Source organism: Gymnoscopelus microlampas, assembly GCF_963454915.1.
Source record: "Gymnoscopelus microlampas genome assembly, chromosome: 18".
Lineage (NCBI taxonomy): Eukaryota > Metazoa > Chordata > Actinopteri > Myctophiformes > Myctophidae > Gymnoscopelus > Gymnoscopelus microlampas.
This window is the reverse complement of record NC_139955.1, coordinates 9,400,921-9,461,868: the sequence shown is the minus strand read 5'-3', so window position 1 is coordinate 9,461,868 and position 60,948 is coordinate 9,400,921. Positions and strand designations below refer to the sequence as shown.

Genomic DNA, 60,948 nt, shown 5'->3' with positions numbered 1-60,948 from the left:
TTCGTTTCGGTAGTCATTTTTTCGTCACCAGCATTTTTTCGTCACCAGCATTTTTTCGTCACCAGCATTTTTTGTCATTTTTCGTCACCAGCATTTTCGTCATTTTTCGTCACCAGCATTTTTTCGTCACCAGCATTTTTCGTCATTTTTCGTCACCAGCATTTTTCGTCATTTTTCGTCACCAGCATTTTTTCGTCACCAGCATTTTTTGTCATTTTTCGTCACCAGCATTTTCGTCATTTTTCGTCACCAGCATTTTTCGTCACCAGCATTTTTTCGTCACCAGCATTTTTCGTCATTTTTCGTCACCAGCATTTTTCGTCATTTTTCGTCACCAGCATTTTTCGTCATTTTTCGTCACCAGCATTTTTTCGTCATTTTTCGTCACCAGCATTTTTTCGTCACCAGCATTTTTCGTAATTCTTCGTCACCAGCATTTTTTCGTCACCAGCATCTTTTCGTCACCAGCATCTTTCGTCATTTTTCGTCACCAGCATTTTTTCGTCACCAGCATTTTTCGTCATTTTTCGTCCACCAGCATTTTTCGTCACCAGCATTTTTTCGTCACCAGCATTTTTCGTCATTTTTCGTCCACCAGCATTTTTCGTCACCAGCATTTTTTCGTCACCAGCATTTTTTGACATTTTTCGTCACCAGCATTTTTCGTCATTTTTCATCACCAGCATTTTTCGTGATTTTTCGTCACCAGCACTTTTTCGTCACCAGCATTTTTCGTCATTTTTCGTCACCAGCATTTTTTCGTCACCAGCATTTTTTTCGTCACCAGCATTTTTCGTGATTTTTCGTCACCAGCACTTTTTCGTCACCAGCATTTTTCGTCATTTTTCGTCACCAGCATTTTTCGTCATTTTTCGTCACCAGCACTTTTTCGTCACCAGCATTTTTCGTAATTTTTCGTCACCAGCATTTTTTCGTCACCAGCATTTTTCGTCATTTTTCGTCACCAGCATTTTTCGTCACCAGCATTCTTTCGTCACCAGCATTTTTCGTCATTTTTCGTCACCAGCATTTTTTCGTCACCAGCATTTTTTCGTCACCAGCATTTTTTGTCATTTTTCGTCACCAGCATTTTTTCGTCATTTTTCGTCACCAGCATTTTTTCGTCACCAGCATTTTTTCGTCACCAGCATTTTTCGTCATTTTTCGTCACCAGCATTTTTCGTCACCAGCATTTTTTCGTCACCAGCATTTTTTCGTCACCAGCATTTTTTGTCATTTTTCGTCACCAGCATTTTTTCGTCATTTTTCGTCACCAGCATTTTTTCGTCACCAGCATTTCTTTCGTCACCAGCATTTTTCGTGATTTTTCGTCACCAGCACTTTTTCGTCACCAGCATTTTTCGTCATTTTTCGTCACCAGCATTTTTTGTCATTTTTCGTCACCAGCATTTTTCGTCACCAGCATTTTTCGTCACCAGCATTTTTTTCGTCACCAGCATTTTTCGTCACCAGCATTTTTTCGTCACCAGCATTTTTCGTTATTTTTCGTCACCAGCATTTTTTGTCATTTTTCGTCACCAGCATTTTTTCGTCACCAGCATTTTTCGTCATTTTTCGTCACCAGCATTTTTCGTCATTTTTCGTCACCAGCATTTTTTCGTCACCAGCATTTTTTTCGTCACCAGCATTTTTTTCGTCACCAGCATTTTTCGTCATTTTTCGTCACCAGCATTTTTCGTCATTTTTCGTCACCAGCATTTTTTCGTCACCAGCATTTTTTTCGTCACCAGCATTTTTTTCGTCACCAGCATTTTTCGTCATTTTTCGTCACCAGCATTTTTCGTCACCAGCATTTTTTCGTCACCAGCATTTTTTCGTCACCAGCATTTTTCGTCATTTTTCGTCACCAGCATTTTTCGTCACCAGCATTTTTTCTGGTGACGGTAGTGTCACTACCGAAACGGAAAAAAAATTACTAAGTCCAGAGCTCGATGAATGTTAGGGACAAAAAAAAAAGTCACTACCAATCAACTTTAAATTGCCTGAAACGTACTCCTAACCCTGTTAGGAGTACGTTTTTGGGGGAACAATTTTTTTTTCGTTTCGGTAGTGACACCATTGTGTCACTACCGAAACGGAAAAAAAATTACTAAGTCCAGAGCTCGATGAATGTTAGGGACCAAAAAAAAAGTCACTACCAATCAACTTTAAATTGCCTGAAACGTACAAAATAGGACTTAAGGTGTTAATCATACTAATTAAATGAGTCGATTATAGAATTATTATTTATTTTTCAAGTGCTCCTGGATTATTCAATTAATCAGAAAAGTAATCGACAGAATAAGATCATCGATAGTTACAGCCCTAGATACTGTACTAGCCCTGGTATTACTTGGTATCAGATTGAAAATAAAATGGGTGGTATCGGTCAGCCCTAGGTCCCGTTGAGCTCTCCTCCTCTCCTGACATGCTGTCGGCTCTGGGCGAGTCTGAAGGGTCATCTTCAAAACCAGGGTTAGTCTGACCATGCTCCTGTCTCCTCAGTGGGTCCTAAGAAAGGTTATTACAATATAGTTCACCAAAACTAACCTAAACATAATAATTGAAATAAAAAACAAAAACAAGGCTATACAAAAAAAGATAACTAACTTGAATTGTGTGATTACTCAAACTAATTCAAATCATAGACAAAATGCCTTTAGTTTTAGTCTTTGTCTTTATCTTATTCTAAAGCCTAGTATTTTTTTTGTTGTATACAATCTATCTTCCATTTGTTTAACTATGAATACTTTTTTTAAATGATACACAATCAGACCTTATTTAATCTCACTTGACAATTAAAAAAAAAAGAAAACTAAAGTGACATTGATAAACATAAAGTCAAAATGAAATAAAAATGTAAAACTATAACAACCTTGGTGTGAAGGGTCATCTTCAAAAGCAGGGTTGGTCTGACCGTGCTGCTGTCTCCTCTGGACCTCCTCAAATATCTGCAGAACCTGTCAGTGGTGGAAAGTAACTAAATACTAGTACTGTACTTAAGTACATTTTTTTTTCAATACTTTACACTTCTACTCCACTGTCATCAAGATACAAGGTTTCTACCCAACAGGGACGGTTCATTTAAACAGCCTCATCATGAAGTACTCAATAAGATGGATCATTTATAACACCTTGGATTTGGGGATGAGGCCCACTCTGAAGAAACCGATTTGTCCCGTTTCTTCTATCTTGGTACAGTCCACCACAGTAGAGGCGATATTTTCAGGGGAGGGTCCAGCACACAGCACACCATCCACCTTAAACAAGAAAAATGAACACATTTGGCAACACAAAAAAAGAAAAAAAGAAAAGAAACCTGCAGCTGTTGCTTGAATAAAATTGAAATATCTGTCATCATCACCTTGTCCCCCAGCTTGGCATGAACTTGGTTGTGGTGAGTTGTGTCTGCTTCACCTGTAGGATTGGCTGAAGTCACAGCAATGGGCCCAACCTAGAGAGTGAACATTGTTGGATAAATGACACTGTCCAGTCAGTGAATAAGACAGTTTGAGACCTGTGAAAAAGTCTTTTAGACACCTACAAAGGCGACAGGTACGTAGGATAAGACCAAAGGGGGGTCTAAACGTATAGTGACAAAAACACTCCCGCACACTGTCTGCAAATGCAAGAAAATACTTTAATGGGAATATAACAAGTTTTGGTTTGTTAGACCTCCATTAGGTTAAAATGAGAGAGAGACCATCTTTATAGGCTGTCCAACCTATAGTGGACCAATCAGGTCACATCACAAAGTAACATCACTCATTAGAGTGTCAAATCTCATACGAATTCAAATACATGACCAGTCAATTAATTATATAAATAGGCTCAACTAATAAGTGCAGATGTATACACTGCAAGATCAGCCTAATTCTTAGGGCAAAAAGCCATAACCACAATTCAACAATTCAATACTAATAATCATGACAATATATAAACATATTAACAGTGAGACCTGAATTTGGGGCAGCTGGTCATCACGTGTTCCACTACAGACTGTGGAACACGTGATGACCAGCTGCCCCAGCTGCTACAGACAGAATTAGTATGGATATGTCTCCCCCCAATCATTAATTTAATACTAGGCAGATGCCCGTTGGGAACACATGCCCCGGTTATGCAATACCTGTTGTCAGAGTACCCGTTATACCCGTTGTGAGATGTCAGGGTACCCGTTAACAGGGTACCCGTTATACCCATTCTCAGAGTATCTAGTGCAGTAAGCACGGCTGGGGAGCCTATTTCAACCAGTCAGATTGCTTGGTAGGAACTAACTGTATAATGTAGCGTAACCTATAAACTGTTAATGCTAATAACCAGATTAATGAGATGTGTGGCCACAGCACAGTCTGGGATTCTGATGGCGATGCTCTGGGGTGTTCCAATATGTGTGGCCGCTTCTCCTAAACCAAAGCAGTCCATCCAGGCTCCTACATGGGGGAAGATGAGGAAAACCATTTCAACATTATTTTACACATTTCTACTGAGACGGGGGAGACTGGAAGTGTGTGTGTGTGTGTGTGTGTGTGTGTGTGTGTGTGTGTGTGTGTGTGTGTGTGTGTGTGTGTGTGTTCTGTTTCAAAAGAATAGCATAAATCTTCTAAAAGTAAAACCCATAAATATATATATATACAGTATTGCAATACAAAGTGGAAATAGCAGATCTACATCTCACGACATGTTGTGAGCTTGTAGATTGGCACTATTAAATAGGTGGCACATTCATAGAAATCAGTAAATCTGACCCTAGATCTGTACTTAGAGGCATTAAAAACACCGGTCGCGTCTTTCCAGTCCAGTTTCAGGCTTTTATTTGTGTACGGTCAAGGTAGTTGCCTGCTTCCACGCATGCTTGTGATGCGTTTCTGTCTCGTAGGAGTCTTCTAAGGTTGTTTCTTACACTAAATACACATTATTTTGTGAAATTACATTATTTACACGTGTGATTTCTCTTTTTTGGCTGTGTACGATAGTTTTCTTTCAAATACGATAATTTTAAGCCTCCGGTACGATAAGTCAACATTTCCCAATAAGGCAACACTGACCCCCACCCACCTCTGGGTATGACCATGCTGATAGAGGAGGGCCATGCAGCCTGCATGAAGTCCAGCAGCAGAGGGCTGAGCAGGTGTCTAACAGGCTGCAGCTGTTTGATGCTGGAGATCCACAGAGACATGGGTCTGTCCTGAGCCTGCTGTTTCACCCTGCAGAGACATGCAGGGTAGAAGGTAGCCAAATACATTTTAAACAGTACTTCCATATACTATAGATCAGGGGTCTTCAACGTTTTACAGCCCAAGGACCCCTTAGCTGAGAGAGAGACCCTGACCGTCACTACATATTGTATAAAATGGTGTTGCAGATTAAAGTTCATCGATTTCATATTCGTTGGATTCATGTTCACGTGTATTTTCACACATTGAAACCGTCAATACTTAGTAAACTTGACCTTTCACTCTGTATTTGGTCTGCTCTTTTTTTTCTCTCTACACTAAACCTCTTTGCTGAAAATAGCAGATCTACTTGTAGATCTGCTATTTTTGGCTAAAGTTCTCCTCAAAAAAGGGATGCAAGGGTTCAAGTGGTTAATGACCACTTGAACCATGAAAAAAACATCCTATCAGACAAAGATGGTGGCCCCCCTGTAGTAACTGAGGACCCCCTTGGGGTCCCGGACCCCCTGTTGAAGACCCCTGCGGTAGATAAATGCTGTAATGACAACAGAGCTACCAGAGGTTAGCCTGGCATGGCCAGACTAATATCACTGCGTAGATATTAGTCTGGAATCTCTGTGTGGAACCTGTATTTCCGAGGGGCGAATTCAAAAAATGCCTCTGGTGATGAACCCGCCCCACATTTGTTTACAGGGCCCTGATTGGTGGCCCACAACTTAGGGGGAAGGGAAATCCAATCACAACCGAGCGGGGTCAGACCAAATCTGCCAAGGGCGATTTCTTTTTTTTTGGAACCGGCAGATTCGTCTGGTTTCAATAAGACTACTAAAATGAGTGTGTACAGGACAACTTTCATCAACCATGAGAGTGAAACAAATGCATGATTGGTGAAAGAGTGAAACTCACTTATAAGCTTTGACCACAGCATCGGGTCGGTTGCACGCAGCCACCAGTACGTAGACGGTGTCAGTCGGCATGCCACATATGCCACCGTTTTTCATGATGTCTGCGGAAGTGAGAGAATAGGTGCAACAACAGTTGATTAAATATATAAATATATAAATATATATATATATATATATATATATATATATATATATATATATATATATATATATATCTTTCAAATAGCATAAATAGATGATCTACAAGCTCAAAACACATCACATTGTGACACAATTTTTGTGTGACTGTTCTATGACAACAAGTTTAAAATAGGGCTTAAAAAGTGGTTAATCAGACAACTGGACGTAGCTAATTATAACAAATATATTCAAATTGTTTTCCCTTTGATTTCTTGATATATAAAAAAAATACAACAAATTATCAAAGAAAACACACCTCTCAATTATTGAATTAATCAAAAAAGTAATCGATAGAATAACCGCTAATAAAATTATTGATACCGGTAGTTGAAGCCCTACAATGTAATCTCGGCTCTCACTCTCACCTGCTATCTGTTGGACGGAGGTGGCTTTGCGGGCTGGGACGTGCGGACAGATGTCTCCACCTACCCCACTCCCACTCAGCTGCAATACAGGGTTTCCCAGTGGAATCTGAGGGGCCTCGAACGTTCCGTTGAAGATGTTAGCCAGGAAACAATAAAAGCTGACCAATCCGAATAAGATGGTGGCCGCCACGTCGTAGCCGTATGGCTCCGCCCCCAGCGCGTCCAACAGGAAGCTGACCAGAATGAGCTGGAAGGCCAGGGAATGCACCAACCAGGCTACGTTCAGCAACAACGCCGCGGCCGTTACAAAACAGTTAAACACCATGAAGCCGATGATCCCCACAGCCACGCTGAAGCCCCTAGAATCCCCGTAGAGTCCCCCGTACCGTGTCAGCCCCCAAATGCTCCAGATCATGCCATAAAGGGTGAACGCCGTGCTCTCCAGCGTCTTCCCGCGAGAGAACGCCACCGAGGCGCACAGCAGCTGAAGCACACCGCCGGAGACCAGCGCCCAGGGCAGCACCAGCACCCAAAGCGGGCCCTCGTCACCGACAGCGGCGGTGATGGCGAACGTGGCCAGCACGCTGCAGGCGTGGCCCAGGACCTCACCGTCAGAATATTTGGAGTAGCCCAAGTAAGGAGCGTGTAGGTCTTTATCGCGGGGTCTGAGAGCGAAGCCGCTCGTCCTGGTCACCAGAGCTTTAAATAAACCCCTCCCCGTGGGAATCTGGGAAGAGGAGACTGTGTTAAACGCGGTGACGAAAAGCTGACCGGCGGTGGCTACAAATATGGCTGCCTGGACACCTTGAGCCCCTCCTTGAAAGAAGCCCTGGGGCTGGGACGCGATGGAGATGCAGTACGCCACGAAGAACAGCTGGTAGACTCCTTCCAAAACGCTCCTCTGACAGCTAAACACAGCCAGGATGAAGAACAGCACCGAAAAGACCACGGGAAACGGAACGGGGGAAAGCGGCTGGACGGAGTAGACGGTTAAGAGAGCGTTGTAGCCTTCGGCGAATCTCAACAGAGCCGTGAAGCCGTAGAAGGTGGCGGCCAGTGAGTCCATGGCGCGGTAACACAGGACGCACACGCAGAGCTGGTAGACACCGGCAGTCCACAGCCAGGGGACGTGGCCGACGGACAAGCCGGGGACGACCCCTAGGAGGGGACAGGCCAACACGCAGGCGGACAGCAGGTTCAGGACCAGGCCAACGGACACCACATCACTGCCGCTTTCCCCGTTCTGTGCTGTCCTCGGACTAGTGCTGTAACGATCATGAAAACATATAATTGTGATTGACGATTTGATTGTGTTTTTGGCATTGAACTCTGGAACATATTTGAAAATAGTTTTTGCTTTTAGGCTTTGTAAACATTGCGCAGGGCAGATATGACAAATATCTAAGAATATACTAAGAAATGACCAGACCAGTACGAATAATAAAAAATAAATAATGTACTACGGGCGGCCAAAACAGCTAATGCATTTAATAATTTCATACAAAAAAGTTAAGCAGTGGAAATAGCCAATTTACAAGCTTGTGATATTGTAGATCTGCAATTTCCGCTATGTTTAAAAATGTTTGAAAAGGCATGACCATTTTTCAACAGATGAATTTATACAGATGAACGGGAATGATTCTGACAATTATAATAATTGCATATAATTAATAATGACAGTTGTGATCAGTTGATTATGTAATAATTGTCACAGGCCTACCTCAGAACAGTCTTTGTCTTCAGGCGAGTGCCTGGCGGTTCCACCTCCCCCCCGGTGATAAAAGACAGCAGGCGTCCAACGCCAAAGTAAAGCCCCACCAGGCAGACAAACAGGTAGTTGGCGGCCGCGGCCGATTGGCCGAACCCGGCGGCCGACAGTCCGGCGATCTGGTGGGCGCAGGCTAGGCTAATGCTAATGGCTATGATAGACAGGACCCCTTTTGTTACAAAGGCGGTCACGGCGCCTATAATGAGCAGTGCCAGGCTGAACGCGGCCAGCCCCGGAACCAATGAGGATCGTAGCTCAGCGGTGTGAAGCACACCTTGTCCCGCCAGGATGTACACAAGACCAGAGCTGCACCATAGTGAGGATACAGTCAGACACAGAGTAGAAAACAGCTGGGAGGGGGACAGACTGTGACACACGCCTAAGAGAGACGGAGAGGAGATGATGTTTACTTTTAGGAATTGTACAAATATACTGCACCTCAATTGAGCTTATGTTATGAGGATGACCCATTCATTTAAACAAACAGAGAAAAGTGTGTGCCAGAGTAGCCTACCGTTTTTTTTTCAGTGGTGGCAGAAGTTAAAACAGTAATACCACAATGTAGAAATACTAAGTAAAAGTAATGCATTGAATTCCCAACCATTTCACAAGTTTTATTTTTGTATATATATTTTTCTATATACATTTTCAAACTTTGTGTGAAAACAACTGGACTACAAGATTGTAGATTGGCTATTTTTTAATAACCAAAGCATAAAATAGGGCTTAAGTGGTATACGTTTTGTATCAATAATCTAAAGCTGCAAAGTAACTGGTAACTAAAATGTTAATTGTAGTGGAGTAAAAAGTGCAATTATTTGCCTTTTGAGATGTATTGTGAATTAGCTATAAAAAGTGGAAATACTTAAGTAAGGGTACCTCAAAATTGTACAATACTTGAGTATATGTACACCACTAGGACCGTGATGTTAGACAAGCAGAGAAAAGTGTGTGCTGGAAAATGCATTTTTCATGAATGTTTTTTTCCTTGCATGAATGGAAACAAACCTGCATATGCTAACAGGGCAGCGATGATGAGTAACAGAATGCCCAGGGCATTATGGGGGATGAAGTCTCCAGATGAACTGCCGTAGTCATTAATAAGAAGCAGGAGAGAGCCTATAATTAAAACAAACATCATCATGGTGTCTTAAAGGTGCTCCAAGTGATATTTTGTGGTTAAAACAATGTTTTGGGTTAAAAAGTTAAAGCTCTATATTTTGATAGTAATCTCTTAATAAACAGAAATACATTTTCAGGTGGGTTGCCAATTTCATCCAATCAGGATAGAGCACCAATTCATCAGCTTCAATTTCATAGTGTTCCAATTCTAATTTTGTCTGCCAATTATTTTTTCTTCTTTTTCCATCACTTCCAATTACACTTGTTTATACGGAATCCTGTACGAGTGCTCTCTCCTGATTGGATCAAATTGATGTCCCAACCTGAAAATGCATGCATCTACGTCTCTGCAGCACAATCTGGAGAGCAGCAGGGAGGACCATGATACTGGGGAAGAAAAAATAAATAAAAAACACTCTACAGCAATTATAGCAATGATTAGCCTGCTATCAGACTATAGACCTGTGGTTCTCAACCTTTTCAGGCAGTGAGTGACCCCCCCAAAATAATCACATTTGAACTGGGGACCCCCTATCCTGACAAGCACTTGGAATATAGGAGTTGAGGCATTACATTTAGTTTGACTTGGTTCCGCAGATAAATATTGTGAAAATAGCAGATCTACGAGCTCACAACGCCTCGCAATATTTTCAATATGTTTGACCAGTTTTTATAGTATAGTTTGATGATTACTTTTGATGCAGTAATGCTCTTTTTTCTTTTCTTTCTTTATTTTTGAGGTATTAAAGAGGTCTTAAACTAGGTCCTTAAATTGTCACTTCACTGTCACCCCCCCCCCCCCCAAAAAACAAACAAAACATGTGGGGTGTCCCGACCCGCAGGTTGAGAACCACTGCTATAGACCATAAAAAAAACATTTAAATAACTATTGAGAATTCAAAGTCAGTTTGAATTTGTGCCCTCTTGTGGCTTATTTAATACACTGCAAGTCCATCCTTCATTCGATCAGTTTCTTTCCTCACAGTCACACATGTTTTTACATAATTAAACTTCATTCATTACTTCATTAACAAACATCCATATACATACAGCTGAATGCATTTGCTATTTATTCCACTTGTACTGTATATGTTAATCTATATATCTATATATCTATATATATATATATATATATATATATATATATATATATGTATATATATATCTATATATATATATATATATATATATATATATATATATATATATATATATATATATATATATATATATAATATAAGTATTATAGTATTATATCTATTATAATCTTGTTAATACATACCATAATGTAAAAATACTGTATACTGTATTACAAGTAATAGTTGTACTTGAGTAAAAGTACTAAAGTATTATTGGCATCAAAGTATATTTAAAGTAACACAAGTAAAACTACTCATCATGCAGAATGTCCCATTTTAGTTTTTATTCCATCCCAAAGGTTTTCAAAATGTCAAAATCTTTTGAAAATAGCAGATCTGCAAGCTCAAATCGTGTTTAGAACTTGGTTAATTGGTTAATACATGTTTTGTTATAATAATCTAAATCTGCAACGTTTTCAAATAATAAAAAGTACAATAATTTGCCTCTGAGATGTAATGGAGTAGAACTATAAACTATTAAAAAAAGGAAGTTCTCAAGTAAAGTTAAAGTATCTTAACTACTTAAACCCCAGCATCGGCTATTTTCAGCGAAAGCTTTCCCCACAATAACAGAAAACAGAAAAGACACTCGTATTGAGCCCTGAGGGACTCAATACGAGTTTAAGTGGTTAAAATTTTACTCAAGTACATAACTTGAGTAAATGTACTTAGTTACTTTCCACCACTGCCAACAATATATTTGACCAAGATGTTTATCTTACCACCAGAGATGGCCAGAATCCCCACAGAGAAATGCAGCCTGGGCTGAGCCATGGTTACACTGAGACATCCTGGAGCCTGGGAGCACTACTGTACATTTATACACTACTGCATTCCATAGCCTGGAGGAAAACCAATCAGGAAAGACGACTGGGCTGACATCACCATCTACCTTCTGGGAAACCCCATAAGAAAACCACTATTTCCTATAGTGCTGTTGTAGGTGCAGGTTGATTTATGATTTATGATCACAAAAGTGTTTTACTTGAATAAAAGTAGCAAAGTAGTAAAACTGCTGCATTAAAAGGTCTACTTCAGTAAAAGGACAAAAGTAGTGGTATGAAATATCTACTCAAATGGAACCAAAAGCCTACTCATTAGCCTATGCAGAATTATCCATTTCACACTTATAAATAAATACATAATACATATATCTATTTTCCACAATTGAAACATGGTTATTTAATGTTCATAATAGTTGCTGCAGTACAATCTTGAAGAGTAATTTAGTTTTTTTTTGTTACAAACTTTAAAAGCTCTATTCTGTTAGTAAGCATTGCCAGTCAGTTTGTTCAGTAACAGGGGTCTCCTCTCCCATCTCCTTAATAAACAGAAAATATATATCAGTTTTTATTTTTTTCAGCCAATCAGGAGAGAGTACCCATTTATCAGCTTCAATTTTATGGTGTTCAGATTTGTCTGCTCACTTCTTTGTTTCATCTCTTCCGATGTCACTTGTTGATCCCATATGATATGTCCCATATGAGTTTTCTCTCCTGAATGGGTGAAATTGGTATCCTGACCTGAAAATCTATTTTCTGTTTATAAAGTGCTGGACAGACATGGAGACCCGCCCCTCTTAGTGAACACACACTCTATAGCAAAGATTACTATCAGAATATATAGAGCTATTTAAAGGTGGTGTAAGTTATAATGTTGTTCAAATAAGTGCCAAATAGCTCTCAAATAGTAATTGCTGTATAGAGTGTCCATTCAGTGACAGGGGCCTCCCTGTCTCTACAGCCCATTAATAAACAGAAAATACATTTTCAGGTTGGGATAACAATTTCATCCAATTGGGACAGAGAAATCAAACAGCACTCACACAGCAAGTTAATACTGTCATGCTTTCATATAAATCATATAAATAATTATAGCACCTTTAATACCAACTTATTAGTTATCAGTTTAGATTTTTGCAATTTTAGAAAACAAATAATAGTAAATAATAGGCCACAGAAAAAAAGTCTAAATTTCCATACATTTCCATATGAATTGCTGCTCCTATAGACATGAATACAATGTTGAATGAAAGTGCTGTTGGTTGTGTTAAATTAGATTTATGGTGGTGAATGATTCAGCAGTTCAGACACCAAGGTATCCTGTGTTAGCCTGTGTGTGTGTGTGTGTGTGTGTGTGTGTGTGTGTGTGTGTGTGTGTGTGTGTGTGTGTGTGTGTGTGTGTGTGTGTGTGTGTGTGTGTGTGTGTGTGTGTGTGTGTGTGTATGTGCGTGCGTGCGTGCGTGCGTGCGTGCGTGCGTGCGTGCGTGGGTGCGTGCGTGCGTGCGTGCGTGCGTGCGTGCGTGCGTGCGTGTGTGTTTTTCTTACTCAAACATACCGTATGACTTCATTGCTTTCCAAGTAACACGGGTTGTGGGCGGGGACAGAAGGTTGTGGGAGTGGACAGTAAGTATAAAATCATGTGCTTCAACACTCAGCTTGTCACATCTCATCTGAACAGCAACAAGGCTCACACTGCAGCAGTTCTTCAAGGTGAGAGACTGTATTTTATTTACTACCACCTACTTAGCTACTTTCCACCAGCCAGCCCTATTTTGGGCATGTCATTAGGCCAGCGGTTCTCGAAGTAGGGTCCAGGGACCCCCAGGGGTCCTGGAGGGAGTTCCAGGGGGTCCCCAGCTAAATGATAGATAGTTAGGAACCAAAGAGACCCTTATGGGTCTGTAACTCTGAGAGTGTACAAAATGGCTAACAGGTCCATTTGTACACTCTCAGAGTTAAATTAACATTGATTTTACAATATGAATTGGGGTCCCAGTGATATAAATGCCATTAAATTGGGGTCCGTAGCCCAATGCATGTCAAACAAGGGGTCCTTGAAATTAAAATGGTTGAGAATCACTGCTAGAGCCGTACAAATCTTCTCTTATGGGGGTCCCTGACATATCTTTTCAAATGGGGATCCACAGTCTAATAAGTGTCAAACTGGGGGTCCTAGCTTGAAAAAGTTTGAGAACCACTGCATTAGGCAATTGGCAAAATAATTCAACATTTTCTATAATGTTACTAAAACATGTCCAGAATGTTTTTCAAACACATTATTATTATTATTATTATTATTATTATTGTAGGGTTGAAGTTGTTAACATTGCAACTTGGCTTGGCAATACATATGTTGGGGGGAATGAATGAATGAAGTACAAATGAGCCATTAGAGCACAAAACGATCAATCTTGAGCCTGTACCACAGGGGTGTGTCCTCTGTCACCTCCCTGTTTTAACCCATTCAATCCGGGAATGCATCTGTGTCATGTTTAGATTTCTTTGGCTATTCAAAAATAGCAGATATAGAAGCTAATAGCGCGGCACTCTGTGCTGTGCTATGAGCTTGTAGACACAAATTTACACCATTTTTCAAAAAATAGCAGCTCAACAAGCTCATAATGTGGCACTCGGTGCCGCGCTATGAGCTTGTATATCTGCTATTTTTGAATAGCCAAAAAAATCTAAAATGACACCGATGCTTTCCCGGTCTTCATGGCTTAAATAATAAGCCTGTGGGCGTGTCCTCTGTCACCTGTGTTTAAATATGTAATGAGCCTTGTTTATGAAACATGCCTATTTAGCCTTCAGATTTTACTTAAATGTTTTATGGATGGTTATTGTTTATAGTGCTGCTTTAATTTTTCTTCTTTTTGTTTACCTTGTTTTGTAAAGCGCTTTGTAACTCTGTTTGGAAAAGCTCTTTGCAAATAAAGTTCATTATCATCATTATTCGTCATTGTCTCATATTTTATTCAGAGGTGACAGTGATAGGGAAGAGCGTCTGGTGCCATGAGGTCCTTTCATTATTTTAGGTGCACAAAAGGCTCTCAAATTAAACTAATGGAGATCTTGTCCCACTTGAAATGCAATATATTGTTGATAGAGATGGGTAATAGGATGATAATTGATTCAGATTCTGTGTATCGATTCCGGTTCTTATGGATTCCTCGTTTCCGTTCCATAATGATTTTTAAAAAAAAGGTCAAATGTTTAGATAACAAAAATCTCTGCAAATGTTAACTGAAGTAAATAGTAACTAACTGAGATAGAGCCAATGCTGAAGCTTTTTGTCCTCAAAATACTGTGTTTAAATTAACCAAACAAAATTGTCCCTGTAAACTAATACAACTATGAAACCTACTAAATGATTAGGATTTTATGGATTACTTAATTTTTCATGGGTACTCAGTACCAAGCAATTTGGATTTGGTTCCTACTTGGAACAGAGTTTCGACACCCAACACAAACTAGAGATTCCCGTGCACACTGTTGTTCTTGGAAAGACTCCAGACGTTGTGTTACTGTGCGTGTGTGTGTGTGTGCGTGTGTAGGTAACAGGAGCCATGGTGAAGCGTGTGGCAGTCATTCTCTCTGGATGTGGACTGTACGATGGCACTGAGGTCCACGAGGCATCCGCCGTTCTGGTGCACCTGAGCCGCGCCGGAGCCAAGGTACTGTGCCTCCTCTATAACTACTCAGCCTCCATCCATGGACTGGCTCATTTCAGAGTTTTCACAGGCATGGTCAACGGTGGTAAAAGTGATATTTTATGGTTAAAACAAAAAGTTTCTTTAAAAAAGTGTTTAACATGGTCTCTGTCTCTCAAGCTCTTTAATACACAAACATTTTCAGGTCAGGATAACAATTTCATCTAACCAGGAGAGAGAACTCATATAGGATACAGGATAAACAAGTGAAATTGGAAGTGAGACAAACACATTTGGAAGTCAATTTAAACGAGAACACAAGCTTATAAATGATCTTTGTGGGGTTCTCTCTCCTGATTGGATGAAATTTGTAAACCATTTTTTCCCCCCTGTTCACTAAAGAGCTGGAAAGACAGGGAGACCCCTGTTACTGAACAAACAATCTATAGCAATGATTACTATCAGAATGTAGAGCGTTAAAGGTAGGGTAAGTGATTTTCTTTGGTTAAAATAAGTGTTAAATAGCTCTATATTCTGATAGTACTCATTGCTATAGAGCGTTTGTTCAGTAAAAGGAGTCTCCATGTCTCTCCAGCTCTTTATTAAACAGAAAATGCATTTTCGTTTCAGTGTAATTTCCAATTGTATCCAATCAGGATAGAGAATTCAATCAGGATATAGATTAAACAAGAGAAATTGGAAGTGATGACACTAAGAAATGAGCAGACAAAATTGGAACTGGAACACTACAAAAATGAAGCTTAAAAATTGGTACATTCTCCTGATTGGCTAAGATTTTGACACCTACCGGAAAAAGCATTTTCTGTTTATTAAAGAGCTGGAGAGACAGGGAGACATCTGCTACTGAACAAACACTCTATAGCAATGATTACTATCAGAATATAGTGCTTTAACCTTTTAACAAAACACTTTTTGTTTTAACCAAAAAATATCACTTACCCTACCTTTAACTTTTTAATGAGAGATATTATTTTGTTTTAACAAATATCTCTTACAGCACCTTTAAGTACCTGTGTTAATTGGATATGAATGAACGTTGCAGGTACAGATGTTTGCTCCTAACATCAATCAGATGCATGTTGTGAACCACTGTGAAGGAACCCCCACAGAGGAGAAACGCAACGTGCTACAGGAAAGCGCTCGCATCGCCCGTGGCGATGTGTCGGACCTGGACCAAATAGAAGTTTAAGCTTTTGATGCTGTCATCATCCCAGGTGAGACCGTCTCAATTATCAGTGGCTCTCAAAGTGGGGCCCGGGGACCCCCGGGGGTCCTTCAGGGGGTTTCAGGGGGTCATCAGCAAAATGAGTAACAGTTTAACCCTATTTTATAATTCGGCTATTCAATAATAGCCAATATACTGTACAAGCTCACGTGAGCTTGCAGATTTGCTATTTTCGAGACATTTTCAATGATTTTGAATTGTCTTAACAGTACAAATCTTCTTTTAAGGGGGTCTCTGGAACAAAATATTATCTGTTTTTTGAATAGCCCAAAGTATAAAATAATGGCTATAGCTAAAATCTCACGGATGCGTTCCCGGATTGAATGGGTTAACATTTGGAGTTCTTTGACCACTGGTTAACATGCTGCTTCTGTGTGATGTTGCACAGGGGGATATGGTGTGGCTAAGAACCTCAGTGACTGGGCAGTGAAAGGGAAGGATTACACCATCCAACCCCAAGTGGAGAAGCTCATCCAGGCGTTCCACAAAGCAGGAAAGCCCCAGGGCATGTGCTGCATCTCCCCTGTTCTCGCTGCCAAAGCTCTGCCCGGATGTGAGCTCACCGTGGGACAGGACCAGCAGTGTGAACGGTCTGTACTCTCTAAACCTTTTCCATTTCAAGGACCCCCATAACTGTGACAGTGTACAAACCAGGCCTGGAATTTCATCCTTTTATGGGCAAAGCCACTTGGCCTTTGGTGTGGTCCACAAAGGCCAAATGCCACGGCAGGAAGGCCATCAAATAAAACAAGATTTTAGTCCATTGAAAGAATCGAATTTAAGGGTTAAGGATGATTTTAAATTGAATATGTAGACTATCTGCAGTGAAATAAAGAAACAAAGAAATAACTACATGTATTTACAATCAGACCCATGCTCAGCCCTGCACCAATTAAAGTCACTAGGTTTAAAGATGGGGACTCAGGGGAGTTAAGAATTCAGAATATCAACAAAAGACACTGGTGTCTACATGACAAGAAAGAGACGCTGGTGTCTACATATTGACAAGAAAGAGACAGGAGAAAGTGGTACAGTCAGTCAGCTGGGGCATTAAGGCCACTGTGGCCTCAGGGCATGCCCTTTTTTTGAGGGGCACAAAGCCAAACTGAGGGGCAACGGCGGCCATGGCCTTTGTGGCCTCCCTGAAATTCCTGCCCACACATTTTGTCACACTGTCACAGACCTCTAAGGCTCCAACTGGGTAATAGCCGGGTAACCTAGTTATCAATCATCATGCTGGGGACCCCTTGGCTACTAGTACTAAACCGTCACTATTCAGGATATTGAAACAAAGAAGCTGAGTTCCAATGGATCCATTGTAGTAAGTCACAAGCTCTTGGTTCAATATTTTACAATCCCATAGACAGAACTAAGCACTTTCGCTTTCTAGCTAAAATAGCAGAACTACATGCTCAGAAAGTGTCACAACACAACGTAATTGTGAGCTTGTAGATCTGCTATTTTCACTGTGCAACATCAGCGCACAACAAAGTATAAGGGCTCAGTCACACATACGACAGAAAGGCATCCCGTTCATTTCCATTCCATGTGAGTGTAGGGGTGGAACTATTGGTCGTGGCTCTTTGGTGCGTCACATGCCTTTGGGTGGAATTTAACACACGACAACGCTCACATTGAATGGAAGTCAACAGGACACGACTGCATCCTTTGTTGCATTAGATCATGTTGCAGGTTATACAGTTCTTTTGGGCATGTCATTAAAGGCACAAATATGTAATTATGTTTTCAAAACCTTTCAAAAATAGTGAAACGCTCTAAGACGTGTTGTGAGCTTGTACAGTAGATTGAAATTGATTCGTTAATCAAAAATATGATATGTATGTGAGTAATAGAAAAAGTAATCAATAGTATAATCGCTAAGAAGATAATCAATACTATTATATAGTTCTAACCCCCTATAGTTCTAACCCCCACCTGTCCTTGTTTGCCCCCCTCAGATGGCCCTACGCGCAGACAGCCAGCGTGCTGAAGGAGATGGGCTGCAAACACGTGAACAAAAACGTGGACGAAGCGCACGTGGACGTGAAAAACAAGCTGGTGACGTGCAGCGCCTTCATGTGCAACGCTCCCATTCACGAGGTGTTTGACGGGGTGGGGGTCATGGTCACCGAGCTGCTGAAGCTGGCTTAGCAAGAGTACAAATACATCATGGTACATCATCGTGGAATAATTCAGCATTTATTCCATTACATGTTCCATTCTTAATTGTAACCGTTTCAATAATAAAAGTTGTATTGCTCCATTGCAATAACAATGTGTTTCTTTTAAATGTAACAATAATTATCATTGGTCTACAGCAGTGGGTCTCAACCAGTGGTCTGGGGACCACCAGTGGTCTTTGAGGGGGTTCCACGTGGTCCCCAGCTAAATGATGGAGAGTTGGTAACCAAATGGACCCTTATTAGATATTTAACTCTTGAGAGCGTAAAATTAACCCTTAGGGGTCCATCTGGTTTCATTTTACGCTCTCAGGAGTTAAATTATTGTTAAACATCTGCATTACTTAATTTACAAGAAGTTAATTACACAATTAGAGAATGTAGAAGAATTGTTATTTTTGATCAACGTTTCCCTGTTATCTCTCCTATTGGTACCAACATCAATACAGCATGGAATTGTGGACAAAATCTCATCCAACGATAACAAAATATTTTAAGTCAAATGAAAAGGGTTGAAAATCACTGGTCTACAGTACAACCACGTTCCTATAATATACAGTAATAGAACACAGCAATGCTGGGATTTAATAAGGTCACTGGTACAGTATTTGCTAAAGGGCAGTTGGCCCTCAAATATTTGAATCTCTCTAGTCATGGGGTTCAGTCCTATAGGCCACAGGATCTCTCTTTAAATGGTGTAATAGGCTCTATGCACAGCAGCCATATTGGACAGAAATTGGGCCCCTTCCTTACTTCCTTCACAGGTGTTACCAATGATACTAATGAAGGATCTGCTCCATTTAGTGTAGCACAGTGGTTCTCAAACGTTTTAATTTCAAGGACCCCCATAACTCTCAGAGTTACAGCCCCTCAAGGAACCATGAGGGTCCCTGGACCACACTTTGAGACCCACTAGTGTTTCCAGTGAGCCAACATGCACAATATCAGCACCCTGACTCTGTTTGACCAGAATGGAACAGAGCCTTCATTAGTATCATTGGTAACACCTGTGAAGGAAGTAAGCAGAGGCCCAATTTCTCTCCAAATGGCTGCTGTGTATAGAGCCTATTGTATTCAAATAATGGGTAACACTTTACTTAGCAGACCTAGGCTGATTTTCCAGCCTTGAGATCATGCATGCAAAGCATTTTACAGTGCATGCGTCATGCAATGACAAACCAAGCAGATGCAACCAGTGGCACCAACCTGTTCAGGGAACAGTCTGGGCACTACCACCCCCCCCCACACACACACACACCTTTTACTCTCATATAGTGCCTTTTATGCATATACGCACAAGGGGTAAATATTTTACTCACCAATAGCATGCAGTGGTGGAAGAAGTAGCTTTTACTCTTGTAAAAGCAGCAGTACCACAATGACTTTTTACATTGTTTGGGAGGTTTATGTTGACATGATGATGTTCAGCAGCTATATAATTACACACACACCAAAAAATCCCCCAAAAAGACGTCATGCAACAACGTACTGTAGTGCAAGCACCAATGGTTTCTTCGTTTAGGTTTCGGTAACAAGAGCTTCTTCAGAACATAGTGTAATGTGATGCAAACCACTACTTCTCCAGAGTGGAGGACATACAGGTGCAATCAATCAACAACCATTAAGTCAATCAATAGAGAGGCATGAACATTGACAAATAACAAGGCTTCTTACAGTCCCAACCACAGAAAAGACATTAAAAACAATCAGTCAGGCAAACATTGGCCGCGTTTCCCAAACGAATTTGAGCTCCTGCGTAGCCTAGAAGCTGCGTAGGTGCCTCCACGCATCTGCGCAGTAGCAACCCCGCTGCGCACTATCTTCGTTAGTAGCAGCTGTGTGTGCCCAACGTCTCATCTAAATTGGCTTCAGTAGACACCATCTTCGTAGGTTCCGTTTCGTCTGTGCTAAAACTACATTCGTGAGACATCATGCACGTGAAGAGATCCTGGACGTAGCCTACGTAAAGCCTACGTCAACTACGTAGTGCTATCCTACTATAGTTTAAACACCCTTTGCATACATATATCTATATATACAGGATTTTGCAAAAATACTAAGATAAAGTCGCACCTTTATCTAACTTACCTTTATATGAATTGGACACTTACATTTTTATAGGTACATTCTGTAATGTATTAAAATGCATTTTTTTAAGGTGACATTTCAATGATCTTAAATAAACACTGCGGCCATTGTTCGCCGTTCCAAAAAATTCAGAGGATAGAGGGGGCGTCCCCCTGCATGATTGACAGCTTAACGCGTAACGGGCGACGCCTCCCCAAAAAAACAGACATATATACAACAAACACACTGCGACATGCCGTGTTGATAGCTTGCAGATCTGTTATTTTGGGTAGGGCGAGCGGCTGCAGTGCTTCGTCCTCTATGCATGAACCCGAAGTTTACAAATCGTACTCTCACGGATAATCCGATCATCTAATAAAAATATTAAGCACATGCCAAGTTAACTAAAGGTATATAAATGATGCTGAGCTAAATATGTTTCCTTAATTTCGAAGTTTTATAGTTAAACGTTATGATGAAAGTGCAGTTCCTCTCACAAAGTGACAGCTGTTGCGCTCGGCGAGCGCAACAGCTCGCCATGTTTATGAATGGTTAAAACATCTTTTGAAAATAGCAGATCTACAAGCTCACAACGTGTCACAAGCTTGTAGATGCGCTGTTGCGCTCGCCGAGCGCAACAGCTGTCACTTTGTGAGAGGAACTGCACTTTCATCATAACGTTTAACTATAAAACTTCGAAATCAAGGAAACATATTTAGCTCAGCATCATTTATATACCTTTAGTTAACTTGGCATGTGCTTAATATTTTTATTAGATGATCGGATCATCCGTGAGAGTACGATTTGTAAACTTCGGGTTCATGCATAGAGGACGAAGCACTGCAGGCAGCCGCTCGCCCTTTTACGCACCGGCCCGGCCCGGCCGTGTGTATATATATATATATATATATATATATATATATATATATATATATATATATATATATATATACACATACACACGTGTGTGTGTGTGTGTGTGTGTGTGTGTGTGTGTGTGTGTGTGTGTGTGTGTGTGTGTGTGTGTGTGTGTGTCGGTCTTTTCATAGATTTCATTGAACGATGGGTGTTACACGCGGCCCAGGGCGCTCGTTACAAAATGCTTCGTAGGACAGTACTCCCCTCCTACTGTGGGCGGGGAGTATGCTGCGCGCATTCTGTCTCACGAATGTACTTTTACCACAATCGCAGCCAGTTTAGATGGCACGCAGGGGCACAACCACCTGCTACTAATGAGGGTAGAGCGTAGGTTTGGCCGAGTCCCAGCTGTGTAGGAGACGCTTGCGCAAGCTGCGTACGGCCACGCATGACCTGGAATCTACGTGCCTGCTATGGTACTGCGAAGCATGTGACGTCACACGTTAGACCCGTCGTCGGACCTGCGACGATGCTCTACGCACGAGCTCTTTGGGAAACCCGGCCATTGTCACTCAGAGACACACATAAAGATTGACCATCAGAGACATATGAAACAAGAATAACAGACAAGTCTTCTGGTGACCACACAAACACTCTAAATGTTATCTACATCACAGAATTACTGGAGGAACACCTTAAAGGAGCACCTATTTCCCGTATATCTTCATATAATTGGTCCTCACCAATTCTCATTATAAGATGGTACCATTTCTTTCTACTCACTCTCTGTCTCAGAGGAGGCCTGTGGACAGTTTTCAGTTTTGAGGTACATATTCATATACTGGGTTTGTAGGATTCGTTTCTTAAGCCTTGAGCAGCATGATGCCACTAAACAAATGCAATTGTTTATGTTGGATGGTAATAAAACTGAAACTTTATTTCAGGTATATGTATGTGGCACAGAAAGCTTTACATACTTTTTGATAACTGAATGATTTGAAAGAAGGCAAAAGGATAACAGATATTCAATCATTATTCCTAGGAATGCACATCATATAGGTATCAGCGACATCGGCCTTACAAATGCAACATCAGTATCGAACCGATATCAATGTATCAGTCTTAGCCGTTATTTTATAGTATTCATGTTTGAATGTGAAGCTGAAAAAGCCTTTTGTTATGAAGGCTGCAGATTCAATCAGTGTTTTCTGGGGAAGTTCTCAAAAGGGTCAACAATTAAAGTAGTAAAACACTACTTTTAAGTTGTATGAACCAATGTGCATCAGTAGTTCTAATAAATCAGGTAATATGAATGCACTGGTTTTAGAAGTCTGCATATGCACCCAGAATCACAGTTACTGTACAACAGATTTAAGGTAAACCCTACTGGAAACTTGAATTGTAATATTGGGATCGGTCAATTTGATCATGCAATTAATCGGTTATCGATATCAGTTAAATGTTGATATTGTGCAGCCGTAATTATTCACATGACCTTTTTTTCATAATATAAAGTCAAATCATTTGGAAAGTTATAACACAAGACAAAGATAAAATGAAATGTAATAATAGAGCATGTTCATTAAAACTCATTTACTAATCTATTCAGCCTATTAAATGTCAAGACAATTATAAATGCATTGCATACATGATTTCAGCCAAAGTATGGTCATAATAATAATCAGGGTTTGCTTGTGGAGAAGTGATTAAACGTGTCAGTTCCAGACACCAACACTGCAGCGGGAAATGTTCTGGGACGATCAGGGTCCTATTGGGAATATTGAGAAAGAGTGTCAACATTTAACAATTTACAATTTAGGCATTTAGCATATTCTCCCACATGTTACGCCGTTCAATTATAGTCTACTCTAAAAGATGGTGATACTGATATTATATATGTCGTCACTGTCAAGTGGAAACCTTGTACAGTAGTACAGTATGTCCAAAACAGTTTGGCTACTTTTCAGGAAATGGATCCAACATAGTTATTATGTAATCACAAGCTGTTGTTAATACTTGTCATTGGTTAAATATGTATAAAACCCACAGACAGACTTAACCACTTTCACTTTCTTTCAAAACTTTAAAACAAAAAAAAGCATTAACAGCCGGTCTACAAGCTCACAACACGTCATATTGCAATGCTTTGTTGAGCTTGTAGATTTTTTCTGTTTTTGGACACTTTTACATGACGAGGTAGGGAGGGCATTAATTTATGAAAAAACATAAAAAGTGGATATCTGGAGAATCTAAAGATACAAGGTTTCTGCCTGACAGCGATGATATTCTAGTATATGAATGAAGGTGATGTTCAGTTTATCAGTTTCACCTGTATGGGGTGCGCGCAGGTGGGGATGTACCGAATCACAAAGCCACAGCGCCTCCTCTGGGACATGTTGGGATCACTGGCGTGGACCAGGAGTCCATCATGGACCTGTCAAGGACCAGGAACATACACAGGAACACGAGGAGACTAAGAATAATCATGATCTAGGAGCAAAGATATAACAATGAGCCTTTATGCAGGGGACGTACAGACATCTCTCCAGCCAGTAGGGGGCAGAGTACAGCCTTCTGTGTCTCCACTAGCTCCTCTGGGATCTCCTGGTTGACTGACAGCATGTTACCAGGGCGGGTTGCCAGGTGATGGGGCAACATCCCAGAATGATGGCTGCCTGTAGGAGGACCACCAACATGTTGAAAACGTTCATATCATCACTGTCGGGCGGACACCTTGTATGTAAACCATTTAACGTTTTATTATTATTATTATTTTAAAAACATTATACAAAAAGTAGTGAAAATAGCCTATCTACAAGCTGAGCTTGTAGATCGTCTGTTTTCACTACTTTTGTGTGACACTGTTGTATGATGAAGTAAGGCATTCATTTACGGAAAAAATATAAATATGGACATACAAGGTTTCTGCCTGACATAAACAATATGGAACAAGCCCTTAGGAAATAAGCCCTTGGGCTCTATTGTGTCTTTATCCACGGTGATGCTATGACTGTCAGGAAGTGCTACTGTGTATTTTTTTTTAATAAAATGTCACCAAATTCAATCAATCAATCAATCAATCAATCAATCAGTATTTCCTTTAGGGCAGTGATTCCTAACCTGGGATCTGGGCGCCAAAGATCAAGGGGTGGGGAGGGGCATTGGAGGGGTTTTGCGGGTGTGTCTGCTTGGAGGTAGACCAAAGTTTTAAACATGTTGCACAAAATCATAATTTGCATTTTTCGGTCATTAGCTGTATTGTCAGAAAATCGTCTTAAATATTCACGATTTTTCAAAACATTTTAAAATATAGAAAATAGCAGATCTACAAGCTCACAACGTGTAACAATGCAGCGCGTTGTGAGCTTGCAAATCGGCTATTTTAGATATTTGTAGTATGAGAAGTATATACATGTAGGGCTTATAGTTAACAAGCGTGTGTGTGCTGCGTGTGAGGGATCTCAGCTTTTGTCCGATGTAAGAAGGGGGGGGGCTCCAAAAAATAGTTTGGGAACTTTTGGAGCTCTAGAGTCCAGCATTGCCCAGGTTGGAAAGTATGTAGGTTTACATGAGTATTTCTGTCATTTTCTTTCATTTATACTTCTACTCCACTACATCTCAGAGGCAAATATTGTACTTTTATGCTCTATTTTGAATTCAGGACTTTTACTCATAACAGAGAATTTCTATAGACCTATTGTAGTATTGCTATTTGTACTTCAGTTGAAAATAAATCTGTGTACTTCTTCTACCACTGCCAAGGACATTGGTCATGTCCTGTTGGAAAGAATGAAAGGCTTTTTATTAACAGTCTCAGGACCTGGGACAATATTTTCAATGCCACATTTGCTCAGCTGCAGTCCCATTTCGGGCCCACAGCTTGGTACTAGGTAATAGCATAGGAACAGAAGATATGTAGTACCTGGGATGACCAGTAGGGCACCGTTCTCTTGCAGTGAGTCATCTAAAGCTAGCCATACTGATAGAACCGGTCCTCCATCGATGCCCCAATACCTGTGATCGCAAATCAATACATGTGATCACAAATGAATACCTGTGATCACAAATCAATACCTGTGATCACAAATCAATACCTGTGATCACAAATCAATACCAAACCACAATGAATTATACCTATTACTTACAGACATCCTCCTAAAGTATTGATCCCTGCTACAACTTGATCGATAAAGCATTAGCCTCGTTTACCAGCCTTTTTGCTTCATAGTTACGTGAAACCATAGCATAGACAGACAGACGGACGGACGGACGGACGGACGGACGGACCCTGCGTCCAACAGACAGACAGACAGACAGACAGACAGACAGACAGACAGACAGACAGACAGACAGACAGACAAGATGTTTCAACCTCATGTCTTGATGCCAGGCCACATAGGGAAGTTCATCCTCCTTGATGCTCTCATCTGCTCTATCTTCCTTGTTGTCCGTAGCCGTGGGAATGATGTCATTAGCCGGCTGCTTGCCCGTGGCTTTTTTAGGGAGTGTTTTTTGGGGGTATTTGCAGATGAAGCGGGAGTCCAACAGGATGACATCAGGGCCCAGGACGGCAGTCACCACTTCCAGGACGCGGGGATGTCTGGCCAGCCCGTTGACCCACTCATACTGCATGTGGACATTGTGAAGACTGTACTGGGTGTATTCCTCACCTGTGAGTGGGTCAAGAATATTGGCTACCCTAAGTTAACATGCCTTTAATCACTTAAGCCCTATATCAGTGCTAAAACACGTCCCTGGTTCTGGTGTCTGATATTGTCCTTCTAAAGCGTGGTGGGCCGTGTTTTTTTCTCTTCTTTTCCTTGTCTTCTTTTATTACGTTGTTGAAGATCTTTATTATAAAAAGTAATTGAACCAATGACTCTAACATGGTTCGAATGGATTTTGATGTTCAATGGGTTTATACAGGACGAGGGTGTGTCTGTTAAATTGAATATCAAACAAAAGCTAGAGTAGTTTAACCACTTAAACCCTCAATGATTAGTAAACTTGACCTTTGGCTCTGTACTTGGTCTGCTCCTTTTCCCGTCTACACCAAATCTCTTAGCTGAAAAATGCCGATCTACAAGCTCACTTGAGCTTGTAAATAAGGCCAATGTTTCCCCATAGGAATGCTGGGGTTCAAGTGGTTAAAGTGCAATACCCCTTTAATTGGTTAATGAATGATAAACATAATAATAATCAAAAAATATTACAAAAAACATCACTCACCCAGCTCTCTCTCCAGCTGTGAGAAGGCATACCTGGCCTCTCTCAGCTCTGTGTGGCTCAGTATGGGCAGGGAGGAGAGGTAGCCCTGCTTCATGTAGGTCTCCTGGATCTGCTCTGGGGATGTTGTGGTGGGATTCATCTCTGGAGATGCTGTGCTGCTCGTGGTTTGGTCCACTGTGCTCTCTCTGCTCTCTGCCCACTTCGTCCACAGTCCATTTTATAACCTGCATGGAGACTGTCTATGAGAAAGTGAGAGAGAGAGAGAGAGAAAAACAGAGAACAAAGGGGGATGGAGGGAGAGGCAGCGGAGGCATGGGGGGATGGAGTCCATCCCTCCATGCCTCCGTTGCCTCTACCTCCATTTCTCGTTTTTTTTTCTCTCTCTCTCCATGGAGGGAGGGAGGGAGAATAAAGATGACTCTCCATTCTGTGAAACCTCTGTCCTTAATCTTGTTATTTCCATCTATAATTCAAGACCCATTTAGAGTTGTTTATGCAGTCATAAGGGCTCCACTCTCTTCCAAGTATATGCTGATGGACAGGTCAGGTATAATGACATAAACATCTCACCACCATGTTTGGACAGTGGTGGAAGGTGACTAAGCAAATTTTGAGGTATACTTTCACTTTTTCTTTTTATACTTTAAACTACTCCACTACACCTCAGAGGTGAATAATCATACTCTTTGCTTAATTATTTGAACATTTTAGTTGCAAGTTACTTTATAGATTTATGATTACAAAACGTTATCCTCAAAGAAGCATTGTTTTGTACTTCGGCTATTCAAAAAAAATAACTCTTGTAGGTTTGCTAATTGTAGACCTCGTTGATCTGCTATTTTTTAAAATATTTTTCTTTTTTTTTAAGATTTGGAAAACTTTTGGAAGAAGAGACAAACTAGAAAAAGTGCTTCTCGGAGCACAGGTCTCCGCCAGGTCAGGTAGGTCGTTGTGGCCCCCTGATGGCGCTATAATAGGCCAATGTGAAAAGGGTGGCGTTTCTTCCTCTACCTAGTGGGAATGTGCGTGCATTCATGATTTGAGGCATTTTGTTGCAAAAATGTGTTGTGCTAAATTAGACCTGCTGGTGGCGCTATAACAGGGCAATGTGACCAGGGTGGCATTTCTTCCTCGGCCTAGTGGGAATGTGCGTGCACATTTTCACGGAAATCGCACGCTGCGTTCATGATTTGAGACATTTTGTTCCAAACGGACCAATCCTGCAAACTTTGGAAGCCAACCTTAGCCAATCAGGATGGAATATGAAATATCGGACAGATCCGTCTTGAACACATGAATATAGAGATACTGTGTACCGATTTGCGTGATGTTTGGCAAAAATCTGTAGGAGTAATATAGGTTTTGCACAAATCGGCCTCCTGGTGGCGCTATAACAGGCCCATGTGAAAAATTTGGGGCAGAGGTTCTGAATTAGCATCCAGGGAGTGTGTGTGCACAGTTTCGCAGCGACCTGGCCAACGGTGCCGGAAATGTCAGCACTTGCGCAGGAATCCGGGTTCAAATCGGGGGTAGAAGAGGAAAGTTACAGGATTAATGTGTAACACTGTGTCTTTGAAATTTTCCTGAAAAAACACAGACCAAAAGGGGAGGTAAATGTCATTTTCCCATCTCTTTTGCATAGTGTTTATATGTGTTGATGATGTATTATTGTGTTAATTGTGTATGCTATGTTGTGGTATGCTATGCTATGTGGTACAGTAAGACAGTCCCCAGGACTGTCTTACTGTACCACATGCTGATTACATTACTGACTAATAAAGTATACAATCAATCAATCAATTAAAAACATTGTGGAGCAAAAATCGGAGTACTTCTTCCACCACTAGACTTCAGTGACTGCTCCTTTCATATTAGTGTTAGCAGGTTAACCACTTAAACCGTCTATACTTAGTAAAACAGAGTTGCACTGTACTTGGTGACCTCTTTTTACCCTTCTACTCCTAAAAATCTCTTTGCCATAATTAGCCGATCAGTTATTTTGGGGCAAACGTTTCCCCAAGAATGTGTAGGGATGCTCAAGTGGTTACGTGTAAAGCATCCGTGTCATTTTTTTCTTTAGTTATTCAAAAATAGCAGATATACAAGCTCATATACAAGCTTGTAGATCTGCTATTTTTAGCAAATCTTTGAATATATATTTTTGAAAGCGAACATTTGTAACTCAAATCTTTGTTTCTGGTGATTCTACAAATTTCTTCTAAATCCTAACAGTTTTTGAAAAAACTTTGGTTGCTATAATCAGTGATTCTCAAACTTTTTCAAGTCCAGGGCCCCCGGCCGCGGACCAAAATACTGTATGTTGTTCCAGGGACCCCTCAGAAGCAAACATTTTGAGTTAAAAATGTTCACTTTAAAAAAGATATATATTCAAAGATTTGCACACATTTTGAGCGTATATATCTGCTATTTTTGAATACCCAAAGTGTAAAATAATGGTCAAAGTGGTTACACAGATGCTTTCCCGGTTTTAATGGGTGAACATTAAGTTAGCTGTTCACCCTCACATTGATCTGTGAATATCAGGAATGAGACAAAAAGTCTGTCTGTCTCTCTGTCTGTCTGTCTGTCTGAAAATAATCTTTAGAAATAGTAATTAAAATACAGTCAAAATGGCAGTGTGCGTGGGCTGAGTGTGTTCTTGTGCTGTGTCATGGTATTCATTGCATGACGTCTGTACTCTAATCAAAGGCCAATGAAACATGAGATGGCAGATTCATCAACTTTCCCCCCATTATCAACTCCTATAATGAGGTCGCACTTGAGTGATGAGTACATGAAAGGAAAGAATCCGAAGAAATACTGAAAACGGAAAACCCATGATGTTTATCACAGTGATTCTTAGCCTGTGTGCCGGGGCCCACTGGTGGGCAGTGAGGGTATTGCAAGTGGGTCTCCGAATAATTGTTTTGGCACCAAAACACTACGATTTTAATGATAAAATATAGCTGCAAGCAGCGATAATACGGGGCCAGGAGAGAGAGAGAGAGAGAGAGAGAGAGAGAGAGAGAGAGAGAGAGAGAGAGAGAGAGAGAGAGGGATAGAAACGGAATAGATTGAAGAGAGAGAGAGAGAGAGAGAGAGAGAGAGAGAGAGAGAGAGAGAGAGAGAGAGAGAGAGAGAGAGAGAGAGAGAGAGAGAGAGAGAGACAGACAGACATGGAAACGGAATAGATTGGAGAGAGAGAGAGAGAGAGAGAAAGACATGGAAACTGAAGAGATTGAAGAGAAAGAGAGATAGAGAGAGAGAGAGAGAGAGAGAGAGAGAGAAAGCGAGACAGAAAAAGCGAGAGAGAGGCAGGCCCCTGCTTGACAAATAAGATGGAAATGAACAGTAGGCTATAATACGTCGTTCCCCCCCCCCCCCCCCCAACACATTAACCCTATCTTTTGGCTCACTCCCAGCAGATTGACGACGCCACAACTTCTCTCAGGTTCATAGCATTTATTGTCAGAATCTGTTAGACAACAACTACACATCTCCAGAAAAACGCGGCCACAATTCCTTGATTATGCGAGCCAAAATCCTTGATTTTGCGGGAACTTGCGAAAGTTGCGAAATAAATGTAAACAAAAACTACCTTATGTCACTGCTAAGTGAACTACACCAGTATATTTACAGTATGTGGTTTTACTCTCTCTAAAGGGATTTAAAATGTTATGCTTACAAGTGTTGTTCCTATCAGCTTCCATGGATTACTACTACTTTTGTCTGAGGAGATGGTTTGATGGATACTTTTTAGAACGTTTCAAACTCAGAAGGAGGTCAGATCAGTGTGAGGTGTGTCCAGAGCTCTGCGTAGGTTCTGCCAGAACAGTCCAGGGTGCTGTCCAGCCTGGGACCAGCTCAGGTAGGTGTGACTCTTCACCAGCCTCCTCATGTGATAGTAGGGAGACAACTGGTGGGCTGGAATGTCCTCCAGAAACACCAGGATCAATACGTCCTTCTGTTCATCAAACAGACGGTAGCTGCACACAGGAGACCAGAGGACATTTACACTCAGTCAAGTTGTATGGACAATACATAAAGCTTTATTTAAAATTAAAAAAATCTTCGACACCTCTGAGTTTTAGCAAACATGTTGTCTCTTGGGTTTGGGCACACCCTTCCTTTCAGACGTGAACATTTGTTAATCCTCTGGTGTCTCACATTTTCTTTTATAATGCCATTTTAATGGGTCAGGGTGGGATCGCAGACTCGGAAGGCATCAAAATAAGTTTAAACAATATAACCCTTAAAATTTGGCGTTCCGATACGGCGCATTGTGAGCGTATGAGCAATCTTCGCTTATGGAGGTCCCTAGCTGTAAACCTTTTCAGATGGGTGTCTGTGGCCAAAACAGTGAACTCATAGCATCATTACAATTGCTCACTTCATAACTCAACCAAGAATAGTCTAATATGTGGGCTGAGTGGGTAGACAGGCTGTCTGTTTTTTTTTTTTTACTTTTTCCACACAGAACCAGGAGATAACATGCATACAAACTGTCTCAATAGCGCCCCGTGCCAAACAGGAAAATGTGGTATTGCAGGTGAAAGTGCTTTATAAGCCAGAGAGAAGTTAGTTGGAATGAGTATATCTGAGGCTTAATTTAGGCTCAAACCTTTTGAAAAACGTTTGAGGGACATAAACAATATGATATTAAACATTATTATTATTTTTTAAATGTATGGCGATAGATGAATGCAGAGGCCAAATTTCACGTATGTGCAAATTTACAATGACAAATACCTGCAAAGAACAACTAAACTGGACTAAATATTTTAAATCAATTATATGAATCATTGGGCTATAATGCTGCAACTACTGTATGTATTGTAGATTCCATAACATGAGTGATACTACCCCCACCTGGCCATCTGGATCTCTCTAGAGCACCATTCACTCTCCAGGTAATGATTGCTGATCACACAGATGGTCTTTCTGCTGCTATAGATGGCATCTGCAATGTTCTCTATGATGGGTTTACCTGGAAACAAAGCATTGTACAAACATTCTTCAAACCATCTTCAAAACTATTTCACTTCTTGAGAGACAGATAGATAGTATTACATACTTTAATAATAATGCCACTAAAGATGACAGTTTTTTCAGAGAGGTCCCTGCTTCCAAGTGTAGAAGACATTAAGAGACAGATAGGTCTGTACCTGGTAGGAAGTCTCGGTGGTGCAGACAGAGTCTCCAGCCCTGCTCTCCCTCCAGCACTGGAAGCATTTCTCTGTAAACCCAGAGCTCATCGTGAACGTTGTAGGAGATGAAGGCATCGTAGCGCTGAGGAGTCCCCCTCTTTCTTTCCATGGCATCATAAAGGAAGGCCAGGAAGAGGTAGTAGGCATAGAGAAGATGCAACCTCAGGAAGTGGTAGGTGAAGGATGTGAGCAGAGTTAGCACAATCACACAAGTGGAGGAAATATAGCAGATGAAGCTAGTGTCCATCTGCTCACAGGAATGATAGTCAAAGTCCAGAAACCTGGTTCCCTTTTTAGCCAGAGGAAAGCCACAAGTGTAGCGTTGAGCGCCAACTACCAGTGTTTGGTTGTTGTTCTGCATCCACTGCTGAAAGTCAGCATTAGAACAATCACAAAATAAAGGGTTGTCATTCATTTTAATATACCTCAGAGCAGGGAGAAAACTGAACACAGAGACATTGATCACCGTCAAGTCATTCTGGCTCAGGTCCAGCCAGAAGAGTTGAGTCAGATTGACTTGTGCCAGGAAATCCAGGGACGTCAGATTACAGCTTTTTAAGGAAAGAGTCCTCAACTGTGGTATATATTCAAATGAGCCTAGGTCCAGTTGGACAACATTTGAATGGACAACATTCAAATGTTCCAAATGTTTCATATCTGAGAGCATGTCCCTTACGATAGATGTAAAATACATTAATGGACTGAATTGTATCATTAAGCTCTTCAGGCTCGGCAGAAAGGTCGTATCATAGTTTTGCCATTGTAACTCATTGGGAGGTGAAGATGTCATTTTGATATTTAAATTTAAAATAAGTGTTTCAAGTTCAACTAGTCCTTCCAAGTAGGCTTTGTTCCATAACATGTCAGGGTCCATGTCTACATGTAGGTGCTTCAGTGATTTCAGATTCATGAATTCCCCTCCGCTGAGCCATCGGATGTTGTTCTTATTTAAATCCAATAATTCTAGTTTGTGTAGGCCAGTCTTGAATGCATCGCCAAAGGTCCAAATTAAATTATCAGTCACAGTTAAAACCTTTAACTCATTGAGATGTTGAAAAACACACTGTTTGAGTTCAGTGATGTGGTTGCGATCTAGATGAAGGTGTGTGAGTCTGGTTAAATGTAAGAAGTCTGAGCAGTTTAAAAAATCAATACGATTGTTACTCAGGTCAAGGATTTGAAGCATGGAGAGATTCTTAACATCGTCTGGCACTTTGGAAAGGTAGTTGGTGGCTAGGCGCAGGTGACTCAATTGTTTCATTTGTTGTATTGAATTCTTAGACAGTTCAGTCAGGGAATTAAATGATAGACCCAGGTAGGTTAGCTGAGTACAAGGTGACAGTGATTTACTAACACTGATGCCACCAGACAGGATGAGTGTCCTCAGTGTGGGTATTTTGCAGACAATATTTAAAAGATCTCTGACTATCCACACATCCTCCAATTCCAGTCGTAGGTACTCTAATGAATCAATAATCTGTAGAGCCTTTCTGATGGTGTTAAGAGACTTAATAGTACGAGTCAAACAGACCATACTTATATTCCTTAGAAAATACTTGTCCGGTATGTCCCACTCCCATTCATTATCATTACAACAGTGTGACAGGTAAATTTTCTTAAGATGTGGAAACACAGCTGTTGTGATGCTAAACTTTTTTATCGACTGTGACCTCACTCTCAACTCCCTGAGCTCAGAGGACATGTTTAATGGCAGATCTTTTGACTGAAAAGACTCTAACTCATGAATTGTGATGTTCAGCACCTGTAAGTGTGGTAGTTCTAAGATGGTGATGATATCCGTAATTTGATTGGACCACATTTTTAGAGCCTCTAAGCTGGTGAGTGACTGGAAGGCAGCAGGGTTGATGAATTGGATAGTGTTAAAATCCAAGCTCAGTATCAAGAGGTTAGACAGTCCCTGAAACATATTGTCTGTCAGTGTTGTTAGCTTGTTATAATCCATACGGAGCACTTTAAGTTGCACCAAAGGGACAAAAGCCCTGTCATCTACATGAGTTATAAAATTGTTACTCAGGTCCAAAACTGTGAGATTTGACAGATTGTAAAAATCTGTCCTGTGTATCTTTTGGATCTTATTTCCCTCTACTGTTAATGATATAGCATCTCTGGGAATGTCTGGGAATCACAATTCACTGAAACACCAGCAGTGACATTGTCAGAGTAAAGAATAGTGCAGTCTTTCAGGAAGTAAGCCAGTATAGGACAAAGATAAAGCGTGAACAACAGAAATAAGAAGGGGAAACAATGCCAGCTTCCTGTCTGTAGCATCATGGCTGTCTTCAGGGTCAACTGTCAGGTACTTTTGGTGGAGTAATTCTGCTATGGACAGTGGTTGGTAACAGCACTGTTCAGCATTGATGATCTAAAGAGGATACAACAGTAAACAGTTACAGTACACATGTAACCTTGTATTTGATCTTTAACTCTAGATCACTCTGTATTCCACATGTCTCACTTTAAAGGACTATAGCACCATGTGTGGACAGACTTGTCCATGTCATTGTCATTTAGGACTCACCTACAATAAATGATCAAGATGTAAAAATGTTGGACATTCAAATTGAAACTTTCACACGAAGCTGTACACAGATTAACTCTCAAAAGGTCATCAAGTTAATGTTTCATTCTTATCAAAAAATATCATTGCACAATAAAAAAATCAAATATATAAACCATTTCATACTATTTATACTCTTCACAACGTATGTTGCTAGTGTCTTTTAACTTATTATTAATATTATTAAACAATTGACCTAGCATCTGTTTAAACAACATGCTACATAACATTCTGTATTTTGTGGTCAAGAGAAATACAAATCTATGTTACAAAACCATGAAAACAAGTGACCAAGATATATCTGTATTCAAAATATTTTACAGAATATACATGAACATTTTTGTTAATTTTCACTCACTGTATCATAAAAAGCCCTCCTCAAGCTACAATTTCAGTTTATTTTTTTCAGGCAGATCAATGTGCAATTTTGAAGGGCTTGTACTAAGGTAACACTACAGTCGTTTTTGATTACATTGTGGCTTTCAAATTCTATTCTAGTATTATTCCCCAGTGTTTCAAAAGGAATGGCAGTGAATGACGAAAACAACTAAATATCCACTGCATACACTTATATAAACACAAAGAATGTCAAGAGCTAGAAGTAAAACCTTTCACTGGTTCAGCCCTTAACGCAGAAAAAACATTATCCCTATTATATATGATATAACACAGAAAAGTCACAATGAATAATACTTTCCAGGATGAAGGAATTAGAATATTGAATCCTACCTGAACTCCTAAACGTCAGTGAGAGCCATCCTTCCAGTGTTTTACTCAGACAGGAATGAAGTCCATTTGACCACAGCTTAGCTGACTCCTCAGAAATATCATGGGGTGACAAATAGTGGAGAGAAGTGAAAGAGGAACCACCCTAAAAATGTCTCCAATTATTATTATTTTCATGCCCAAATTGAGATGCCAGGGTTAAAGTCGTGGAAACAGGACATGGAAAGGAAGACTTATTTTCCTCTTTAACAATGGAACCAAATGGACCCGTACTAGGATCCGTTTGGTTCCATTTGTGATGAGTTTAACGTCGTTAAATACAATCAGATAGGATTTTTCTGTATCACTGAATGGGCTGTCAAGGGTCCAACTATAGCAACTATAGATGCCAGCATTATAGCATATAAGTTGCTTGCTGCTACTGCTTCCCATTGAAACAGCAGCACAGTCCTCCTGCATCTAAAATGAAGCAGTTTTTAAATGATACGCAGTGTTTTCCAGACAATACTGCATTTCTTTTCTCACCATTACTGTATGTATTGTCCATCACTCACTTCTAATATGATTAGTACAAGTACAAACATATTAAAACAAATACAGCCCAACAGGGAGCACCTTCAAAAAGCTTGACTGTCAAGTCTCAGCCTTTACTATTACGCCATCTAGTGGCACAGTAATATAAGATATAAAATACGTCAGATCTCATTCCCAGTGGATTGAATGAGGGCATCTAATTTGCTTGTTTCTTATGAGGTGAATGTCATTTGTGCTGTTTTGTGTTTCCATCCTTTATTATTGTTATATTACCTGATGTTGTAGTAAAATGCATTAGGGGTTTGCAAACCTTGTCATGTCAAGGATGCCCAAATTGATATGTATTTGGCTTTAAAAAAAAAGAAAAAACAAGGCCCTAAAGGTTTGATTATTCCAAAAGATTTTTTAAAAATAGTTTTTCTAAATTAGACGATCTGCAAGCTCAATGTGATCGTGCACATTGGCTGTTTTCGAATAGCCAAAATATAAAATAGGGTTAGACCGATAAACTGTTCCTCATTTTGGTGGGGGGACCCTCTGGAACCCACATCAAGGACCTCTGGGGGTTCCCCGGACATCTGTGACAGTCCCATCTGTAGGCCTATGATATTGCTACTGTACACACAGAACGCAACCTTGCTTGGTTTTCATGAGACATTTTTTATTAAAGTCATATGTTGTTTAAACCGGTAAAACCAGGAAAAAAGGTTGGGTTTGAGTAAAACAATGATGTCATTGTAACCCACGTAAAAGTCGTACCCAGACACAGCGGAGCTGATAGGTGGGAGGGGAAGGGAAGCACACAGACCTCTGTACTTGTCTGTGGAAGCTGCTCTACAAAAGAGCCAGACATTTTAGGTGATAAATATGCCATACAGCTGTTCGATTTCGATTACATCCACATCTGCACCTACTAGTATAAATCTTTGTTTTCAACGGTGTTGGGTTACTTTATATTTTTAATAGATTACATATTACTCATTACCGTCATTTTAAAGTAAATATTTAGTTACAATATTACTGTCTGAGCAAGAGTAATATATTATATTGCGTATTACTTTTTAGTTACTTTTACCAAAATGCACAAATTGAACAATTAAATAGTCAAAATATTTTTTTAAACAAATATCAATAAATAATGTCATTATATTGTATGCTCATAGTTGTTCTTCATATGGGCACTATTGTACAGTATATAGGCCAATTGATTAATTTATGAAATGCATGTTTATTTATTCGACTTAAAAAAGAGTAAACAAATCCCATCACGTATAGTCTACTGAACAGGCTTTGCCCACCTCGGGGTCGAGAGTTAGAGGGGCAGGTACTCGTAAGGGTAACAGGATAGGTGGGCACTATGGACATCTGGGCACCTCGATGTAAAATTGGCTATTTTGTCCAAAATGTTAAAAAAAATATATAATATTTGAAAAATGGTCTTAAAGGGTAAGACCACTTTGGTAGAGGTTTGGGTTGTGTAGTTACCTTGCCATGATGTAACCCCAAAGGTGGGGTCAAGAAAAATAATTGCTCCATTGATTGATTAGAAATTGATAATTCAAAATATGCTCCTCATTGATTTACATTGTACGGAAAACAGCTCTCAAAGTCACTCTTTTAGCACATAAATGAACCCAAACATAGCTGATTCAGGCAATATAGAGCATCACCAAACCCAGTACTGTTAGATTTTTTTAATAAAAATGTCAACTTCCTGTTGATTTTACTATTTGAAGATCTGGATCCGGATCCGCGGATCCAGTCCAGGTTTTCTACTTATTAAAAATGGCAAAATCAACAGGAAGTTAACATTTTTATTTAAAAAACAAACAGTACTGGGTTTGGTGATGTTATTGTCTGAATCAACTTTGTTTGCGTTCGTTTATGTGCTAAAATAAAATAAATGGTCGGGTTGGGCCAGGTGGTTAATTAATACATACTTTTCCAGGTTGTTAAGTAACACATACTTTTCCTGTCGTTAATTAACACATACTTTTCCGGGTCGGTTCAAGCGCAGGTAGGGTCAGCGGCAGGCCGCGTGGGTTCCTGTGGTAGTTTTTTTATTTTTCATCAACACAGCACTCTAGACTAGAGCAAACTTTCTCCGTTTCTCCATTCTCTGCAGAACAAAAAAAGGAAAAGTTTGGCACCATAGTCTTGTAGTTTTTAATAGATTCACCTACTGCTGAGGACAGAGAGAGAGAGAGAGAGAGAGAGAGAGAGAGAGAGAGAGAGAGAGAGAGAGAGAGAGAGAGAGAGAGAGAGAGAGAGAGAGAGATAGACAGAGAGACAGAGAGAGAGAGACAGACAGACAGACAGTGCTGAGTGGATAACATACAGAAAGGTACAAATACTGTACATTCACAGTGAATTCCTTGAACGTCTGGAATGCAGCGCTGTCCAGTTTGTCCTCACAGAGAAGATAGGGTGTCAGATAGTGCCCTGTGTTTTGTTGTTTACACTGTTATATAATGATGTCCTGTTCCCATTGAAGTGAAGTACTTCTACATTTTTTACGGTGAATCGTTTTGCACTCCTCTCCACTATTGTCATCTGAGGTGTCACATGAGCTGTGGTCAAATGGACTTCCATGACACAGATGAACTCTCAAATGATCCTTCATTCATTAATACACTGGAAGGATGATTAGTTCTCAGTTTTAGGAGTTCAGGTAGGAGTCAATGTTTCAATTCCTTCATGCTAGAAACTACCTTTCTTTATTAAGCCTTGTTAGTTAAAACAAAACAAATAATTCCTAGTTTGTTAGTTTGCTGACTAGAGTTCATGCTTTCTCTGCTTATTCCAATCTCTCGCTTGTACAGTAAATTGCAATTGGTAAATGCACAGGGATTAGGAATAAAGTATAAGGAGTATAACGAGAATCAAATTATATTTGATTTGATATTAGGATAAGATATTTGATAAGACTGAAACATTAACTTGATGACTTGTTGTGAATATAAACAGGCTAAACAGGGAAGTTGATACAGTTCTTCACAACCTTTTGAGAGTTTTTCTGAAAGTCTAAATTTGAATGTCCAACATTTTTACATCACAAAGTTATTGTTATGATTACAATCTATGTAGAGTTAAAAATCAAATAAAAGGTTACAGGTGTGCTGTAACTGTTTTACTGTTGTATCATCTTTAGATCATCATTGCTGAACAGTGTTGTCACCAACCAGTGTCCACAGCAGAATTACTCCACCAAAAGTTGAACCTGAAGACATCCATGATGCTACAGACAGGAAGCTGGCATTGTTTCTCCTTCTTATTTCTGTTGTGCTCGCTTTATCTTAGACCCATACTGGCTTACTTCCTGAAAGACTGCACTATTCTTTACTCTGACAATGTCACTGTGGGTGTTTCAGTGGAATGCAAAAATCATCACCTCCTTAGCATACCAGATGACATTCCCAGAGAGGTTATATCAATAACACTCCAGAGTAATGACATTCAAAGGATAAACAAGACAGATTTTTACAATCTGCTGAATCTCAGAGATTTGGAACTGAGTGACAATTTTATAACTCATGTAGATGACGGTGCTTTTGTCCCTTTGGTGCATCTTGAAGAGCTTCACATGAACCACAACAAACTAACAACACTGACTGACAATATGTTTAAGGGACTGTCTAACCTCTTGATACTGAGCTTGGAGGTAAACAATATCACATCCATCAACCCTGCTGCCTTACATTTACTCCACAGTTTACAGCAACTAAGTCTGAAGTCCAATCAGATACATCAAATGACAGATATCATCACTGTCTTACAACTACCATGCTTGCAGGCGCTGAACATCTCAATTTATGAGTTAGAGTCTTTTCAGTCAAAAGATCTGCCATTAAACATGTCCTCTGCTCTCAGGGAGTTGAGAATTCGTTCAGGTTCGCTAAAAAAGTTTAGCATCACAACAGCCATGTTTCCACATCTTGAGACAATTGACCTGTCAAAATGTTGTAATGATTCTGGATGGGAGTGGGACATACCAGACAAATATTTTCTCAGGAATATAACTACGGTGTATTTCGTTGGTCCTTATATGTCTTTTAACTCTATCATAAATTCTCTACGGAGCCTTGATTCACTAGAAACTTTACATCTGTCTGATATGGAGAAGTGGATAAATAGAGGTCTCTTACATAATGCTTGTCAAATACCCACAATGAGGAAACTTGACATACGCTGTAACAACATTGCCAACATAAGTGAAATAATGTCACCTTGTACTCGGCTAACCTACCTGGATCTATCATTTAATGAACTGACTGAACTATCTAAGGATTCAATAAAACACATGAAGCAACTGAGTTATTTGAACCTCGGCAGTAACCACCTTTCCAAAGTGCCAGACGTTGTTAATTATCTCCCCATGCTTCAAAAACTAAGCCTGCATCATAATAGCATTCATAATTTAAGCTGCTCAGATTTCTTAAATTCAACCAGACTCACACACCTTAATCTAGATTCCAACCTCACGTCTGAATTCAAACCGTGTGTTTTTCAACATCTCAATGAGTTAAAGGTTCTAACTATGAGTGACAATCGCATATGGATGTTTGGTGATGCATTCAAGATTGGTCTACAGAAACTAGAATTATTGGATTTCAGTCTGAATCAAATTTCATTCCTTGGGAGGGGGGATTTTAAAAATCTGAAATCGCTCAAACACTTAGTCCTCGAATCAGACGCACTGTACGGGTGGGACAGCACTGCTTTAGAAGGACTGGATGAACTTGAAACTCTTAGTCTAAGTTTTCATTTTGTTGATACCGGAATGATATCGTTATTGTATTTACCGTCAATAAAGAATCTGAAGAGCCTTAAAATACATTGCAATCAATTTAGCAAGCAATTATTTACGACTAACGTATCATACATCACCTTTGAAAACACACCGAACCTAGAAGCTCTCGATCTCTCCAACAATGAACTGAAGTCCCTGAACTTCCTGGCACAAGTCAACCTGACTCGACTCTCTCGGCTGGCCCTGAGCCAGAACGAGTTGACGCTTATCAATGTGTCTGTGCTCAGTTTTCTCCCTGCTCTCAAATATGTTAACATGGCTGACAACCCTTTCACTTGTGATTGTTCTAATGCTGACTTTCAGCAGTGGATGCAGAACAACAACCAAACACTGGTAGTTGACGCTCACCGCTACACTTGTGGCTTTCCTCTGGCAAAAAAGGGAACCAGGTTTCTGGACTTTGACTATCAGTCCTGTTGGGTAGACGCTAGCTTCATCTGCTTCATTTCCTCCACTTGTGTGATTGTACTAACTCTGCTCACATCCTTCACCTACCACTTCCTGAGGTTGCATCTTCTCTATGCCTACTACCTCTTCCTGGCCTTCCTTTATGATGCCAAGGAAAGAAAGAGAGGGTCTCCTCAGCGCTACGATGCCTTCATCTCCTACAACGTTCACGATGAGCTCTGGGTTTACAGAGAAATGCTTCCAGTGCTGGAGGGAGAGCAGGGCTGGAGACTTTGTCTGCACCACAGAGACTTCCTACCAGGTACAAACCTCTCTCTGTCTCTAATACTGTATTCATCTAAATATGTCTGTTTCTTTCTGTCAACAATAAGGACCTCTCTGTGTCTGAAAAACGGTGTTGTCTTTAGTGGCATTACTATTACAGTACGTGATACTATATGTCTGTCTGTCCCTCAAGAAGTGAAACAGTTTTGAAACTGGTGTGAATAATGTCTGTATGTTTTGTTTCCAGGTAAACCCATCATAGAGAACATTACAGATGCCATCTATGGCAGCAGAAAGACCATCTGTGTGATCAGCCATCATTACCTGGAGAGTGAATGGTGCTCTAGAGAGATCCAGATGGCCAGGTGAGGTGGGGGCAGTATTGTATGTTATGGGCCCTACAGTGGCAGCATTATTAATTTATAGCCTAATTCATAATTTAATTGATTGCTTTAAATAAATGTAGTCCCCTTTAGTTGTTTTGTGGAGGTATTTGTGATTGTACATTTGCACATACGTGACATTTGTCCTCTGTTACTCATCCTAACTATTAGGACAGACAGCCTCTCTACCCACTCAGCGGTCAGCCCACACTATTAGACTATTGGTTGAGTCATGAAGTGAATTATTGTACTGAGGCTGTGTGTGCGTATACCTATATCATTTATGTGACCCAGGGCAGAAACATTGCAATTCCGGTCACTTTACAGAAGAAGTACATGTAATTAGTATTTAGTCAGACATGAGTTAAACACAGATTCAGAATGTTCAAATATTTGTGAATCATTCATCTAAAAATTTGAATTGTAACTGGCATGTAGCTCTGAATATAAATTAGGGATGCACCGATATGGAAATTATTGGCCGATAGCGATACCAATGTTTAAAATAACAATTTTGCCGATTTGTTTATTTAGTTTTTGGTGTTATTATTCCCCCCTTTTGTGCCAGGGAAACAAATACATCTTCATTATAAGAAATAACTGTTCAGATTCTGCAGAAACACAACCTAATTGCCTTGATGCAAGTAACATTAACGAGTGTCAACGAGCATCAGCTGTGCTGAACTGAAAGTGACTGGAGTTAGTTTAAAAAAAAAGCCATTGCATATGACATGATAATGTTTACTGTGATTATGGTAAGCTTACATTTCATATCACAAACACCATGGAGTAAAACTCCTGTAACTTTTTTTTTTGCCATTACCGATGTTGACCGATAACGGCAAATTTCGCTTGATATCGATATGTGGCCGATATATCGGTGCATCCCTAAATATAATGCATAAATATGTATCATATGTCATGTTAACATGAATATAATGCATAAATACACATCATGCGTCATATTAATATGAATATAATGCATAAATAGCATCATACAGTATGTCCTGTTAATATGATCTCTGCCATTATAAAATGGAGGTAAACTGAGACCTCACATGGTTTATTGCTTTTCTAAAACAGTTACAAATATGGCAACATGAAAATCATAGACACGTCCCAATTAAAACAGTTCTTAATAATAATTCATTACAATAACAACTTCTACAAGAAAGTAGTTCCTGCACTTTGGCTTTGTTAGTGTCTGCCTGTTTATTCAGAGTGTCCAAGTGTCCTTGAGCAAGACGCTGAACCCCTAATAGGCTCTATGCACAGCAGCCATATTGGGACTGAATTGGGCCCCTTCCTTACTTCCTTCACAGGTGTTACCAATGATGCTAATTAAGGCTCCGTTCCATTTAGTGTGGCATAGTGGTTGTCTTATTTTCAAGGACCCCCATAACTCTGAGAGTGTACAAATGGAACCAAATGGACCCTTATGGTGGGTTACACACCCACCATAAGGGGTGTTTCTAGTGAGCCAACATGCACGATATCAGCACCCTGACCAGAATGGAACAGAGCCTTCATTAGTATCATTGGTAACACCTGTGAAGGAAGTAAGAAGAGGCCCAATTTCTTTCCAATATGGCTGCTGTGCATAGAGCCTATTGCTCCCGATGAGCAGGTTGGTGCCTTGCATGGTTTCCTCCGCCATCGGTGTATGAATGTGTGTGTGAATGGGTGAATGTAATGCACAATATGCTTTGGATAAAAGCGCTGGATAAAAGCACTATATAAACTCACCATTTACTATTTACCATTTTATTCAGCCAGTCCATTGAGAAGGAGAACGAGCGCTCCCGTTCCCTCGTTCAGCTACACATACACTGGATCACTGTAGAAACAGATCTAAGGAGAAGATTATTGTGTTTTATCACGCCTACTAAACAGAAACCAGCCAATCAGAATCAAGGATTGGGACAATCCGTTTTAGAAATAAAGCGTGTACATTGTACTGTCCATTCAACTTGACTGAGTGTATATGTCCTCTTGTCTCCTGTGTGCAGCTACCGTCTGTTTGATGAACAGAAGGACGTATTGATCCTGGTGTTTCTGGAGGACATTCCAGCCCACCAGTTGTCTCCCTACTATCACATGAGGAGGCTGGTGAAGAGTCACACCTACCTGAGCTGGTCCCAGGCTGGACAACACCCTGGACTGTTCTGGCAGAACCTACGCAGAGCTCTGGACACACCTCACACTGATCTGGGTTTGAATGAATAATCTATGTAGCTGTAGGCTACTGTGTGTATACATTGTTACGAATGAGGGACTATTTTGTTGCAAATGACCCAAATAGTTTACTGATAAGATACTCAGAGGTTTAGTGCCCAGATACCTGTCAAACGTCTTCTCCAGAGTGAGTGATAGCCATGGACATAACACCAGAGGGAGCTCATCTGATCTCGTTCCCCAAAATTCGGCTCAAACATGGGGAAAATGCATTCTACTGTACTGCCACCAAAACATGGAATGCCCTTCCAAAAGGCATAAAGGTTCTCCAATCCATCCCCAAACTCAAAACTAACCTAAAAAAATGGCTGACCTTAAAATACAATTGGGATCAGTTTAAAACCTTTGAACACTTTGGTAGTAGCATCCTCTGCCCCCCCTCCCCCACCCCTCCTTTCTCTGTAAATATAACTGTTGATGCTACTGAGTTTTTTACTGACATGTATTGAATTGTATTGTGTAATTTACAGTATGTACTGTGTATCCTATGAATTACTGATGAATTGAGTACAATGGGCCACAATGGAAACCAAGCCCCCGGGGCATATTGTGTTATCCTTTTTAGCGTAACCTTTGCCTGTACTGTTAACACACTTGTTAATAAAGTATTCAATCAATCAATCAAAGCTCTGATGATCTGGGATCATTCTATTTGGTCACAACACATTTATTGATTGTTTATTTGTCACACTGTGTAAGGAAATTTCAATCTACAGTACGTATACATCAATCATGTACTGTAAATTGAGATCCATGCCAAGCAATAGGCTATAGTGATTATTTATGTGTTATTTATAGCATCGGTGGGGTCCTTCGGGGGGTTCTACTGGGTCCCCAGATAAATTAGTTAATAAAGCATCGCAATCATTATACCACTTTAACCATATTTTATACTTTGGCTATTCAAAAATAACAACATTTTAAACTCAAATCAATGTCCCTGGCACAAAATATTTATCAGATGGGGGTCTGCGGCCAAATACATGTCATTTGGCGGATCCTTGACAAAAAAAAGTTTGAGAACCACTGATTTATAGGCCCAAAGCAGGCTTCTTTTTGCAGCCATCTGCTGCTGTCTGCAGTGCACAGGTGTATCTTGCTGATTACTTTGAAGTGTGTATGAGCTTTAGCTTCTCACCTGGTTTCTTTTTACTGTGAAATGTTTGCAATGCTGTCAATTAAGAACTCATGTACTGAATGTTTGTATTGTTTATTATGTTATTATATCATGTTAATGAGGAAGAGCAACAGTAAATGGTCAAATCTTTGGTGTTTAGTGACAGTTCCCTACACTGCATGAGAACACTAAATTCATAGGCTACTTGCTGTCCTAGTTCCACTAAAGTGAAGCATTTCTGCATTTTTAGGGTACTTCCTCTTTCAATACTCGTCACCCCATATTATTTCCGAGGTGTCAGCTAAGCTGTGGTCAAATGGACTTCATTCCTGTCTGAGTAAAACACTGGAAGGATGGCTGTCACTGACGTTTAGGAGTTCAGGTAGGGTTCAATACTCCTATTCCTTCATCCTGGAAAGAATTGTTCATTGTGACTTTTCTGTGTTATATCATATACTGTGTATATAATAGGGATGATGTCCTTTCTATGTTAAAGAGCTGAACCAGTCAACGTTTTTACTACTAGCTCTTGACATTCTTTGTGTGTATATACTGTAGGCTAAGTGTATCCAGGTCTTTGGCACCTGAATTTCCCCCGTAGGATCAATAAAGGTCTTATCTTATCTTAGATCTCGTAATTCACTGCCATTCATATTGAAACACTGTGGAAAAACACTGCAAGAATTTAAAAGCCACAACGTAATCAAAAATAACTGTAGTATTACCCTAGTAGGCATGCAATACCTCCACGGACCACCAGTGGTCCACGGACCACCAGTTGAAACCCCTGGTCATTTGGTCCTCTGGACCAAATGTGTAGGAGTAATATAAAAAAGAAAAATGTTGCAAAAATCAGCCTCCTGGTGGCGCTATAATAGGGCAATGTTAAAAGGGTGGCATTTGTTCTTCAATGTAGTGCGAATCTGGGTGCAAAGTTCCACCGCAATCGGACGCTGATTGGGGGCATTTTGTTGAAAACGGGCCACTCCTGCAAACTTTAGATGTCAATGTTAGCCAATGAGGATGGAATATGAAAAATCAAACAGATCCATCTTGATCACATGACTATAGAGTTCATGTGTACCGATGTGCGTGAAATTTGGATCAAATCTGAAGGCTTAATATCAAAACATGTGTTTTTACATAAATGGTGGTGCTATAAAAGGCAAAAGTGAAAAATGCAGGGCAGATGTTTTTCCTTGGCCTCTAGGGAGTGTGCGTGCAAAGTTTGATACAGATCGGTGCAGTTATAGTTAAAAACGCAAATCGACCTGTTATAGCGTCACCATGAGGCTGATTTGAACATTTTGAAGAGGCTATTTCTTCCTCGGCCTAGTGGGGAATGTGCCTGTGAAATTTCACGGAAATCACAAGCTGCGTTCATGATTTGAGGCATTTTGTTCAAAACGAAGCAATCCTGCAAACTTTGGAAGCCAACCTTAAAAAGTATAGGGCAAAGGTTTTTCCTTGGCGTCTACCGATTTGCGTGATGTTTGGACACAATATGTAGGAGTACTGTCAAAAAAATTGTTTTGTACAAACGGCCTCCTGGTGGCGCTATGACAGGCCCATGTGAAAAATTTGGGGCAGAGGTTCTGCTCTGCATGGCATCCACGGAGTGTGTGTGCTCGGCCATGCCTTTCGGCCTGGCAGAGACAATAATTATTAATAATAAGAAAACAGATACTATAATCATAAAGTGTGAAGAGTATAAAGACTATGACATGGTTTATATTTGATTTGTTATTGTGCTACAATATTATTTGGTAAGAATGAAACGTAAGTTAATGATTCATGGCCGTCAGTGAAGTGAAAGAGGCTAAATTGAGAAGTTGACAGAGTTTACGACCCTTTCTCAGTGTACAACTTCATTTGACAGTTTCAATTTGAATGTCCAACATTTTTACACCTTTTTAAGTTATAGTAGGTGAGTCCCAGATGACAATGGCATGGGACAAGTCTGTCCACACATGATGCTTTACATTCATGATGTCCTTTAAAGGGAACATGAGATATGAGGAATATAGACTGAGAATATATGTAGAGTTATAGATCAAATGTTTTACTGTTGTATCCTCTTTAGATCATGAATGCTGAACAGTGTCCACAGCAGAATTACTCCACCAAATGTACCTGACAGTTGACCCTGAAGACAGCCACGATGCTACAGACAGGAAGCTGGCAATGCTTCCCCTTCTTATTTCTGTTGTTCACGCTTCATCTTAGTCCCATACTGGCTTACTTCCTGAAAGACTGCACTATTCTTTACTCTGACAATGTCACTGCTGGTGTTTCAGTGGATTGTGAACGACGTAATCTTGATAGCATACCAGTGGACATTCCTATAGACGTTATATCATTAAGAATAAGGGGCACTAAGATCCAAAAGATAAACAGGACCGATTTTTACAATCTGTCAAATCTCAAAGATTTGGATCTGAGTGTTAATTCAATAACTCATGTAGATGACGGGGCTTTTGTCCGTTTGGTGCAACTTAAAGAGCTCTATATGAACAATAACAAACTGACAACACTGACAGACAATATGTTTCAGCGACTGTCTATCCTCTTGATACTACACTTGGACTTTAACAATATCCAATTCATCAACCCTGCTGCCTTCCAGTCACTCACCAGCTTACAGGAACTAAGTCTGAAGTGCAAGCAAATGACAGATATTATCCCTGTCTTACGACTACCACACTTACAGGTGCTGAACATCACAATTGATGAGTTAGAGTCTTTTCAGTCAAAAGATCTGCCATTAAACATGTCCTCTGAGCTCAGGGAGTTGAGAATTAGTTCAGGTTCGATAGAAAAGTTCAGCATCACAACAGATGTATTTCCGCATCTTAAGACAATCGACCTGTCATTATGTTGCAATCTTACTGGATGGGAGTGGGACATACCAAATACATATTTTCTAAGGAATATAACCACAGTGTATTTGACTGGTTCTATTATGTCTTTTAAACCCACCAGAAAGGCTCTACGGGGCCTTGATTCAATGGAGTACGCACAGCTGAGATTGGAGGGTGTGTGGATAGACAGACATCTCTTAAATGTGGTCTGCAAAATATCCACACTGAGGACACTCATCCTGCAGGGTAGATTCAAAGCCAAACTAAGTAAAATACTGTCACCTTGGCTTGTACTCAACTTACCAACCTGGATCTATCATTTAATGACCTGACTGAACTGTCTAAGCATTCAATAAAACAAATGAAGCAACTGAGTCACTTGAACCTAGCCTACAACAACCTTTCCACAGTGCCACACGATGTTAAGCATCTCTCCAGGCTTCAAATCCTAAACGTACGTAATAATAGTATTCATGATTTAAACTGCTCAGACTTCTTACATTTAACCAGACTCACACACCTTCATCTAGATTACAATCGCATAACTAAACTGCAACCGTGTGTTTTTAAACATCTGAATGAGTTAAAGGTTCTAAATCTGACTGACAATTTTATTAGGAAGTTTAGCCACACATTCAAGACTGGCCTACATCAACTAGAATTATTGGATTTAAATGGGAATATCTTCTACAAGCTCAGCGAAGGGGAATTCATCGGTCTGAAATCACTCAAAAACTTATACATGGTATTCTGTCTCCGGAATCCATGGGAAAACAACTATTTGGACGGACTAGATGAACTTGAAACACTTAGTCTACATTTTAATAACATATACTTCAAAATGACACCTTCATCTCCCCATGAGTTACAAAGGCAAAACAAAAGCAACTTACTGAGGAGGCTGAAGAGCTTAAAAATACAATTTAGTCCACAAAACTATGGTCCATGGGACATGCTCTCAGATATAAAACAATTAGAAATTTTTAATATTTATGGTTTACTACTACACACAGATAACTCATTTAAATATGCACCACAGTTGAAAACTCTTTCCTTAATAAACTGTAATCTGTACGTCCCTGGATTTCCTGGCACAAGCCAATCTGACTAGACTCTTCTGGCTGGACCTGAGCCAGAATGAGTTGACGGTGATCAATGTCTCCGTGTTCAGTTTTCTCCCTGCTCTGAGGTATATTAAAATGAATGACAACCCTTTAGCTTGTGATTGTTCTAATGCTGACTTTCAGCAGTGGATGCAGAACAACAACCAAACACAGGTAGTTGACGCTCACAGCTACACTTGTGGCTTTCCTCTGGCTAAAAAGGGAACCAGGTTTCTGGACTTTGACTATCAGTCCTGTTGGGTAGACGCTAGCTTCATCTGCTTCATTTCCACCACTTGTGTGATTGTGCTAACTCTGCTCACATCCTTCACCTACCACTTCCTGAGGTTGCATCTTCTCTATGCCTACTACCTCTTCCTGGCCTTCCTTTATGATGCCAAGGAAAGAAAGAGAGGGTCTCCTCAGCGCTACGATGCCTTCATCTCCTACAACGTTCACGATGAGCTCTGGGTTTACAGAGAAATGCTTCCAGTGCTGGAGGGAGAGCAGGGCTGGAGACTCTGTCTGCACCACAGAGACTTCCTACCAGGTACAAACCTCTCTCTGTCTCTAATACTGTATTCATCTAAATATGTCTGTTTCTTTCTGTCAACAATTTGTAAGCACCTCTCTCTGTCTGAAAACTGTGTTGTCTTTAGTGGAATTATTATTACAGTATGTGATACTATCTATCGGTCTCTCAAGAAGTGAATGTTTTTTGTGTTCCGTTTCTGTTTCGTGGTCTGTTTCCAGGTGCACCCATCATAGAGAACATTACAGATGCCATCTATGGCAGCAGAAAGAACATCAGTGTGATCAGCCATCATTACCTGGAGAGTGAATGGTGCTCTAGAGAGATCCATATGGCCAGGTGGGGGCACCACTTCTCTGATGTTTCACTGCAAATCCATGAAAAAATGAGGACTACATTTACACACATGAAAGAGGCAGCACAATTTGTGTATAATGCCGGATAGACTTTCATTACTTTGTATTATTTTGTATTGCATAGAATGATAATAGTAATCAATAAACATACTAATAATAATAATAATAATACTACAATATGAATGTATTATAATGAATAACAGCAACCAATGAACAGCTTTATCCCATCTCCCCTAACCTCTCCCTCCACCTTCCACCCTCGGAAACTGGCGGATACTGAAATTATTAAAAACTGTTAAACAATGAAATCTTATAACTGGAATTAGGATACGTCTATGATTTTCATGTTGCCATATTTGGTAACCATTTTAGAAAAGCAATAAGCCACGCAAGGCTGTAGTTTGCTGTGATGTTAGAACAGCAGTAAGAGGGTCTGAAAGGCTGTGGTTTACAGGGTCTGAAGCACTCAGCTCCGTGACGGGCCTCACTTCTCATTTCCAGGGTAAAGCACAGCCTCTTGTGGCTTATTGCTTTAATGAACTGCTGTGGATGTAGAACAATGTAAAGACAAACAAAAGATAAGGGTGCTGTAATCAAATATAAAACACTGAGGTGGATCACACCCGTATTAGAACTGGAGGAGGGTAGAGCCTCCATCACAATGATTATGTCTCCCTACAATCCAGGGTATTTTGTCACATTGTTTGTGATTTGGTGTCTTGCATTACAGAGGAATTGATCATTCACTGAATGTGTGTTTTCTGTTTCTGAGAATGTGTTTGCTGATGATACCCACCTTAAGAAAATCCTCTTCATTTTGACCAACCTTCCCTTATATGAGTGGTTTAAAGTTCTGATTTGAATTAAAGTGTAGGCTTTAGTTGTAGGCTTTAGTTTAAAGAGTCTCTTCGTCAAAACACAACACTCTTTCGTGCCCAAAATGGAACCCCCACAGCCTACCTTCCTGGAACCTTCCTACCAGCTATCACTTCCTGGAATGTGCTGCTTTTCCCCCCACAGCGCCCCCTGTGAAATGAACCCTGACAACAGAGAGAGAGAGAATGAATGGATGAGTTCATCAAAACAAAACAACACCATTTTCCGTACACTACCTTTAGGTGTTAAATATTCAACTATCTTTTTGACCATTACATTCCCTTTGTTATCAACACACCAAGTATATGTTATGAGTCATTGAATACCAATACATGGGCAGAAAATATACCCTTGCAGACATCTACAGTATGTGGCAGTGTCACACGATAAACTTTGTTTACTGTAAATAAAGCATTATTTACAGAAAATACAGTTTAAATTTTTTTTGTAGTAGTAGTATTTTGTCATACCGTAAATAAAGTGTCACTTACTGTTAATAGTGAGTTACTTAATGTAAATTAAACTTGACTGAGTGTTAATGTCCTCTGGTCTCCTGTGTGCAGCTACCGTCTGTTTGATGAACAGGAGGACGTATTGATCCTGGTGTTTCTGGAGGACATTCCAGCCCACCAGTTGTCTCCCTACTATCACATGAGGAGGCTGGTGAAGAGTCACACCTACCTGAGCTGGTCCCAGGCTGGACAGCACCCTGGACTGTTCTGGCAGAACCTACGCAGAGCTCTGGACACACCTCACACTGATATGGGTTTGAATGAATAATATATTTAATGTATACATTGTTACAAATGGTGCTCTATTTTGTTGCAAATAACCCAAATAGTTTACTGAAAAGATACTCAGTCAGATGTTCAGTGCCCAGATACCTGTCAAACTACTTCTCTAGTGAGTGAAGTAGTTCCCCCAAAATCCGGCTCAAACATGGGGAAAATGCATTTTACTATGTCGCCACCAAAATGTTGAATGCCCAACCAAAACCCATTAAATATTTTGACTCCCTATCCAAACTCAAAACTATACTAAAAGAATGGCTGAACTTAAAATACAATTGGGAAAGAGAAAAAAAGAAAAGAAAAAAAAGTTTACCATGCAAAACACTTGAATGTATATCTGTTAGTACCATTTTTGTTGTACCTGGTTTCTGTTACGTATTATTATTATCATTGTTATTATGGTAATTATCATTATTGTTATTATTATAATTTTTTTGTTATTACTATTGCTAATTCTATTATTGTTATTATTATTTTTGTTTTGTTTTTTTCTTTTCTACGTAAAATAACTGAGGGTATGATGATGAATTGAGAGAACAAAAAGAAAAAAAAAGACAGAGAGAGAGAGGGAAAATTGTGAACTTGTAGTTGTGCTGGGGGGGAAGGAATGGGGCAATGAAATGTTTGAAATGTTTTCAATGTTGAAAATCAAATAAAAATATATTTAAAAAAAAAATATATATATATATATATACACAATTGGGCTTAGTTTAACACCTTGGAACACTGTGGTAGTAGCATCCTCTGTCCCCCGCCCCCAGCCCTCCTTTCTCTGTAAATATACCTTTTGATGCTACTGAGTTTTTTTTACCGATATGTATTGTATTGTGTATTTTATTGTATGTACTGTATTCTAAGAATTAGTGATGAATTGAGTGCAATGGACCACAATGGAAACAAGCCCCCCGGGGCATTTTATGTTATCCTTTTAGCATAACTTTTAACAAACTTAATAAGTTAATATGGTATTCAATCAATCAATCAATCAATCAATCAATCAAAGCTCTGTTGAAAACAAGTCTGGGATCATTCCATTTGGTCACAACACATTTATGGATTGTTTATTTATCACACTCCCCATGTGTAAGGACATTTCAACCTACATGCATCAATCATGTTCAGTAAATTGGGATCCATGCCAAGCAATGGACTAGTTAGTGATTGAGCATGCCATTTATTAATCTCTCAAGAACAGATTCAAACAGCAGAGGTCGCTGTTTTTCATTTTCAGTTGGGTCTGGGTTCCCAGATTGGCCATTTATAGGCCCAAAGCGGGCCTCTTTTTGCAGCCTATAGGACACCTCACACACTGCTGCATGTTGCAGATCCTTCCCTGGGGAGAGAACACATCTTCTAGGACCTTGCATATCACTCCAGTTGAATGGTTCAGGGCCAAAATACATTTCTCATCTTGTGCAATATCATGAACCATCCAGATCTCTCAGGTCATCTGGGAAAGGATCTAAACGTGGAGAAGCAGCATTTAGTTTTTATGCTCCACATATCTGGAACAAACTCCCAGAAAACTGCAGGTCTGCTCTGCTGCCACTCTTAGTTATTTTAAATCACAGCTAAAGACCTTTCTGTTTGCCGCTGCCTTTCATTGAATTTCTTTCTTTCTCTTCATGCACTGTAACGTTATTTGTTATTTTTACTTCTTTTGTTTTTATAGTATCCTATAGTTTTATAATGCGTTTCCTTGTTTACATCCTTGTATATTATTTTTATTTGTCATGCTTTTTTTGTACATAGTGGTATTTTTTCTCTGTTTTTTTATGCTGAAATTTGAACTGTTTGGTTGCTACTATATATGTCTAAGAAATTAATTCAAGGACCCCAACGGAAACAAGTCCACAAGGACTTTTTTGGTCGGACCTTTTAGACAAAAGTATTATAAATGTAACTGTGTTGTTTTACATTCTTTTGCCTGATAAAAATTTCAATCAATCAATCAATCCTTTGCTTGATGTTTTGTGTAAAGCACATTGAATCGCCTTGTTGTTGAAATGTGCTTCACAAATAAACTTGTGAAACTGTTTGCAGGACAAAGCATAAAATGCGGCATTCATTTATGACCCTCCATGACACTTTATTACACACATGAATCATAACTCCAAAGTACAAACTGCCATTGTTTAGGGTACTGTTCTTCCTCTTTCTCTTATCATTGACATAAATATGATTTCTGTCACATGAACTCTCTCATATGATGCTTCATATGATGCTTCATTCCTCTGGGAGTAACACACTGAAAAGATGATTGTCACTGATGTTTAAGAGTTCAGGTAGGTTGAAATATTTAAATTCCTTTGGTACAGAAAGATTTCCAAGCTGCTCTGAAAACCATCCTGTAAAGTAGTATTCCTTGTGACTTTTCTGTGTTCAAATAAACCAATGACGCACAATGAAAGCATCACACAGGATGACTGGAAAATTAAACTCACTGAAATGTAAACCACAGAGAGGCTAATATTGTCTCTGAGAATATGTTATAACAAAGCAATATAAATATTGTTCAAGGTGGTTTAACGATGCAACCCCAGTAACTATTACATCATGTGTGTCTATAGATAAAGAAACATATCCAAGCTAAACTGGTGCAAACACAAATGTACAACAAAAGGAATGAAGTCCTTTCTATGTTAGAGGACTAAACAGTTACATTTTTGTCATTAGCAGAGATTATCTGTCTTGAAAAAAATAATTGTGTATGTGAGAGTATGCAGAGAGTATTTTAGTAGATATCGACCAACATTTTTAAATGACATACACTTCATACTCGCAACGTGCCACGTTGCAGAGTACTCACCCCAGAATAATGGCCGGTATAGGGTTCATTTGGTTAACAATACAGTGAGTTACATCCAACCAAGAATGTTCAGATACATTCTGTAACATTTATTGAGTACAAGCAGAAAACAAAGGGTATAGGTAGATAAGTAGGACACATGGCAGATAGATAGGTATGGTAGGCGGGTAGGACTGCATTATTTGACGAGTATAGAATGGAGTGGGCAGCATTTATTTTGCCAGAGGGCCATACCGACTTCCATACAGTAAATAGAGCCGAGAGCCTCACTTTGGACAATTGGATACAAACTTGAGACATGCTGATTATGTTAAATCTGCATGAATTTGGTAGACATGACAGATTTGTTCACGCTTCTTGAGATGCGCGAAGGACAGTTACATACACGCACACAGAAAAGGTTCTTGCATTTATAGAAGGATGATAAGATCTTATCCGATAAGTATTAAACATTAACTTGATGACTGTCAGTGAAGTGAAAGAGGAAGTTGATACAGTTCTTCACAGCCTTTTGAGAGTCTTTCCATTTAAACTTAATTTGAAAGTTTCAATGTGAATGTCCAACATTCTTTTCTAAGCTATTGTTCTATTTTTTTTTTTTTACTTTTCAGTCTTAGATGAGTCACAACACAATGAGAATTACATGGGACAAGTCTGTCCAAACATCATGCTATAATCCTTTAAATACAGACATGGAAGATAAACTGAGAATCTATGTAGTGCTAAAGATCAAATAAAAGGTTACATTTGAACTTTCTGTTTTACTGGTGTATCCTCTTTAGATCATCAATGCTGAACAGTGTTGTCACCAACCAGTGTTCACAACAGAGTTACTCCACCAAAAATACCTGACAGTTGACCCTGAAGACAGCCATGATGCTACAGACAGGAAGCTGGCATTGTTCCCCCTTCCTATTTCTGTTGTTCACGCTTCATCTTAATTCCATCCTGGCTTACATCCTGAAAGGCTGCACTATTCTTTACTCTGACAATGTCACTGCTGGTGTTTCAGTGGATTGTAATTATTTTGATCTCGTTAGCATCCCAGCCGACCTTCCCAGAGACATTATATCATTAAAACTAACGGGCAGCATCCAAACGATACACAGAACAGATTTTTACCATCTGTCAAATCTCACAGATTTGCACATAAGGAGTAATGTATTAACTCATGTAGATGACGGGGCTTTTGACCCTTTGGTGCAACTTAAAGTGCTCCGTATGGACATTTACAAACTAACAACACTGACAGAAAATATGTTTCAGGGACTGTCTAACCTCTTGATACTATGCTTGGATTTGAACAATATCCAATATATCAACCCTGCTGCCTTGCAGTCACTCACCAACTTAAAGGAACTAAGTCTGACATCGACATCCAATCAAATTACAGATATCACCACCATCTTCCAACTACCAAGCTTACAGGTGCTGAACATCACAATTGATGAGTTAGAGTCTTTTCAGTCAAAAGATCTGCCATTAAACATGTCCTCTGAGCTCAGGGAGTTGAGAGTGAGGTCACGTCGATAAAAAAGTTCAGCATCACAACAGTTTTATTTCCACATCTTAAGACAATAGACCTCACATTATGTTGTAATGATACTGGATGGGAGTGGGACATTCCAGACAAGTATTTTCTAAGGAATATAACTACGGTGTATTTGACTGGTTCTATTAAGTCTTTTAACACCATCAGAAAGTCTCTACAAAGCCTTTATTCACTGGAGTACCTACAGCTGAGATTGGAGGGTGTGTGGATAGACAGAGATCTCTTAAATATTGTCTGCAAAATATCCACACTGAGGACACTCATCCTGCATGGTGGCATCAATGCCAACCTAAGTGAAACACTGTCACCTTGTACTCAGCTAACCAACCTGGATCTATCATTGAATGACCTGACTGAACTGTCTAAGGATTCAATAAAACACATGAAGCAAATGAGTCACCTGAACCTCGACAGGAACCACCTTTCCAAAGTGCCAGACGATGTTAAGAATTTCTCTATGCTTCAAATCCTAAACCTGCGTTACAATCGTATTCATGATTTAAGCTGCTTAGACTTCTTAAATTTAACCAGACTCGCACACCTTCATCTAGATTACAACCACATCTCTGAACTCAAACTGTGTATTTTTCAACATCTTAATGAGTTAAAGTTTCTAACTCTGAAACACAATTTCATTGAGACGTATGGCGACACATTCAAGACTGGCCTACAGAAACTAGAATTATTAGATTTATATAATAATAACATCCAACGGCTCAGTGAAGGGCAATTCATGAGTCTGAAATCTCTCAAGCAATTAGACATTGAATTGGATGACTGGATGCATTACCAGGAATGGCACAACAACTATTTGGAAGGACTAGATGAACTTGAAACACTTAGTCTAAATACTAATGCCAACCCCTTCAAAATGACATCTTCACCTCCCCATGAGTTACAATGGCAAAACAAAAGCACCTTGAGGAGCCTGAAGAGCCTAACAATACAATTTGGTCCAAAATCCTGTGTTTCAAATGTATGGGACATGCTCTCAGATATGAAAAATTTGGAACACTTCAATATGTATGGTGTAGGCCTACCACCAGACCCAGACTCATTTAAATATGTACCACAGCTGAAGACTCTTTCCTTAATAAACTGTAATCTGTGGTCCCTGGATTTCCTGGCACAAGCCAACCTGACTAGACTCTCCAGGCTGGATCTGAGCAAGAATGAGTTGACAGTGATCAATGTCTCTGTATTCTCTTTTCTCCCTGCTCTGAGGTATATTAAAATGGATAACCCTTTTGCTTGTGATTGTTCTAATGCTGACTTTCACCAGTGGATGCAGAACAACAACCAAACGCAGGTAGTTGGTGCTGAGTTCTACTATTGTGGCTTTCCTCTGGCTAAAAAGGGAACCAGGTTTCTGGACTTTGACTATCATTCCTGTGAGCAGATGGACAGCTTCATCTGCTTCATTTCCTCCACTTGTGTGATTGTGCTAACTCTGCTAACATCCTTCACCTACCACTTCCTGAGGTTGCATCTTCTCTATGCCTACTACCTCTTCCTGGCCTTCCTTTATGATGCCAAGGAAAGAAAGAGGGGGTCTCCTCAGCGCTACGATGCCTTCATCTCCTACAACGTTCACGATGAGCTCTGGGTTTACAGAGAAATGCTTCCAGTGCTGGAGGGAGAGCAGGGCTGGAGACTCTGTCTGCACCACAGAGACTTCCTACCAGGTACAAACCTCTCTCTGTCTCTAAGTAATACTGTATTTATTTAAATCTCTCTCTTTCTGTCACAAACACTTGTTACCAGGTCTCACCTCTCTGTGCTTGAAAGTTTGTGTCGTCTTTGGTAGATTAAGTATTTAAAGTATAAAGTGTCTCTCAAGAAGTGAAATCGTTTTTAACGTGGTTTGAATAATGTTTGTGTGCTTTGTTTCCAGGTGCACCCATCATAGAGAACATTGCAGATGCCATCTATGGCAGCAGAAAGACCATCTGTGTGATCAGCCATCATTACCTGGAGAGTGAATGGTGCTCTAGAGAGATCCAGATGGCCAGGTGGGGGCAGTATTGCAGATGTTATTGGCCCTACTTGGCAGTTCTTAGACTTTGCACATAGTTGCAGCATTACAGCATGATGAGTAATTTAATTGATGATTAGCCCACAAAGTTTTACCACAGCCCTGTTAGTCAGCATTACCTACTTAGACGAGGACGTGTACAGGGTTGGATTTTGAGAGGCATTCATAATATTTTTTCTTTGCATTTATCCTTTGTGCCTTTCTCCTTCCTAACTGCTAGGAGCAGTCAGTGCTGTTGCAACTTGTTGTGAGCTTGTAGATCTGCCATTTTCAAATCTTGAAAGATTTGGAAAAAAGGTATTTTTAAACATTTCGTCAGAAATCTTGTATGGGGCTCACTGACACAAAATATTTTCAGATGGGGGTCTGTGGCCAAATGCATTTGTGGGTCATTGACATGAAAAGGTTTGAGAACCCTTGCTTTGCTAGATATAACTTACAATAACACTTTACAACGCACGCACGCACACAACTGGAACCGGTGAAAGTTCGGTGAAATACACTGGAGTCTATGGCAGCCGGCAGTACCAGCTTGTGAACAAATACTATTTCTGAACGATTGCGTCCTTTGTCAGTTAATCGGTTCAGGAATATAAAAGAAGACATATCACAGCTTCTTTTTACAATCACTTGTTTTTCGATGTGCACACTGTATAGTTTTATTGAGGCATCTAAACAGCGGCATTTATCATTTCTGACTCGGCAGTATCGCGAAATTTGTCTGTCAATGATGGACAATCTCTTACTACTATATATAATACTTTGGCACGTTCAGAAACTTATGTTGAGCTATTTACATAGCTCAATAAACTTATATACTGTAGTGTACACATCGAAAAGCAACACAGCAGAAAACAATGTGTGATATGTCCTCTTTTATTTTCCTGTCAGAGTATTTCACAAAGGTCGCAGTCGTTCAGAAATAGTGAAATACTGTTTGTTGTTCTAAGCTGGTCCACCCGGCCCTCATTGACTCCAATGTACTCCACGGCTGCAGTTTACCTCCCAGTGCAACGAATCTGCCGGCTGGAATTGCTGGATAGCGAAAATGACGTAGATGACTGTACCTTCTTTTTGGGCGGTGCAACCGCCCCTACATGTGAGGTTTGGACATCGACATTCGCTGCACTGTGATTGGCCACCATTGTACCCCCCTAACCCTACACATTCAATGCAAATCACTGGCCACCATTGTACCCCCCTAACCCTGCACCGTGATTGGCCACCATTGTACACCCCTAACCCCTACACATTCAATGCAAATCTATTGGCTGACTCTATTCAGGACTGTGATTGGCTAGTGAAACGCATGACACATGTGCGTAGCCCTATAAATAGGACTATGCACTTAAAGAAAACACATTTATGTTTTTTTTTAAGTGAATCACCCATTGTGGACTGTTTATTGTTAATAAATAGCACCACACACTTCAGAAATATTACTTTTATTTAAGTGAACTTCCATCACTGTGATGACCACTGTGACCACACCGCCCACTTCACACTGGGTGTGATTTTTATTTACCTTTTATCATTTCCTTGATTAGGAGCAGGGTATGGGAGGGGCAGAGACAAATCAGGGATATACTGTATAGGGAGGGGTTGAGGCTGTGACCATGACACTAATTTATTCGGGGACCCCCTGGAACCTCCTCAAGGACCCATGGGGGTCCCTGGACCCCACTCTAAGAATGACTGCTGTAGGGGAACAATGTTAGCTAAAACTCATAGGTAGCTAACTCTACCCTGTGGCTCTTGGTCATTATAAATGTAGCAGTAGTGGCTCAGAGCCTCTGCCTGATGACCAAAAGCCTAATATCTCCCCCGCTCAAGGGGGAATTCCCCTTTAGACTAATGGATAAGATGTTGGCTTTCCACGCGTGAGACCCGGGTTAGATTCCCGGGCGTCACATATATAAAGGTTTATGTAACCGTTCATACAACCTGACTGAGTTGGTCTCCTGTGTGCAGCTACCGTCTGTTTGATGAACAGGAGGACGTATTGATCCTGGTGTTTCTGGAGGACATTCCAGCCCACCAGTTGTCTCCCTACTATCACATGAGGAGGCTGGTGAAGAGACACACCTACCTGAGCTGGTCCCAGGCTGGACAGCACCCTGGACTGTTCTGGCAGAACCTACGCAGGGCTCTGGACACACCTCGCACTGATCTGGGTTTGAATGAATAATTTATCTGTATCCATACATTGTTACGAATTATGGAATATTTTGTGGCAAATGACCCAAATAGTTTACTGATAAGAAACTCAGAGGTTCAGTGGCCAGATACCCGTCAAACTACTTCTCTAGAGTGAGTGATAGCCAGGGGCATAACACCAGAGGGAGCTCATCTGACCTAGTTTCCCCAAAATTCGGCTCAAACTTGGGGGGGAATGTATTTTACTGTTGCCACCAAAATGTTGAATGCCCTACCAAAACACATTACATATTTGACTCCCTACCCAAACTCAAAACTAAACTAAAAGAATGGCTTTCCTTAAAATACAATTGGGATTAGTTTAACACCTTTCAACACTTTGGTAGTAGCATCCTCTCCCTCCCACCCCTCCTTTCTCTGTAATTTTACCTTTGGATGCTACTGAGTTTTTTACCGATATGTATTTTATATTGTATTGTATGTATCATATGTACTAATGAATTGAGTACAATGGGCCACAATGGAAACAAGCCCCTGTGGCTCTTTGTTTTATAATATTTAGCATAAACTTTGATTGTACTACCTGTACTGTTAACAAACTTGTTCATAAAATATTCAATCAATCAATCAATCAAAGCTCTGATGAAAACAAGTCTGGGATCGTTCTATTTGGTCACAACACATTAACGTATTCTTTATTTGTCACGCTCCCCGTGTATAAGGACATTTCAATTCATCAATCATGTTCTGTAAATTGGGATCCATGCCAAGCAATGGGCTAGTTAGTGATGAGCATGCCATTTATAGGCCCAAAGCAGGCCTCTTTTTGCAGCCTAGGACACCTCACACACTGCTGCATGATGTTGCAGATCCTTCCCTGGGGAGGGGTCACATCTTCTAGGACCGTACGTATCACTCCAGTTCTTAAATCCCTACTCCTTGTGTC

At 40.1% G+C, this 60,948-nt stretch overlaps 6 protein-coding genes across 7 annotated transcripts; 3 read left to right on the top strand and 3 right to left on the bottom strand.

Moving 5' to 3' along the window:
* Window positions 1-2,328: 2,328 nt before the first annotated feature.
* LOC311033492 (uncharacterized protein) lies at window positions 2,329-11,430 on the bottom strand (the record flags this gene model as incomplete). Its single annotated transcript, XM_084041006.1, has 11 exons — window positions 2,329-2,511; window positions 2,877-2,960; window positions 3,135-3,260; window positions 3,365-3,454; window positions 4,321-4,433; window positions 5,059-5,207; window positions 6,084-6,183; window positions 6,628-7,892; window positions 8,348-8,774; window positions 9,404-9,514; window positions 11,379-11,430. The coding sequence occupies 11 exons, from the start codon at window positions 11,428-11,430 to the stop codon at window positions 2,350-2,352; spliced, it is 2,679 nt and encodes an 892-aa protein (XP_083897132.1). The 3' UTR covers window positions 2,329-2,349.
* Window positions 11,431-13,114: 1,684 nt separating this feature from the next.
* On the top strand, window positions 13,115-18,595 carry LOC311033700 (glutamine amidotransferase-like class 1 domain-containing protein 3, mitochondrial). Its single transcript, XM_084041312.1, is given in 6 exon segments — window positions 13,115-13,148; window positions 15,000-15,112; window positions 16,152-16,295; window positions 16,299-16,323; window positions 16,723-16,924; window positions 18,293-18,595. Coding segments are annotated over 5 exon segments (672 nt in total). The 5' UTR covers window positions 13,115-13,148; window positions 15,000-15,004; the 3' UTR covers window positions 18,486-18,595.
* A 3,760-nt stretch (window positions 18,596-22,355) lies between these two features.
* On the bottom strand, window positions 22,356-26,923 carry LOC311065630 (phytanoyl-CoA dioxygenase domain-containing protein 1). Of its 2 annotated transcripts, none has more exons than XM_084086070.1 (6): window positions 26,669-26,923; window positions 25,812-26,109; window positions 25,362-25,453; window positions 23,975-24,114; window positions 23,769-23,873; window positions 22,356-23,207 (listed from the first exon to the last, which is right to left on the bottom strand). In XM_084086070.1, exons 1-6 carry the CDS (start codon window positions 26,805-26,807, stop codon window positions 23,121-23,123), a joined length of 861 nt encoding a protein of 286 aa, XP_083942196.1. In that variant the 5' UTR covers window positions 26,808-26,923; the 3' UTR covers window positions 22,356-23,120. The 2 variants fall into 2 exon arrangements, with proteins under 2 accessions (XP_083942196.1, XP_083942197.1); XM_084086071.1 differs by having other exon boundaries at window positions 25,812-26,065; window positions 26,669-26,848.
* Window positions 26,924-30,227: 3,304 nt separating this feature from the next.
* LOC311065430 (toll-like receptor 13) lies at window positions 30,228-32,961 on the bottom strand. The gene is made up of 3 exons (XM_084085782.1): window positions 31,834-32,961; window positions 31,538-31,655; window positions 30,228-30,654 (listed from the first exon to the last, which is right to left on the bottom strand). Exons 1-3 carry the CDS (start codon window positions 32,783-32,785, stop codon window positions 30,441-30,443), a joined length of 1,284 nt encoding a protein of 427 aa, XP_083941908.1. The 5' UTR covers window positions 32,786-32,961; the 3' UTR covers window positions 30,228-30,440.
* An 8,188-nt stretch (window positions 32,962-41,149) lies between these two features.
* LOC311033618 (toll-like receptor 13) lies at window positions 41,150-44,032 on the top strand. Its single transcript, XM_084041206.1, has 3 exons — window positions 41,150-41,232; window positions 41,443-41,560; window positions 43,588-44,032. The coding sequence occupies exons 1-3, from the start codon at window positions 41,166-41,168 to the stop codon at window positions 43,802-43,804; spliced, it is 402 nt and encodes a 133-aa protein (XP_083897332.1). The 5' UTR covers window positions 41,150-41,165; the 3' UTR covers window positions 43,805-44,032.
* Window positions 44,033-47,075: 3,043 nt separating this feature from the next.
* On the top strand, window positions 47,076-51,438 carry LOC311033491 (toll-like receptor 13; the record flags this gene model as incomplete). Its single annotated transcript, XM_084041005.1, has 3 exons — window positions 47,076-49,444; window positions 49,648-49,765; window positions 51,222-51,438. Exons 1-3 carry the CDS (start codon window positions 48,991-48,993, stop codon window positions 51,436-51,438), a joined length of 789 nt encoding a protein of 262 aa, XP_083897131.1. The 5' UTR covers window positions 47,076-48,990.
* Window positions 51,439-60,948: the final 9,510 nt, after the last annotated feature.

What these genes read in the sequence shown, in the direction of transcription:
- LOC311065630 (XM_084086070.1), bottom strand. Translation starts at nt 26,807, where the DNA reads ATGAATCCCACCACAACATCCCCAGAGCAGATCCAGGAGACCTACATG. An exon ending in GCCTGGCATCAAGACATGAG is followed by an intron (nt 25,454 to 25,811) that starts GTTGAAACATCT and finishes TTGCGATCACAG; the next exon opens with GTATTGGGGCATCGATGGAG. An exon ending in CCTGCGCGCACCCCATACAG is followed by an intron (nt 23,208 to 23,768) that starts GTGAAACTGATA and finishes TATTCCCAATAG; the next exon opens with GACCCTGATCGTCCCAGAAC.
- LOC311065430 (XM_084085782.1), bottom strand. Translation starts at nt 32,785, where the DNA reads ATGAATCTGAAATCACTGAAGCACCTACATGTAGACATGGACCCTGAC. An exon ending in CCACCGAGACTTCCTACCAG is followed by an intron (nt 31,656 to 31,833) that starts GTACAGACCTAT and finishes CTTTGTTTCCAG; the next exon opens with GTAAACCCATCATAGAGAAC. An exon ending in AGAGAGATCCAGATGGCCAG is followed by an intron (nt 30,655 to 31,537) that starts GTGGGGGTAGTA and finishes TCCTGTGTGCAG; the next exon opens with CTACCGTCTGTTTGATGAAC.
- LOC311033618 (XM_084041206.1), top strand. Translation starts at nt 41,166, where the DNA reads ATGCTTCCAGTGCTGGAGGGAGAGCAGGGCTGGAGACTTTGTCTGCAC. An exon ending in CCACAGAGACTTCCTACCAG is followed by an intron (nt 41,233 to 41,442) that starts GTACAAACCTCT and finishes TTTTGTTTCCAG; the next exon opens with GTAAACCCATCATAGAGAAC. An exon ending in AGAGAGATCCAGATGGCCAG is followed by an intron (nt 41,561 to 43,587) that starts GTGAGGTGGGGG and finishes TCCTGTGTGCAG; the next exon opens with CTACCGTCTGTTTGATGAAC.